The following is a 72,089-nucleotide window of genomic DNA, read 5'->3' as shown; positions in this document are numbered from 1 at the left end:
AAAATACTATAATAAGCACATTTTATTTTTTATAAAAGGCTTTCATGTGTCATTGAGTTACAAAGTTCTGTACAGGACTGATTATCATGGATAATTAAGTATTGGATTCAAATTACATTTGGTTCAGTAATTACCTTGCCCTGGGGCTTTTGGTAGAATATGTCATTCATATAGTTAATGGCCATTTCATACAACCTGGTAAATTTAGTCTTGTTTTGCATGATGATGTACTAATCGTTTTTAATCAGTGACTCAGGAATATCCTGTTTTATTATGAGCCAGCTGTAGTGAGACACACTACCTTTTACTTGAAAGCAATTATTGTTAATCTTTTCATTCACAGCTAAAGGGGAAAGGCCATTGCTGTAGAGTCGGCAAATTTAAAATAAAAATGAAAAATTGAATATATTGAGTAAAAGATGATAAAATGTTTGTAGTATGGTACATAGTTTGGCTTGGTACCAAGAAATAATTCTTAAGAAATAATATATTAGAATTAGATTGCTAATCCAAGGATTTCTAAAATGCTCTTCTCTGATTTAAATAATTACATTAATTAAAGTGACCTTTGTGTAGAGTTAACTATACTAAATGTACATCATAATAGAAAAATCTCCCCAAACAACTTCATCCTTCATAATTGAGGACAAATGTTTTAATAATGAAATTCAAAATGACTCTGTTTCATTCTAATCAAAGACAAAATTAGAATAAAACTGCTAGAGAAGAAAGACCAAACATTTTTATTTTGACCATTTCTTGCTTCAAAATAAAAAATAAGAAGAAAGCATATTTTTCCTCTGTATTTTTATAAGGTCAATTTAAGAAAATAACACTCCAGGGAACAATTTGCAAAGAAATTCTAAGTGTTCTTTTCAGACACTTGCAGCTAAAATAAATGAAGCATTCTTTTTGGATTCAACTGAGAAAAAACCCAGTAGAAAGATCATTTTACTTCTGAAGTTTACTACATATGACTAGTATCACTACAGGCAAATATTTTTTTCTAACATTGAATTTGGATACAAGCATCCTTCTTCAAAGAGATTCTTGCTTTTTTTTTTTTTTGTATTTTAGATGTCTTGAGCACCTTAGAAAATAGTATACTTAGAAATTTCACCAAATTTAAAACAAGCCCTAAGCTTATAGTGTTACCCACACCTAAAGAGCTTGTTTATTTCCTATATTAGGATCTGTTACTCACATTTGCATTTAATTCTCTGTAAATTTGCATGGTAATGATTAAGTCATAAATCATAATTCTTGAAGGTATTTTGCAATTTACTGTGTATACTGCAACTCCCAGAAAATAAAGCACATGACAACTGTCAACACTTCAAGTTATTTTTTTTAAATGTGATTATAGAGACACGATAGAATTATTCATTAAACAAAATTAAAAGATTTAATTTGAAGCAGTAACTTGAATTCTGTTTTTTATTAGTAGATATAAAACAGATATGTATCATTCTGAAATGGAAAAATTGAAAATTAAAATAAATTCAACAGACAGCAGTGAAAGAAGTAAGAAAAATGGAAAAAAATTCTAAAACTGTATGGAAGGAAATCCTCGAGATTAATTAAATATGTGGTTCATTAGTAGACCCATAGCTTAGGAAACATTTTTTTCATTTATCCATTATTGTGGAACTCTTTCCATTTATGTGATGAATTTTGCTTTGTGTACATCTTTGCATTTCAAAAGTCTGGGTAAGTAGTTCTTTGGTTTTTTAGTTTTTTTTATAACAAATTTTTACATTTTTATAGGAAGTTACACAATGCCTCACTATTTCATGTGCATTCCTTCATTTAGTAGCTACATAGGCAAGATGGCTGAGAAAGTGATTGCCTTTTATTTACAACATTCAGCATTCTTGTTTTTAAATGTATATTCAGTTTCGTCCTAAAAACTGTTTAGTCTCCCCTAAAAGCTTAGATTAAAATAACAGCTAATCCAAAATGATTGATGGGACAGGAAGGTATTTCTTAGCTTCCTGTACTAACATATGTCTGATTTAATATTCTCATGAATTTATAGCTAAGAAATAAGTGACTGCATGAGGGATAGTACTGGGGACTGGAGTGTAGGAAATTAAGTTTATCTTTCCAGGTCTCATTTTGTCTAATCTGTGGCTTAAAACCTCACAAATTTATTTTATTGTTTTCACTTCCTCTGTTGATACCTTTTGTGGTAAAAGGTTTATGTCATCACTGAGATTCCTTTACCTTTAAAAACCTATGACTCGGGGCTGGTGTTGTAGAATAACGGGTTAAGCCACTGCCAGTATTCCAGCATCCTCTATGGATACAGGTTCGAGTCCTAGTTGTTCCATTTCCAATCCAGCTCCCTGCTAATAGCCTGGGAAAAGCAATCAAGGATAACCATGGACTTGAGCTACTGCTTCCCATGTGGGAGACCTAGCCCAGGCTCCTGGCTTTGGTTGGTTGCAACTGCGGCTGTTGCAGTCATTTGTGGGAGTGAACCAGTAGATGGAAGATTATCTCTCTCTCCTTATGTCTCTGTAACTCTTTACTTTCAAATAAATACATAAATCTTTATTAAAAATTTGATTAGAAAACTACCTGTCTTTCCTTCAAATATATGGTACTTTAACTGTTTTTAAAGATTTATTTATTTATTTGAAAAGCAAAGTTTACAGAGATAGAGAGACAGAGAGGGGGAAAAGAGAGAGAGAGAAAGATTGTCCATTCAGTGGTTTACTCTCCAAATGATCACATCAGCTGGAGCTTGACTGATCTGAAGCCAGGAGCCAGAAGCTTCCTATGAGTGTCCCATATGAGGGCAGGAGCCCAAGTACTTGAGCCATGTTCTGTTGCTTTTCCCAGACCATTAGCACAGAGCTGGATCTGAAGTAGAGCAGCCAGGATTGTGACTCTTAGCAAAAACTTCTATATGTCACATGAAATAATAATAACAAAAAAAAATCTTTTAGTGTATAGTAACTCTCAATGAGTAGACCCCCCAAATAAAAAATTTCTAAATTAAGTTGTAAAGGATTTGTATAGAAAAATAAATGTGGGGGCTGGTGCTGTGGCATAGTGGGGAAAGCTCTCAGCTGTGGCCCGGGAGTGCAGTGGAGGATGGCCCAAGTGCTTGGGCCCTGCAACCACATGGGGGACCAGGAGGAAGCACCTGGCTCCTGGCTTCGGTTCGGCACAATGCCAGCCATAGCAGCCATTTGGGGGGGGGGGGGGAACCAATGGAAGGAAGGCCTTTCTCTCTGTCTCTCTCTCTCTCTCTCTCACTGTCTAATTCTGCCTGTCCAAAAAAAAAAAAAAAAAAAAAAATCAAAGGAGCTAAGATTGTATAGGCATTAATTCATTTACATATCCATTGTGATTTCAAAACTTTATGTTGATGAATTTATGAAAGAGAAATCTTGAGAAAGGATATCCAATATGGATGTCAAGGGTAATTCTATTCTAGCTAAGAATTCTTCTAATCGATGCAGCACAGCTCTAACCTTCATTGTTGAGTATAGTTAAACTTCCTGATATCAGTGAGTGACATAGATTCCAACTGCATTAGTGGTTTACTTTCATGACTAGAAAAATAACATTGGACTTTTCTAAATCTAAATAATCAAAAAAGAAACTCAATGAAGTTTTCACATATGTCAGAAAGAAAGTATTATTAGTATACCACTTTTAATTCTGAGTACAAGAATTCTAGAGTGATTTGCTCTATAAACCATACTTCCATTTAATTCTCCTCTCAAAGTTCAGTTAACAATTGACAGCTTAATATGAGAGTGGGAAGAAAGTTTGAGTTATTTGTGATGTATTTCTTGTTCCATTGTCTTACCTGTAATTTTCATTATGTCAATAGGAGTTATGAGTTTATTGATGTGTGGGAAAGAGACTTAAATATCTTCACTCATTATATTATCAGAGTTTGAAGATGTTACTAATTTATAAACTGCATCAGTTTTTCCCTCTCTTCAAGAAGTTGGAGTCATTTATAGCAAAATATAGTGATAAGGCTAACTTAAAAAGAAATTATTTTGAAAAAGTAAGAAGTAATTAAGATGTTAATACAGTTTTGTTAGCATTAACACACTCTTGAGAACTAAATGATGTGTTCGTACTAGAGATTCCTGTTAAATGAAAAAAATCAGAGAATATAATAAAATTAATAGCTCTTTATTTTGGAAATGAATGAATTTATCACCTACTTTTAAAAGTGAAGGATCTTCCTGAAAAGAATTATAAATAATTATGAGAGATACTTTTGCAGTAGTACTGAACTCTCAGAACTGGCCCATAACACTATTCTCATCTTCTGTGAGTCATGAAAACCACAAATTATTTAAGCATCCCAAAAGTCCATATTGTATTTATCGAAGGAGTATTTTAGGAGATTTGTTGGATTTTTGCAGGGTTCTTAAAGCTTTGTGAGATGTACTGGGAACAAGACAGGATTAAGTAATCTCAGCCTATCCTCATCCAGTTTTTAAGAGAATAGCAGAAAAATACATGTACAAAACAATAAGGATTCAATGCTGTAAATAAATTTTCAGGAGCTGGCGCTGTGGCACAGAAAAGGTTAAAGCCCTGGCCTGAACCTTTGTCACCCCATATAAGCGCAGTTTCTAGTCCCGGCTGCACCCATGTGGGGGACCTGGAGGAAGATCTTGGCTCCTGGCTTTGTATTGGCGCAGCACCAGCCGTTGTGGCCATCTGAGGAGTGAGCCAAGGGGTGGAAGACCTCTCTGTCTCTACCTCTCTATGTAACTCTTTCAAATAAATAAAATAAATCTTATAAAAAATAAATAAATACATTTTCAAATACACTATATTTGCATTAGTGAAATACACTGCTATATTTTACTCTTTATTTTGGGTGTTTTTCAGCTTTTCAAATAATTTCAGTGTTTGCATTTATAAAACATGTATTTGGGAATGCTAATTGGTGTTTATTAACAACCAGTAAGCAGACAGGAAAGCATAAAAGGATTACAGAAGAATGGATTTAGTTCTCAGTTAAATTGCATGGCAGGAGATGAAATGAAAATAAAAATACAACATATTTAGATGATGTGTGAAGATTGAGCATTAGTCATAATAGAGGTGTTTATAAGTCAAAAGCAGAACAAAAACAGCATTTGTACATAGTAAAAGCCTACTCACATTGTATATTTAGGTGGCTTTGTCTTTGATTATTATTTTCATAATCTTAAAATAGTGAAAAAGAGAAAAGAAAGATTTATAACTAAAATGTTACTTATTATGTGTCAGGCATTTTCTTGGTGATTTACATGTAAGTACCTCATTTAATCCTCAGATGTCTCTATTAACAGAGTACTGCTTTTATTGTCATTTTATATTGAAGAACCTCAGACAACAGAGATAAAATCAGTGGCTCAAGATCATTCAGAGACTAAGTGGTAGAACCTGAATTTGAACTGAAGATGTCTGATTCCACAGTCCATTTTGTTGTTCTCAATTCTCTAGAGTTTTCTGACGTAGTTTCCTGATCCAAATGCACTCCATATTATAATCATTGTCTCCCCTTTTCTCTTTTATTAATTTACAATATTTTTTAAAAAAATCTGTCATTTTTCTGTTTAAAATTTTTGATGACCATGAAATATTTGTACAATTATATGGAGTGTGGTGTGATTTTTTTCAGCACACATACACAGCCATATGCTAACCTGAGGAAGAAGCTAGTCTTGCATTCTTGATACTTTGTTTTTGGAGCATTTCTGCTCATTTTTATTTTTTTATACACTTGTGACACATTATTGTAAACTGTAGTCACTCCACTGTAGTGTGGAACACTCAAACCTGTCTAATTTTATTTTAGTACCTGTTGTACAATTATCTCAGAACCCCTGCATCCTTCCCAGCCTTTAATTGCTATTCTAAATTCAGATCAATCATTAAATTTTCACATGTGAGAGACAGCATATAGTGTTTATCTTTCTACGTCTAGATTCCTTCATTTAACACAATGATCTACAGTTCCTTCTATTTTGCAGCAAGTGACAGCATTTCATTCTTTTATGCTTGAATAATATGCCATTGTGTAACTATATTACATACTTTTTATACATTCATGCATTGATGGCCACCTAGGTTGATTCCCTGTCTTAGCTGCTGTGAATAATGCAGTGATTAACACGGAACAGGGGGTATATTTTTCATGCGCTGTTTTGTTCTTTTTGGATGTATACCCAGAATTGTAATAACTTAGTCATACAGTAGATATACTTTTAGTTTTTTATTTGCTTTTAGTTTTTTGAGGAACATGCATACTGTTTCCATGAAGGATATATTAAGTTGCATGCCTTCCAAGTGTGCATAAGGGTATACTTCTCTCCAGATCCTCACCAGTGTTTATAATTTTTGATAATTATTATCCTAACTGGAGTGAAATGATATCTTGATTGGTTTTTATTTACATTTCTTGATTTCTAGTAACACTGAGCATTTTTATTTATTTATTTATTTATTTTGCCATTTGTATTTCTATTTGGGGTATAATATACTGTGAATCTTACAATTGCTGTTTTCTAGTTCAGTGAGAAATGTGACGTGTTTTAATTGGCATTGTGTTGAATCTGAATATCACTTTGGGAAGTATGGAGATTTTAATACTATGAATTCTTTCAATCCAGTAACATAAAAGGGCAAATTTCATTGTAGAGGTCTTTTATATCTTTAGCTAACTTTATTCTAGGGCATTTTACTTTTTTATGTGTGGTTATTGTGAATGGGGATGTTATTATAATTTCTTTCTCAGGGAGAATGGCATTGGTGTATAAAAATGCTATTTTTCTATGTTCTTGTATTCTGCAACTTAATTGTTTGTTAGATCTAATAGTCTCTTATGGAATATTTGGGTTCATATATTTATATAAACATGTCAACTGCAGACAGTAATAATTTGATTTTCTCCTTTCCTCTTTTTATTTCTTTATTGTGCCTACCTTTTCTGGATAAAACATCTGGTACCATATTAAATAAGAGTTAAGTAAGAGCAGGGGAGTGGAATTCCTTGTGTTGTGTTATAGATTAAAGTAAATACTTTCCGCTTTTCTCTGTTCAGTATGATGTTGGCTGTGAGTTTGTCAAATACAACCTTTCTTATGTTGAGGAATGTTTACTACTCTATTTTAGCCAATATTTTTATAAAGAATATAAGATTTAATTGATTTCTACACCTATGATGGTAGTAACTGATTTTTTAAAAAAATATTTATTTATTCATTTATTTATTTGAAAGAGTTACGCAGAGAGAATAGACAGAGAAACAGAGAGAGAGATAAATCTTCCCCCCACTGGTTCACTCCCCATATGACCCCAATGGCCAGAGCTGAGCCAGATGAAAACTATGAGGCAGGAGTTTCATCCAGGTCTCCCATATGGGTGCTGGGGCCCATAAAACTGGGCCATCTTTTGTTGCTGTCCCAGGTACATTAGCAGGGAGCTGGATCAGAAGTGAAGCAAATGGGTCTCAAACCAGTACCTACATGTGATGCTGACATTGCAGGCAGCAGATTAACCTCCTACACCACAGCACCAACACCAGTAATTGAATATTTATACCTAATTTTGAATATGTGATGACTTATGTTCATTGATTTGTGAATGTTGAACTGTCCATGCATCCCTGTGATAAATCCAAGTTGATCATGATGAATGTTTTTTTATGTCATTTTATTTGATTTGCTGTTTTTTTTGAGAATTTTTTTTGATGTATATTCATCAGACCGATTGATTTAAAGTTTTCTGATTTTGGTATGTTGTCCACTGCCTTGCGAATCAAGGTAATGCTGGCTTCATGTAATGAGTATGGTAGGGTTCCCTTCTTTTATTAAATAATTAATTAATTAATACAAATTTCATCTGTACAACTTTAGGAATATAGTTATTCTTCCCACCATACCCGCCATCCCACCCCATACTCCTACCCGTCCTTGTCGTCCCTTTCTCCTTCCCCGTCCCATTCTCTATTGAGATTCATTTTCAGTTAACTTTGTACACAGAAGACCAACTAAGTACTAAGTAAAGAGTTGGATATATTGACAATTCTTAGTGTTAGTTCTTCCTTCAAAGTTTGGAAGAATTCAGCAGTGTGGTCACTTGGTCTTTGGCTTTTCTTTGTTGAAAGACTTTGGATTACTGATCAAATCTCTTTACTCATTATTGAACTGTTTTTGTTTCTTATGCCTGCATGATTCAATTTGGGTAAGATATATGTATCCAGAAATTTATTCCACTTCTAGGTTTTCAAATTGGTTGGTCATACTAGTCCGTAAAGAACCTTGGCATTTATGTGGTATTAGTTGTAATAATCTCCTTTTTAATTTCTGAGAATGCTTATTTGCATATTCTGTTTTTTTTCTTAATTAGTCAAATTATCAGTTTATGAATTTCGTTTATTTTTTTGAAGAACGATCTTTTTGAGATTGACATTGTGGTACAATGGGTTAAACTGCTGCATGTGATGCTGGTATTTCATAAAGGTGCCAGTTTGAGTCCCAGATGCTCCACTTTTGATTCAGCTCCCAGCTAATGTGTCTGGGAAATCAACAGAAGATGGCCCAATTTCTTGGTGTGCTGCTACTCATGTGAGAAATGCAGGTAGAATTCTGGTTTCCTGGTTTTGTCCTGATCCAGCCCCAACCTTTGTAGTCATTTGGGGAGTGGACCAGCAGGTAGAAAAATCTATATTCCTCTGTGTCTCCATCTCTCTCAGTAACTCTGACTTTCAAATAAATAAATAAAATAATCTTTAAAAAAGAACCACCTCTTTTGTTCATTGATCTTCTCTCTCTCTCTCCTCTCTCTCTCTCTCTCTCTCACTCCGTGTATGTGTGTGTGTGTGTGTATTCGTTTTTGTTAGTTTTAGTTCCTATTTTCTTTATTTCCACTCTAATACTATTTCTTTCCTTCTGTTGATTTAGGGATTAGTTTCTTTTTCCTTTTAAATATTTTTGAGATGCATTGTCAGCTTGTTTATTTTGTGTCATTATATTCTGATGTAAATTGTTTATTGCATCTCTCAAAGTATTTCTTTTGTGGTAGCCTGACGTATAATGTTTCCATTTTAGTTGGTTTCAAGGAATTTTTACATTTTCCTTTTCGTGTCTTCTATTACCTATTGTCCATGTGAGAATATGTTTTTCTGTCTGCATGAATTTGGATAATTTCTAGAATGTCTTTCATTGTTAATTTCTAGATATACTCTTTTGATTTTTTAAAAATTGTTGAAAACTCTTTTGTGAAACTCTGATGTTTCTTTGCTTTTGTTTCTTTGTTTTGTTTTTGTTTTTTACCTGAGTGATATGTCCACTGATGAAAGTGGACTTTTGAAATCCACAGTTGTTACTGTCTTGCAGCTTACTTTTCACTTTAGGTTTCATCATGTTCATTTGATAAAGTTGTGTGTTCTGGTATTATGTGCAGACATATTTTTCTTGAATTAGCCCTTAATGTTATTATGGCGATTTTTTGTCTCTTTTGATAGCTTTATTTTTTATGTCTCTTTTTTTTGATATAAAAATAGTGACTGCTTATTTTTGGTTTTCATTTCTCTGAAATATTCTTTTGTTTGTCAAACTATGTATGTCTTTTCGTGTGAATGCATTTTTTGTAGGCAGGATATTGTTGGTCTTGTTTTAATCTATTTAGCCAGTCTGCATGTCTTAATTGGGGAATTTAGACCACTTATTCTCAGAGATATTAATGATAGGTAATGACCTAGTCCTATTTTTTTAATACAGAAGATCAGTTTAGTATATATTAAGTAAAGATTTCAACAGTTTTCCCCCACGTAGCAACACAAAGTGAAAAAATACTGTTGAAGTACTAGTTATAACATTAAATAACAGTGTACAGCACATTAAAGACCAAAATCCTACATGAATTTTTTAAAAAAAAATTAATTAATTTTCTATGCAATTTCGATATTAACAGCAGGTTTTTTTTTTTGCATTTTCAATTATCTTTATATACAGAAGATCGATTCAGTATATACTAAGTAAAGATTTCATCAGTTTGCACACACACAGAAGCACAAAGTGTAAAAATACTGTTTTAGTACTAGTTATAGCATTACTTCACATTGGACAACACATTAAGGACAGATCCCACATGAGATGTAAGTACACAGTGACTCCTATTGTTGACTTAACAATTTAACACTCTGGTTTATGTCGTCAGTAATCTCCCTAGGCTCTAGTCATGAGTTGCCAAGGCTGTGGAAGCCTTTAGGGTTCGCCTACTTTGATCTTATTCCAATAGGGTCATAGTCAAAGTGGAAGTTCTCTCCTCCCTTCAGAGAAAGGTACCTCCTTCTTTGATGGCCCCGTTCTTTCCACTGGGATCTCACTCACAGAGATCTTTCATTTAGGTCTTCTTCTTTTTTTCTTTTCCATGGTATCTTGGCTTTCCATGCCTACAATACTCTCATGGGCTCTTGAGCCAGATCCGAATGCCTTAAGGGCTGATTCTGAGGCCAGAGTGTTGTTTAGGACATCTGCCATTCTATGAGTCTGCTGTGTATCCCACTTCCCATGTTGGATCTTTCTCTCCCTTTTTGATTCTATCAGTTAGTATTAGCAGACACTTGTCTTGTTTGTGTGATCCCTTTGTTTCTTAGACCCATCCAACCCATCGAATTTGAACTGAAATTGATCACTTGGACTAGTGAGATGGCATTGGTACATGCCACCTTGATGGGATTGTATTGGAATCCACTGGCACATTTCTAACTCCATCATTTGGGGCAAGACTGATTGTGCATGTCCCAAATTGTACATCTCCTCCCTCTCTTTTTCCACTCTGAAATTTAACAGGGATCACTTTTCAGTTAAAACTTAAACACCTAAGAATAATTGTGTGTTAATTACAGAGTTAAACCACTAGTACTAGAACAACAACAACAACAAATACTAAAAAGGATAAAGTATTACATTGTACATCTAGAGTCAGGACAAAAGCTGATCAGTTCATTGTTTCTTATAGTGTCCATTTCACTTCAACAGGTTTCCCCTTTGGTGCTCAGTTAGTTGTCACCCATCAGGGAAAACAAATGATATTTGTCTCTTTGGGACTGGCATGATTCACTCAGCATGATGTTTTCCAGATTCCTCCATCTTGTTGCAAATGAGCGGATTTCATTGTTTTTGACTGCTGTATAGTACTCTATAGAGTACATGTCCCATAATTTCTTTATCCAGTCTACTGTTGATGGGCATTTGGGTTGGTTCCAGGTCTTAGCTATTGCGAAGTGAGCTGCAATAAACTTTAATGTGCAGATGGCTTTTTTGTTTGCCAATTTAATTTCCTTTGGGTAAATTCCAAGGAGTGGGATGGCTGGGTTGTATGGTAGGGTTATATTCAGGTTTCTGAGGAATCTTCAGACTGACTTCCATAGTGGCCTAACCAGTTTGCATTCCCACCAACAGTGGGTTAGTGTCCCTTTTTCCCCACATCCTCTCCAGCATCTATTGTTGGTGGATTTCTGAATGTGAGCCATTCTCACCGGGGTGAGGTGAAACCTCATTGTGGTTTTGATTTGCATTTCTCTGATGGCTAGTGATCTTGAACATTTTTTCATGTGTCTGTTGGCCATTTGGATTTCCTCTTTTGAAAAATGTCTATTGAGGTCCTTGGCCCATCTCTTCAGTGGGTTGTTTGTTTTGTTGTTGTGGAGTTTCTTGATTTCTTTGTAGATTCTGGTTATCAACCCTTTATCTGTAGCATATTTTGCAAATATTTTTTCCCATTCTGTTGGTTGCCTATTCACTTTCCTGACTATTTCTCTTGAAGTACAGAAACTTCTCAATTTGATGCAATCCCAAATGTTAATTTTGGTTTTGACTGCCTGTGCTTCTGGGGTGTTTTCCAAGAAGTCTTTGCCTGTACCTATATCTTGTAGGATTTCTCCAATGCTCTCTAATAATTTGATGGTTTCGGGTCATAGATTTAAGTCTTTAATCCATGTTGAGTGAATTTTTGTGTAAGGTGAAAGGTACAGGTTTTGTTTCATGCTTCTGCACATGGAAATCCAGTTTTCCCAGCACCATTTATTGAATAGACTATCCTTATTCCAGGGAATGGTTTTGGATCTTTGATCAAATATAAGTTGGCTGTAGATGTTTGGATTGATTTCTGGTGTTTCTATCTGTTCAATTGGTCTATCCATCTGTTTCTGTACCAGTACCATGCTGTTTTGATAACAACTGCCCTGTAGTATGTCCTGAAATCTGGTATTGTGATGCCTCCGGCTTTGTTTTTGTTGTACTAGATTGCTTTGGCTATTCGAGGTCTTCTGTGTCTCCATATGAATTTCAGCAACATTTTTTCCAGATCTAAGAAGAATGTCTTTGGTATCTTGATTGGTATTGCATTGAATGTATAAATTGCTTTTGGGAGAATAGACATTTTGATGATATTGATTCTTCCAATCCATGAGCATGGAAGATTTCTCCTTTTTTTGGTATCCTCTTCTATTTCTTTCTTTAAGATTTGTAATTCTCGTTGTAGAGATCTTTAACTTCCTTGGTTAAGTTTATTCCAAGGTATTTGATTGTTTTGTAGCTATTGTGAATGGGATTGATCTTAGAAGTTCTTCCTCAGCCGTGGCATTGCCTGTGTATACAAAGGCTCTTGATTTTTTGCATTGATTTAATATCCTGTTACTTTGCCAAACTCTTCGATGAGTTCCAGTAGTCTCTTAGTAGAGTTCTTTGGGTCCCCTAAATAAAGAATCATATCATCTGCAAAGAGGGATAGTTTGAGTTCTTCCTTCCCGATATGTATCCCTTTAATTTCTTTTTCTTGCCTAATAGCTCTGGCTAAAACTTCCAGAACTATATTGAATAGCAGTGGTGAGAGTGGGAATCCCTGTCTGATACCAGATCTCAGCGGAAATGCTTCCAACTTTTCCCCATTCAATAGGATGTTGGCTGTGCCTTTTTCATAAATTGCTTTGATTGTATTGAGGAATGTTCCTTCATACCCAGTTTGCTTAGAGTTTTCATCATGAAAGGGTGTTGTATTTTATCAAATGCTTTCTCTGCATCTATTGAGAGAATCATATGGTTTTTCTTCTGCAGTGTGTTATTGTGGTGTATCACGTTGATTGTTTTGCGCACGTTGAACCATCCCTGCATACCAGGGGTAAATCCCACTTGGTCTGGGTGGATGTTCTTTCTGATGTGTTGTTGCACTCTATTGGCCAGAATTTTATTGAGTATTTTTGCATCTATATTCATCAGGGATATTGGTCTGTAATTCTCTTTCAATGCTACATCTTTTTCCGGCTTAGGAATTAAGGTGATGGTGGCTTCATAGAAAGAATTTGGGAGGATTCCCTTTTTTGATTGTTTTGAATAGTTTGAGAAGAATTGGAGTTAGTTCTTCTCTAAATGTCTGGTAGAACTCAGCAGTGAATCCATCTTTTCCTGGGCTTTTCTTTGTTGGTAGGGCCTTTATTACTGTTTCAATTTCTGTGTCAGTTATGGGTCTGTTTAGGTTTTCTATGTCTTCCTGGCTCAATTTAGTTAGGTTGTATGTGTCCAAGAATCTGTCCATTTCTGATAGATTTCCCTGTTTGCTGGCATACAAGTCCTTGTAGTGATTTCTGATGATTCTTTTTATTTCTGTGGTGGTGTCTGTTGTTACATTTCCTTTTTCATCTCTGATTTTATTGATTTGGGTCTCTTTTTTTTTAGTTAGTTGGGCCAATGGGGTGTCAATTTTGTTTATTTTTTCAAAAAACCAGCTCCTCGTTTGGCTGATTTTTTGTAACGTTTTTCTGGATTCAATCCTGTTGATTTCTTCTTTGATTTTAATTATTTCTCTTCTCCTACTGGGTTTGGGTTTGGTTTGCTGCAGATTTTCTAGATCCTTGAGATGACTTGAAAGCTCATCTATTTGGTGCCTTTCCAATTTCTTGATGTAGGCACCTATTGATATAAACTTTCCTCTTAGCACTGCTTTTGTTGTATCCCATAGGTTTTGGTATGTTGTGCTGTTATCCTCATTTACTTCCAGAAAATTTTTGATTTCTCTTTTAATTTCTTCTATGACCCATTGTTCATTCAGGATCATGTTGTTCAATCTCCCTGTGTTTGCATGTGCTCTAGAGATTCCCGAGTTGCTAATTTCCAATTTCATTCCTTTGTGGTCTGAGAAGCTGCATGGTATGATTCTAATTCTCTTGAATTTGCTGAGACTTGTTTTATGGCCTCGTGTGTGGTCAATCCTAGAGAAGGTTCCATGTACTGCTGAGAAGAATGTCAATTCTTTATGTGTAGGATGAAAAGTTCTGTAGATATCTGTTAGATCCATTTGGGCTATAGTGTCATTTAAATCTACTGTCTCCTTGTTGATCTTCTGTCCTATTAATCTGTCTATCTCTGAGAGTGGATTATTGAAGTCCCCCAGTACTGTTGTACTGGAGTCTAAGTCTCCCTGTAAGTCCCTTAACAAGTCTTTTAAATAAACCGGTGCCCTGTAATTATGTGCATATACATTGATAATCATCATATCTTCTTGTTGAATGGATCCCTTAATCATTAAATAGTGCCCCTCTTTGTCTCTCCTGACAGTTTTTGTGGTAAAGTTTATGTTGTCCGATATTAAAATGGCTACGCCCACTCTTTTTTTTTTCATTTCTGTTGGCATGGTATATCTTTTTCCAGCCTTTCACTTTCAGTCTGTATGCATCATTGTTGGAAAGATCTCTTTGAGATCTGCTTCGTGCATTTCCTCTATATCTTCATCTTCATAATTTTTAATCGGGGTGTCTTGTTCATTTGGGTCATCATAGTTTCTTCCTTGCTCTTGTTACCTCAGTTTCTGCGTTTGTTGTTTGGCATATTGGAGATAATTTATGGTTTTTTTTTTTTTTTTTTTTTTTTTGCTGTGGTGGTTTTTTTATACTGTGCCTCTAGATTAAGTGGGCTGTCTGCTTTCATGGATCCTTAAATGTTGTGATGGGTGTGGCCAGAAAGCTCTGTTTGGTTCTTCAGGTTTAAGGGTGTGCCAAAGGTGACTCACCCAGATTGTTCTCTCCCTTGCTCGCTCTCTGTTTTTTTTTTGTTTTGTTTTGTTTTGTTTTTTCTTTTCTTTTTTTTTTCCTTGACTCAGTTGGCAAGTAATTCCTCACAGCTGAGTGGAATTGAGGGTAGTTGAAATCTGGCCTCTGTGGGTATTCATTTGATCTACCCCTGGGACAACACAAAGAGTTTATGCAGCCCTCAATGTGTTCTCAAATTTCTCCACAGTCCTAAGGTTACCAAGTTTGTGTACTCGGTGAGTTCTCTCGCCCCCTCTTGGATTTTCACAGTCTCAGATCGTTAGCTCCACTTACTTTCACTAGATTGTAACCTCCTGTTATTTCTCCCAACCAGAGTCAAGGTTTTCTGCTTGGCTACTCGCGGTTGCCGCTTCACATATGTAAAATGGCGCCTGCTCTTTGTCTTGCTCAGCTTTATAAGGTGAGTGGAGAGAGAGGCTAGTGTCTGTTCCGGTTCCCCTTATTTATTCGCTTTTTTTTTTTCTCCTCCGGTCAGCCCGGTGAACTTTCCCCAGTGGGGCCTCAGGCCTCGTTCTGCCTTTCCCTGCCAATGTCTCGGGTTTCTGAGGTTTTTGTCTTACTTCCCCTTCCTGCGCTGGCCAGACTCTGCAGCTCGGCTCCCGCGGCTGGGCTTACACTTGGTGGGCTCCCTGTAGGTCCTCTGTGTCATATCAACTAGATCCGGAAGCGTTTCCTCTGCAGTTTTTTTCTTGAGTCTTTTCCTGAGGCTACAGTAACTCCACTTTTATTAAACTATTTTATCCCGGACTATTGGTGTGCGCTCTTACTATCCACCATTTTGGCTCCACCCTCTAGTCCTATCTTTTTTTTTTTTTTAACTTTCTTCTGAATGTTTTAAAAATTCTTTGTTCTTTTTCAGTTGAGTATTATAGTTTTATATGCTTTCATAATGTTGGTTATTATTCTATGTTTATGGTTCTAGAATCTTTATCATCTTTTGTAATGCTGGTAATGAATTCCTTTCATTCTTGTTTATCTTGGAAAGTCTTTATTTCCCCTCATTTATGAAACATAACTTCAGGGGATAAAGTATTTTTGGTTAGCAGATGATTTCTTTGCAAACATGGAATATTTCATTCCATTCCCATCTGATCTGTAGGTTTCTATTGAAAAATCTGCATTGATCTAATGGGTTTTCCTTCATTGTAACCTGGTATTTTCTTTTTTATCCCCCTCTCACTCCCCCTGGCTCTATTTGTTAAAAGTATTGTCTTTTTAAAAAATTCATTGATAATTTTCAAATTAATATGCAGAGAACAGTTTTTATGTATTCCATAAGTAAAATTCCAAGAAGACAACCACACTTCCTTTACACCCTTACTCCCCGACAGTCTCTTCCCTTCCTTCCCTCTCTTCCTCAGTTTTTACAAAGACATAAATTTAATCCACTCTATTTTCAAAGGCTTTATTTGCCACTAATCATAATAATCAACAAGTAAAAAATAGGAATATCACAGTTCCACAGGAGTATAAAAAGGGCTAAAAATAACAATCTTTCCCAAAATGACCTTTTCATTCCTAAACATTTTTTGGTATTCTGTATTAACTGCCATGTATCAGAGAAAGCATATTTGTGTTTTTCACACTGGCTTATTCCACTAAGCATAATGGTTTCTAGTTGTATCCATTTTGTTCAAAAGACAAGATTTCATTCTTTTTTATAGATGAGTAGTATTCCACAGTTTCTTCAACCAGTCATTACTTGATGGACATTTGGGTTGATTCCACATATTAGCTATTGTGAATTGAGCTGCAATAAACATAGGGATACACATGACTCTTTCATATGCTGATTAAGGGATTTCCTTTAAAGTAGTCTGGTATTGTAATTTAGAATTTTATTCTTTATTTTTTATTTTTAAAACTTTAAAATTTTTTAATTTGGGCAGAGCCAAGATGGCGGATAGTGAGGACGTGCGCCTTAGTTTGGGAAAATAAAGTTTCATAAAAGTGGAATTACTGTAGCCTCAGGAAAAAACTCAAGAAAAAAACTGCAGAGGAAACGCTTCCGGATCTAGTGGATGTGACACAGAGGACTTACAGGGAGCCCACCGCGTGCAAAACCAACCGAGACGAGCCGAGCAGCGGGAGACGAGCCAGAGCCACAGAATCTCGCCAGCGCGGGAACGGAGGAGGGTAAGACAAAGCCCTCAGAAACCCGAGCCATTGGGGGGGGGGACAGAGGCCTCTCCCTTCACTCACCAAGCAAAACAAAGAGCACCGCGATTTTACATATGTAAAGCTCAGCCAAACACAGTAACTTCAGCGAAACTTGAGAACACATTGAGGGCTGCATAAACTCTTTGTGTGGTCCCAGGGGTAGATCAAACGAATACTCACAGAGGCCAGATTTCAACTACCCTCAACTCCACTCCCAACTGAGTCAAAAAAAAAAAAAAAAGAGAGAGCGAGCCAGCAAGGAGCAAGAGAGTGAGCAATCTGGGATAGTCACTCTTTGCACAGCCTTAAACCTGAAGAATCAAGCATGGCTCTCTGGCCACACCCATCACAGCCCCTAAGGATCCAACAAAGCAGACAGTTCACTTAGAGGCATAGTATAACGAGAAAAAAAAACACCACAGGGGAAAAAAAAAAAAAACCACCATAAATTATCTCCAACATGCGAAACAACAAACATAGAAGCCGAGGTAACAAGAGCAAGGAAGACACTATGACGCCCCCAAGTGAACAACACACGCCAATGCAAGATTATGAAGATGAAGAGATAGAGGAAATGCAAGAAGCAGATCTCAAAAAATTGATAAGAACATTAAGAAGTTCTCAAAAACAAATTCTTGAACTACAGAAATCCTTAATGGACAAGATAGAAAATCTCTCCCGTGAAAATGAAATATTAAGGAGGAATCAAAATGAAACAACTAGTACAACAGGAAACTGAGATAGTGACAAAAAACCACAATGAAATGAAGAACTCAATAGATCAAATGGCAAACACATTAGAGAGCCTTAAAAACAGAATGGGTGAAGCAGAAGAGAGAATATCGGAATTAGAAGACAGAGAACAGGAAAGGAAACAGTCAAATCAAAGAAAAGAAGAAGAAATCAGAAATCTAAAAAATACTGTCGGGAATCTACAGGATACTATTAAAAAACCCAACATTTGGGTTCTAGGAGTACCTGAAGGCATGGAGAGGAAGAAAGGATTAGAAGGCCTTTTTAGTGAGATACTAGCAGAAAATTTCCCAGCTTTGGAGAAGGACAGAGACAACCTAGTACAGGAAGCTCATAGAACCCCTAATAAACATGACCAAAAGAGATCCTCACCACGACACGTTGTAATCAAACTCACCACAGTGAAACACAAAGAAAAGATCCTAAAATGTGCAACAGAGAAACACCAGATTACTCTCAGAGGATCTCCAATTAGACTTACAACTGACTTCTCATCAGAAACCCTACAAGCTAGGAGAGAATGCCGAGATATAGCCCAGGTACTAAGAGAGAAAAACTGCCAGCCCAGAATATTATATCCTGCAAAGCTCTCATTTGTGAATGAAGGTGAAATAAAGACCTTTCACAGCAAACAGAAATTGAAAGAATTTGTCGCCACTCATCCTGCCCTGCAAAAGATGCTTAAAGATGTGTTACATACAGAAACACAGAAACACGGTCACCAATATGAAAGAAGGTAAAGGAAGGAAACCTCACAGCAAAAGATCACAGGAATCTCAAAGCAGATATTAGAAAATATCTTTGGCAAATGACAGGGCAAAGTTACTCCTTCTCAATAGTCACATTGAATGTTAATGGCTTGAACTGTCCAGTTAAAAGACACCGATTGGCTGATTGGGTTAAGGAACAAAACCCATCCTTTTGCTGCTTACAAGAAACCCATCTATCCAACAATGATGCATACAGGCTGAAAGTGAAAGGCTGGAAAAAGATATACCATGCCAACAGAAATGAAAAGAGAGCGGGCGTAGCCATTTTAATATTGGACAACATAAACTTTACCACAAAAACTGTCAGGAGAGACAAAGAGGGGCACTATTTAATGATTAAGGGATCCATTCAACAGGAAGATATAACGATTATCAATGTATATGCACCTAATCACAGGGCACCAGCTTATTTAAAAGACTTGTTAAGCGACTTAAAGGGAGACTTAGACACCAATACAATAGTACTGGGGGACTTCAATAATCCACTCTCAGAGATAGACAGATCAACAGGACAGAAGATCAACAAGGAGACAGTAGATTTAAATGACACTATAGCCCAAATGGATCTAACAGATATCTACAGAACATTTCATCCTACATCTAAGGAATTGACATTCTTCTCAGCAGTACATGGAACCTTCTCTAGGATTGACCACATATGAGGCCATAAAGCAAGTCTCAGCAAATTCAAGAGAATTAGAATCATACCATGCAGCTTCTCAGACCACAAAGGAATGAAATTGGAAATTAGCAACTCGGGAATCTCTAGAGCACGTGCAAACACATGGAGATTGAACAACATGATCCTGAATGAACAATGGGTCATAGAAGAAATTAAAAGAGAAATCAAAAATTTTCTGGAAGTAAATGAGGATAACAGCACAACATACCAAAACCTATGGGATACAACAAAAGCAGTGTTAAGAGGAAAATTTATATCAATAGGTGCCTACATCAAGAAATTGGAAAGGCACCAAATAGATGAGCTTTCAAGTCATCTCAAAAATCTAGAAAATCTGCAGCAAACCAAACCCAAACCCAGTAGGAGAAGAGAAATAATTAAAATCAAAGAAGAAATCAACAGGATTGAATCCAGAAAAACGTTACAAAAATCAGCCAAACAAGGAGCTGGTTTTTTGAAAAAATAAACAAAATTGACACCCAATTGGCTGAACTAACTAAAAAATGAAAAGACCCAAATCAATAGGATCAGAGATGAAAAGGGAAACATAACAACAGACACCACAGAAAAAAAGAATCAACAGAAATTACTACAAGGACTTGTATGCCAGCAAACAGGGAAATCTATCAGAAATGGACAGATTCTTGGACACATACAACCTAACTAAATTGAGCCAGGAAGACATAGAAAACCTAAACAGACCCATAACTGACACAGAAATTGAAACAGTAATAAAGGCCCTACCAACAAAGAAAAGCCCAGGACCAGATGGATTCACTGCTGAGTTCTACCAGACATTTAGAGAAGATCTAACTCCAATTCTTCTCAAACTATTCAAAACAATCAAAAAAGAGGGAATCCTCCCAAATTCTTTCTATGAAGCCACCATCACCTTAATTCCTAAGCTGGAAAAAGATGCAGCATTGAAAGAGAATTATAGAACAATATCCCTGATAACATAGATGCAAAAATACTCAATAAAATTCTGGCCAATAGAGTGCAACAACACATCAGAAAGAACATCCACCCAGACCAAGTGGGATTTATCCCTGGTATGCAGGGATGGATCAACGTTCGCAAAACAATCAACGTAATACACTGCATTAACAGACTGCAGAAGAAAAACCATATGATTCTCTCAATAGATGCAGAGAAAGCATTTGATAAAATACAACACCCTTTCATGACGAAAACTCTAAGCAAACTGGGTATGGAAGGAACATTCCTCAATACAATCAAAGCAATATATGAAAAACCCACGGCCAACATCCTATTGAATGGGGAAAAGTTGGAAGCATTTCTACTGAGATCTGGTACCAGACAGGGATGCCCACTCTCACCACTGCTATTCAATATAGTTCTGGAAGTTTTAGCCAGAGCTATTAGGCAAGAAAAAGAAATTAAAGGGATACATATCGGGAAGGAAGAACTCAAACTATCCCTCTTTGCAGATGATATGATTCTTTATTTAGGGGACCCAAAGAACTCTACTAAGAGACTACTGGAACTCATCGAAGAGTTTGGCAAAGTAACAGGATATTAAATCAATGCAAAAAAATCAAGAGCCTTTGTATACACAGGCAATGCCACGGCTGAGGAAGAACTTCTAAGATCAATCCCATTCACAATAGCTACAAAACAATCAAATACCTTGGAATAAACTTAACCAAGGACGTTAAATATCTCTACGATGAAAATTACAAAACCTTAAAGAAAGAAATAGAAGAGGATACCAAAAAAAGGAGAAATCTTCCATGCTCATGGATTGGAAGAATCAATATCATCAAAATGTCTATTCTCCCAAAAGCAATTTATACATTCAATGCAATACCAATCAAGATACCAAAGACATTCTTCTTAGATCTGGAAAAAATGTTGCTGAAATTCATATGGAGACACAGAAGACCTCGAATAGCCAAAGCAATCTAGTACAACAAAAACAAAGCCGGAGGCATCACAATACCAGATTTCAGGACATACTACAGGGCAGTTGTTATCAAAACAGCATGGTACTGGTACAGAAACAGATGGATAGACCAATTGAACAGATAGAAACACCAGAAATCAATCCAAACATCTACAGCCAACTTATATTTGATCAAAGATCCAAAACCATTCCCTGGAATAAGGATAGTCTATTCAATAAATGGTGCTGGGAAAACTGGATTTCCATGTGCAGAAGCATGAAACAAAACCTGTACCTTTCACCTTACACAAAAATTCACTCAACATGGATTAAAGACTTAAATCTATGACCCGAAACCATCAAATTATTAGAGAGCATTGGAGAAATCCTACAAGATATAGGTACAGGCAAAGACTTCTTGGAAAACACCCCAGAAGCACAGGCAGTCAAAACCAAAATTAACATTTGGGATTGCATCAAATTGAGAAGTTTCTGTACTTCAAGAGAAATAGTCAGGAAAGTGAATAGGCAACCAACAGAATGGGAAAAAATATTTGCAAAATATGCTACAGATAAAGGGTTGATAACCAGAATCTACAAAGAAATCAAGAAACTCCACAACAACAAAACAAACAACCCACTGAAGAGATGGGCCAAGGACCTCAATAGACATTTTTCAAAAGAGGAAATCCAAATGGCCAACAGACACATGAAAAAATGTTCAAGATCACTAGCCATCAGAGAAATGCAAATCAAAACCACAATGAGGTTTCACCTCACCCCGGTGAGAATGGCTCACATTCAGAAATCCACCAACAATAGATGCTGGAGAGGATGTGGGGAAAAAGGGACACTAACCCACTGTTGGTGGGAATGCAAACTGGTTAGGCCACTATGGAAGTCAGTCTGAAGATTCCTCAGAAACCTGAATATAACCCTACCATACAACCCAGCCATCCCACTCCTTGGAATTTACCCAAAGGAAATTAAATTGGCAAACAAAAAAGCCATCTGCACATTAAAGTTTATTGCAGCTCACTTCGCAATAGCTAAGACCTGGAACCAACCCAAATGCCCATCAACAGTAGACTGGATAAAGAAATTATGGGACATGTACTCTATAGAGTACTATACAGCAGTCAAAAACAATGAAATCCGCTCATTTGCAACAAGATGGAGGAATCTGGAAAACATCATGCTGAGTGAATCATGCCAGTCCCAAAGAGACAAATATCATTTGTTTTCCCTGATGGGTGACAACTAACTGAGCACCAAAGGGGAAACCTGTTGAAGTGAAATGGACACTATAAGAAACAATGAACTGATCAGCTTTTGTCCTGACTCTAGATGTACAATGTAATACTTTATCCTTTTTAGTATTTGTTGTTGTTGTTGTTGTTCTAGTACTAGTGGTTTAACTCTGTAATTAACACACAATTATTCTTAGGTGTTTAAATTTTAACTGAAAAGTGATCCCTGTTAAATTTCAGAGTGGAAAAAGAGAGGGAGGAGATGTACAATTTGGGACATGCACAATCAGTCTTGCCCCAAATGATGGAGTTAGAAATGTGCCAGTGGATTCCAATACAATCCCATCAAGGTGGCATGTACCAATGCCATCTCACTAGTCCAAGTGATCAATTTCAGTTCAAATTCGATGGGTTGGATGGGTCTAAGAAACAAAGGGATCACACAAACAAGACAAGTGTCTGCTAATACTAACTGATAGAATCAAAAAGGGAGAGAAAGATCCAACATGGGAAGTGGGATACACAGCAGACTCATAGAATGGCAGATGTCCTAAACAACACTCTGGCCTCAGAATCAGCCCTTAAGGCATTCGGATCTGGCTCAAGAGCCCATGAGAGTATTGTAGGCATGGAAAGCCAAGATACCATGGAAAAGAAAAAAAGAAGAAGACCTAAATGAAAGATCTCTGTGAGTGAGATCCCAGTGGAAAGAACGGGGCCATCAAAGAAGGAGGTACCTTTCTCTGAAGGGAGGAGAGAACTTCCACTTGGACTATGATCCTATCGGAATAAGATCAAAGTCAGCGAACTCTAAAGGCTTCCATAACCCTGGCAACTCATGACTAGAGCCTAGGGAGATTACTGACGCCATGAACAGGAGTGTCAAATTGTTAAGTCAGCAACAGGAATCACTGTGTACTTACATCCCATGTGGGATCTGTCCTTAATGTGTGGTCTAATGTGAAGTGATGCTATAACTAGTACTGAAACAGTATTTTTACACTTTGTGTTTCTGAGTGGGTACAAACTGATGAGATCTTTACTAATTATATACTGAATCAATCTTCTGTATATAAAGATAATTGGAAATGAAAAAAAAAAAAAACCCTGGTGTTAAATTGGAAATGGCATAGAAAATTAATTAATTTTAAAAAAAAAATATTATGTAGGATCTCTGCCTTTAATGTGCTGTACACTCTTATTTAATGCTATAACTAGTACTCCAACAGTATTTTTTTTTTTCACTTTGTGTTGCTATATGGGGGCAAACTGTTGAAATCGTTACCTAATTTATACTAAACTGATCTTCTGTATATAAAGAGAATTGAAAATGAATCATGATGTGATTGGAAGGGGAGAGGGAGCGGGAAAGGGGAGGGTTGTGGGTGGGAGGGAAGTTTTGGGAGGGGGAAGCCATTGTAACACATAAGCTGTACTTTGGTAATTTATATTCATTAAATAAAAGTTTAATAAAAAAAGAAAGTTAAAAAAATAAATAAATAAAATTTTTTAATTTATAAAGGGTGAATATATTTCATGTATTTCATATATATATAGATTTAAGAACTCCACTAAATAAAGAATTCAAAAAATAATAAGTAGAAAAACCGCTGTTCCTCAAGAATCTAGACAAGGGCTCTAATATTAATCAAATCTCAAAATATCAATTTTATTAATATAAATTATATATTTTGTACCTTGTATATTTGAAATCAAGAATCAGAGAAAACATGATATTCTAATTTGATAAGGTTATTTTTTACTGTGTTTAATTAGGGCCCTATATGTGGACATCTTTATCTTTCTCTAGATTGGGTGAGTTTTACCACTATTATCTCATTGAATAATTTTATAGGTCTCTTCTCCTTTGTTTGGTACTAGGAATTCTTATACTTTGAATATTTGTCCTTTTAGTGTTGTCCCACATATCTGTCTGTCTTCAATCTCTTTTTTTTTTCTTTTTGCCTTGTTTTGATATATGTGGGACATTTCAAAAGACCTATCTCAAGTTCAATTCAGATATCCTGTTTTCTGAATGACCTAATCAGGCATTGATGGTTTCAGATGTATTTTTAAATTTGATTTTCACAGCACTTCATTCTAAGATTTCTGTTTGATTCTCATTCAAGATTTCTCTTTCTGAATTTCTCACAATATTTGCATTGGTTTCCTAACAATACTTACGTGTTTATCTGTATTCCCATGCATCTTTTTTGATCATTATTGTAACCCTTCTCTTGAATTCTTTACCTGCTTTTTTGTCAATTGCCTTTTGCATGGGGTTTGATGTTAAAGTGTTATTTTGTTCTTGTGGTATAATAACATTTCCTTGTTCTTTCTTATTTCTTATGTCATTGTGTGTATTTTTGTGCATATGGCAGATCAGTTATACCTATAATTTTTAAAGGGTGGCTTTTGTAGATAGAAGTCTTTGTCCCTGAAGATATAATTTCTTTTTTTTTTAATTTTGGATGTTTCTTAGGTAGTAGAGTTATAGACAGTGAGAGAGAGAGAGAGAGAGAGACAGAGAGAAAGGTCTTCCTACTGTTGGTTCACTCTCAAAATGGCCACCACGGCTGGTGCTTCTCCGATCTGAAGCCAGGAGCCAAGTGCTTCTTCCTAGTCTCCCATGCAGGTGCAGGGGCCCAAGCACTTGGGCCATCCTCCACTGCCCTCCCGGGGCACAGCAGAGAGATGGAGTGGAAGAGGAGCAACCGGGACTAGAACCTGGCACCCATGTGGGATGCCGGTGCTGCAGGTGGAGTATTAACCAAGTGAGCCAAGGCACTGGCCCCATGAAGATATAATTTCAAGTTTCAGTTTAATGGCTACCTCGGTTATGTTCACATTGAACACCAAAGTTTATCATTTTTCACTGTTAATGGCCGGAGTAGCATCAAAAGTATGGGAGGTTCCTCTCATTCCCAACAGGGGCAAACATGTGTTGGTAGTGTGACTAGGGTTTGGCAGTGACATATTTGAATCTGGGGACTGTATGCTCTTACACCTGAAAACACCAAAGCCAGAGACTGGAGTCCAAAGCCAAGGATTTGCAGAATAAAGGAGTCATGTAGACTGGGCAGATGTGTGCAACCAGTCACATGCACCAAAACCAAGGTGGGCTCCGACCACAATGGGGCTAGTGTCTGGAATGCTCACCCAAATTAGGGCTCACTAGAGAAGGACACCATGCAGCTCGAACAACTATGCAGCACCAACTGTACCTAATAGAGCTAGAGCTACTTCAGGTTGCATTGAAGCTGGAGTCAGTTTTGCTCATCATAGCAAAGGTGATCTGTAGAAGGAAACCTCACAGCCCAAGTACCTGTGTGTGATCAAAATACCCACAAAGCTGAGGTGGACACAGGCCATGGTGAGCTTGGAATCTAGGTATCACAAAAGCTGGAGCTTACTGGAGAAGTGAACTATGCAGCTTTATCAGGTATGCCTGAGCAGACATTCCCACCAAACCTGGGACAGTGGGCTGGAGTCTAGAGGATTCACCATAATTGAAGAAAGCTTCACATTCCAGATGAGTGTGTGTGATTAACTGTACCCACCAAAGACAGGGTGGCCTTAGACTGTACAAATGCTGGAGTCAAGAGTGCTACTCCCAGTGCTAGGATGGTTGGAGAAGTGAACCGCATTGCCCAGGCAAGTTTGTATGTGAACTACACCCCACCCCTCTGCATTGCTACTGGTTTGAGAAGACATTTGGAGAGGACTGGCTCTGGTTGCAATCCTTTACTGTGGTGAACTGACATAGGAAGAGAAAGGAAGTAAAGGGGACAGATCCAAGTCTGTAGAGGCAAGCATCCTGGCTTCTAAGATCCTGGGGCAGGACTCATCCTGCTGTGCTGAACCAAATGTCCCATGTAGTATAGTACACCCTTCAACTAAGATGGTGTGGTCACTGTTGCTGCTGGATCTAGTTTGGTTTGTGAGAATACAATCCTTGTTGCTAATATTGTAGAATGTCTTTGAGGTCTCAAAGTTGGGGACGTGAGACGGATTCTGCCCTCTAGGGTGATCCATACCACCATTGTCTATACCATCAGTGATTTATTCTTCAAGATAGTGTCATACTGCCACTGTGCCTTGAGGATTTTGGGGAAGAAAACAAGAGTTTGTTTTCTGCAGCAAATCTACCATGTATATTCTAGGTGGTTCCTATTACTGGGGCCCAAGTTTGTGGAAACTGAATTTTTTCTATAGTTAAGGTTTTAAATGTTCAATGTCTGTGGAAATGAATCTGCTGGGTCTCTCCTCTCTGCCATTTTCCCTGCAACAAGAATTCTTGTTGATTGTAGGAACTGGAACTCAGTTACTGTTGTTGGGCATTGCTACTCTCTTTAAGCTGCTATGCCATGTCTCTGTGTCCTAAACAGTTCCTGGGTCTCCTTTGAAGAGCTCCAGTATATCCCTTTATACTTTCACCTTGAAGTGAAATTTTCTACTTCCTATTTTGTTCTCTACAGGGAAGAAAATAAACAGTAGATGCCTCCATCTGGTCATCTTGGAGTTCTACAGGGGTATTCAAGGACACAGAATTAAACCTCAGTGCCTGTGCATCAGCCTCTGGAGAGCTGCTGTGCCTGGAATTTCCCCAGGTAAGATGTAAGAACAAATATTATCTCTTGGGCAGTGCTATAGTTATTTTACAAGAGATGAAATTAAATACATACCTTTTATTTATTATCATAAAGGGTGCTAGATAGGCCCCAAACCCCACTTGTATCTTAAAATAATAGCATAAATATGTAGTATTCCACATGTACATAAACATAAATAAATAAAAGGAAATAAGACATAGGAGGGACTCTACCTATTGTTTCTAATTTGAACCAAGCAACTAAACAGAGAAATTATCATCTCAAACAAAATAAATTCTTCCTTTGAGTTCCCATAGCAATTCTGTATATATTATATATGTATAGCACTTAGTCTGATTTGCAATGGTTTATTTATGAGTCTACCATTTTTTTTTGTTGAGAAAGACCATACTTTCTCCAACTTTGATTTCTAGAATATATTTATATACCTTGTATTTTTCAGAAGTTATATGATAGTGTTAGTTACATGACTAATGACAGAGTAATGATTCTCTGTTCAATTACTCATTCATAAACACTTAATTAAGGATCTACTTAGTGCCAGCACCTTTCAAAAACTAGACACAATAATGAACAAAATAAGAACAAAATAGTGACTCATTGAGTTAATTTTTTAAATTTTTTATTTATTTATTTTTGACAGGCAGAGTGGACAGTGAGAGAGAGAGAGAGAGAGAGAGAGAGACAGAAAGGTCTTCCTTTGCCATTGGTTCACCCTCCAATGGCCGCCGCGGAAGCAGAGTCTGTGATCTCTGGGATCTATACTCAAACTTTCAAAAGTAAAACATAAAGAAAATATCTAAAAATGTGCAAGAAAAAGAAACCCACCAGATTATCTTCAGAAGATCTCTAATCAGAGTGACCGTAGATTTCTCAACAAGAACCTCATAAGCCAGGAGTGAATGGAGAGACACAGTCAATGTCCAAAAAGATAAAAAAAAAAAAGAAAACCTGCAATCCCAGAATACTTTACCCAGCAAAACTCTCATTCATAAATGCAAGTTAAAAAAAAAAAAAAAACTTCCAAGACAAGCAAATATTGAAAGAATGTGTCACCACCTGGCCAGCTTTTCAAATGATACATAAGGATATATAATACACAGAAAAAAAGAAAGATAATCAGCATCATGAAAGAATGTGAAGGCAGTTATCCTCCTACCTAAAATAAATAAATAAAACAAAAACAAAAAAAAAAACCACACCAGGGGGCTGGGGCCGTGGCTCACTTGGTTAATCCTCTGCACTGGAATTCCATGCCGGGTTCTAGTCCCGGCTGCCCCTCTTCCTGTCCAGCTCTCTTCTGTGGCCTGGGAAGGCAGTGGAGGATGGCCCAAGTGCTTGGGCCCCTGCACCTGCATGGAAGACCAGGAAGAAGCACCTGGCTCCTGGCTTCGGATCAGTGCAGCACCTGCTGTAGTGGCCATTTGGAGAGTGAACCAATGGAAGGAAGACCTTACTCTCTCTCTCTCTCTCACTGTCTGTAACTCTACATGTCAATAAATTAAAAAAAAAAAAACACCAAAGAGGATTCAAAATAAGCAATTGGAATATTTGTGGAAAAATGGCATGACCAAGTCTTTACTTATCAGTAGTAACCTTGAGTATAAATGAGCTAAATTCTCCAATTAAATGTTACAGACTGGTTGAATGGGTTAAAAAAGAAAGCACATCTCTATGCTCCCTACAAGAAAAATGCTTTAGCAATAAAGATGCACACATAGTGAAAGTTAAAGGATTCAAGAAATGTATTCCATGCAAATTGACATCAAAATAAGAAGTAGCTTTTCTCATATCAGACAAAATAGATTTTAAGATGAAAACTGTTAAAAGAAACAAACAAAGTCATTACATAATGATTAAGGGATCAATTCAAAATGTGACTATAGTAAATGTGTATGCACCCAATGATAGGGCACACTTATAGAAAGCAAATGTTAATGAATCTAAAGGGAGAAATATGGACCTATACAAAAAATAGGGACCTTAAAACCCAACTTTTTCAGTGTACAGACTTCCAGACAAAAAGATAAACAAGGAACCAAAGCTAATGTACACTATAGTCTAAATGTACAAAATTGATACCTATGGAACATTTCATCCCATAGCTACAGAATACACATATTTTTCATCAGTGCATGGGATATTCTGTAGGACAGACCTATGCTAGACAATAAAACAAGTCTCAACAAATTCGAAAAAAAAATTGAAATCATGTCATTTAACTTTTCTGACCACAGTGGTGTGGAGCTAAAAATTAATAACAAAGAGACACTAAAAATATACAAACACATGGTGACATAACAGCATGCTCCTTAATGAACAGTGGGTTATAGAAGAATTCAAAATGGAAATTAAAAATTCTTTGAGGTAAATGAATACTAAAATACAACGTATCAAGACTTATGGGATACAGCAAACAAGCGTTGGGAGGAAAGTTTGTAACAAATAAGGCTGACATCCAAAAAACTAGAAAGCATCAAATAAATTTTGATAATGCATATCAAGGACCTAGATAAATAAGAACAAATGAAACCAAAATTTTGGGGAGTAAAGAAATAATAAAAATTATATAATAAATAAACAAAATAGAAACAAAAAAATTATACAAAGATAAGTGAAATGAACTGTTTTTTTTAAAAAAATAAGCAAAATTGATAAGCCATTGGCCCAACTATATAAAAAAATGAGAAGACCCAATTTAATAAAATCAGAGATGAAAAAGAAGAGGTTACAACTGATACTGCAGAAATAAAAATATTCATTAGAAATTGATACAAATAGCTACATACGAACAAATTGGAAACTGTAGATGAAATGGTTAGATTTATGGATACACATAATTACTAAATTTGAGGCATGAAGACATAAAAAAACTGAATAGTGAAATAATCAATATGGAGATTAAATTAGGAATAAAGAGCCTCCCAACAAAGAAAACCCCAGGAACATATGGCTTCACTGATGAACCCCACAAAACTTTTAAATAAGAGCTAATTTCAATTATTCTTAAACTACCCAAAACAATTGAAATGGAGAGATCCCACCCAAAGTCATTATATTTCAGAAGGCTTAACTTGATTCCCAAAAGAGAGAGAAAGAGAGAGTATAGTATAGACCAATATCCCTGATAAACATACTTGTAAAAATCCTCAACAAAATACTAGTAAATTGAATCCAACAACACATCAGAAGATAATCCACCCAGACCAAATTGAATTTATCCCAGGGATGTGGGGATGGTTCAGCATATGCAAACCGTAACCATAATATATCACATGAAAAAAATGAATGATGAAAACATGATTATCTCAACTGATGCAGAGAAAACATTTAATAAAAAATTCATTCATGATAAAAATCTTAAAATTTGGTATAGAAGGAACATACACCAACATAAGACAATATATGGCAAACCCACAGTCAGAATCACATTGAATAGGGAAAAGCTGGAAGTATTTCCACTAAGATCCAGAACCAGATAAGGATGACCACTCTGTCCATTACTATTCAAAATATTCTGACAATTTTAGTCAGAGCCATTAGGCAACAAAATGAAATCAAATGGATACCAATAGGAAAGGAGAAAGTCCAATTACCCCTATTTGAAGTTGACATTACCCTTAAAAAAAGAGGAACCAAGTGACTCCAATAAGAGACTATTGGAAATCATAAAGAGAATTCAGCCAAGTTGCAAGATATAAAACCACACACAAAAATCAGTAGCTTTATTATACACAAACAGTGCTTTGGCTTAGAAAAAACCTATAAAGTCAATCCCAATCACAACAGATACAAAAGAAAAAAAAATCTTAAATATCTTGTGATAAATTTAACCAAGTAGTGAAACATCTCTACAATTAAAATTATAAAACATTAATGAAAGAGAATAGAAGGCACAAAAACAAAAAATTAATATCAGGATGTCCATGAAAACATAACATAATATAAAGATTCAATGTGATCCCCATGAAAATACCAAAAACATTCTTCATAGATCTAGAAAAAAAGATCCTAAAATTCGTATAGAAACCCAAATGACCCCAAATGGCCAAAGTCTCAAATAATAAAAATAAGCTGAAGACATCACAATGCCAGATTTCAAAACATACTACAGTGTTATTATAATCAAAACAGCCTGATACTGACACAAAACAGATGTGTGGACCAACCGAACAGAATAAAAACCCCATAAATTAATCCATGCATCTACAACCAATATTTGAAAAATAAGTTGTAATCAGTCCTTATAGAAAAGACAGTCCCATCAAAAAATTTTATCAGGAAAATTGCATCCTCCCATGCAGAAATACAAAATAACACCCCCTACCTTATGCCCTGTACAAAGGGATCAAGGAGGCATACCTAAGACCAGAAACCATCAAATTACTACAGGAAAATGCTGCAAGACATTGACAAGACATTGGCATAGGCAAAGACTTCTTGGATAAGACCCCAGAAGCCCAGGCAATAAAAGTAAAAATAGAAAATCTGGGATTACATAAAGCTAAGAAGCTTCTACACAGTAAAGGAAACACTCAACAAAGTGAAGAGGCAACTGACAGAATGGGGTAAATTATTTACAATTACACATCCAATAAAGGATCATATCAAGAATATATAAAGAACTCAAAAAACTCAACAAAAACAATCTGCATATGAAATAGGCAAAGGACATGAATAGTTGTTTTTCAAAGGATGAAATACTAATGTTCAACAGACAAATGAGAAAATGCATAGGAGCACAGGCATCAGAGAAATGGAAATAAAAACCACAATGAGGTATTACCTCACCCAAGTGAGAATAGTTGTCATCTAAAAAAAGATAACAAATGCTGGTGAGGATGTAGAGAAAAATCCTAATGTGCTGTTGAAGGGAATGTAAACCGATAACCATTATGGAAGAAAGTATGGAGATTCCCCAGAAAACTAAAATAGGTCTTTCATATGACTCAGCTATCCCATTTTGGGAATATATCCAAAGGAAGTAAAATCAGCATATGAAAGAGTAACCTGCAGCCCCATGCTTTTAGCAGCTCAATTTGCAATAGCTAATATATGAAATCAACATAAATGTCCATCAATTGCTAACTGAATAAAGAAAATGTTCTATCTATAATGATAGAATATTAACAGTAAAACATAATGAAATCCTGACTTTTACAATAATGTGGATGTGACCAGAGATCATCATGCTTAATCAAATAAAGCAGGCCAAAAAAGACAAATATCACATGTTTTGTGTGTTTTGTGGTGGTTACTATATAAAGAGGATATAAAAATTTATTGTATATGAATGAAATTGACATCTTTTAACTTGATTGCAGTTTGCAATCCTTATCTACATTCTTGCTGAAGATAGTCTTTGCTTTTAACTTATTGAACTTTTTATTTATTCGAGCATTATGCCTTTGACTATAAGGTAAATTAAAAATATGCTTTCTAAAAATGTAAAAAGAGGAATGAAAGAGAGAGAGAGGAAGGGAAGGAAGGAGGGAGGTTTTGGGAGACAGAAAGACAACAGACAGAGGCAGCAAGTGAAGGAGGAAGGAAGGAGGGAGGAAGTATTCTTAGAATTTTGTTTATGAATTACATTAAATCAGTTTTGTTTAGCAAAAATGTATATAAAACAATGTTTTCAAAAAAATGTATCACAGTATAACTTAAACTGCAAAATGGAAAATGGACTGTATAGGAGCAAATACACAAATGAGAAGGGGATATTGCAACTATATGTGCAAGTACCTGTGCAGAATTTCACTACAGTGGTGACAGTAAAGATTATAAGAATTGATGGGTTTTGGGTTGCTATGACATAGTAAATATTATGAATGATAAGATTGAAATTGTAGCTCAAAAGAAGAAATCTACAAATACTATAGTTAGGTGAGCAATGCAGTGTGTCCAAAGGATAGAGAGTTGTAACAGCCAGATAGTTAATTCCTTAAGACACAGGTGATAATAGATAATGTTCTGAAAGGCAAATAATTTTAAAAAATGTGGACATATTTTAAAGGTGTATATTAGCAGGGCCTAAATAGTAGTTTTAATGAGTATCAGATATGAAAGAGAATTCTGATCCAATAAAAGGATATGTTTTTTGTTGCCCACTTTATGTAGTTGTGTGTAGATAGATTATTTGGTAGAAGAACCAGAAACAGATTTCAGTGTCAGGACATTTATTTTTTATTGATAAATATTCCGAGTGGACATAGTATGATTTGATTATCTGTTTATGTGTTGATAAGTCATTTGTGATTTTTTAGATTTTAGTGTTATAAATAAGTTATTATTAACATTTATGTACAAAATTTGTATAGACACATGAAATTTATGTTTTCTTTCAAAAATAAGTATACTAATCTGTGATGCCTTTTAAAAATAGTTGTTTGAAAGAGAGAAAGTGGGAGGCAAAAACAGAAGCAGAGATAGTTTGAGATCTTCACACTGGTTCACTCCCCAAGTACTTGGAACAGCTCGGTCTGAGCCATACTAAAGTCAGGAGCACAAAACTCAGCCTGGCCTCCCACATGGGGCTGGGGACCCACATAATTGGGCCAACACGTGCTGCTTTCCAGGATACACATTGGTGGGAAACTAAAATTGGAAACAGAATCAGGACTTGAACCTAAACACTCTAGAAAGGGTTAGGCAGAGTCCCAAGTGAGAACTTAACTGATAAATCACCCCTTAACTGTCCAGCCCACCTATTCCACCTCTTCAGATTTTTTTTTCATTCAAGATACATGTTCATGTGTGTTAACTATTTTAGATGAATCTTGGGCCTACTGATCACACTTCTCTTCTCTCATCTGTGCTGCTGTTCCTGGACTGCACTGACTCTCCACCCAGAGTATCTTTTGGGCTTGCTGGTGAAATGAAGATGGGGTGTGCTCTTTCTTCAAGTTATGCTGTTGGTGTGGGGGTTGCCTCACTGTGTTGTGATTCTTTTCATTTCTTGAAGAGCGTATTGAAAGGTTTGCATTAAATGGTCAGTATTATTTTGACAGCCAACTACACAGGGGTAAAAAGGAAAGATTGATAGGCACAGTAGTGTCCTGTCAAAGATCAGGTGCTCATTCTTGGAGCCTAAAAATGCTATCTTATGAGGGAAAAAGGCTGTTTACAGATACAACTAAGTCAGGAAACTTATGATGAAAAGATTATCATGGTTATCAGAATGGATCCTATATAATCGCAAAGGAGAAGCAAAGGAAGATTTGACACAAAGAAAGAAAGGGTGATGTTGAAGACAAAATGGGCTGTGAACATGTTCCCCTTGAAGACTGAAATGATGTGGCCACAACCCAATAATTGCCACCACTTCCCAGAGTTTGGAAGAGAGAACAGATTCTCCTTCAGAGAAATCATGGCCCTGATAGCACTTTTTTTTCAGTGCAGTCATGCTAATAGGAACTCTGATCTTCGGAATGGAGGGAGAATCAATTTCTGTTGTTTGAAGTCATGCATTTGTGGTAGGAACATGATGCAGCAGCATCCATGGGAACCTAGTGCCAACAAGTTATTTTATTTAAATAATTTTATGAGGGCTTGAAAATGGTAAATAAAGTAAAAAATGAAGAAACATAAAATTTGACATCTGATCTCTTGACATAATGACTACTCAACCTGCCCATTCACAGACCAGTTGCAACTGACAGTTTCCTACTTAGCCCAGGTGCTAGCATTCTGTTACTGACAGTCTGTCCTAGCAAACAACAGAGGGTCAGTGGATACTTGAAGGATATTGAATGATGCATTCGCTTCTGGTATTTTTTTCTAACTCCTAACCCTGCATTCTACATTATCTCACTTATCATAACAGTCATTTCAAACAGGAGATTTGCATCTTTTCAGAGAGCATTCTTCCAGTATTGAAATCAACTGTAAATATTGCTATGTAGAATGATAAATTTACTTATCTGAAACATCTGTACGTGGATTATCTTGCTGACTCAGAACTTTTTAAATAAATAATGTGATGTCATAATTTTAGGCTTAATAAATCAGCCTCCACATAAGTCAAGCAAAGAATGTATTTCAAAATAAGTCCATTTGCCATTCTTTTTTAAAGATTTATTAATTTGCAAAGCAGAGATATATATATAGAGAGATCTAACTGCTGGTTCAACCTCCAAGTGGCCTCAGTAGCTGCAGCTATGCCAGGCTGAGGCCAGGAGCCAGTAACTTCTTCTGGGTCTCCCACTTTGGTGCAGAGACCCCAGACTTGGACTATCTGCCACTGCTTTCTCAAGAGCATTTGCATGGAGCTGGATCAAAAGTGAGGCAGCCAGGTCTCAAACTGATGCTCATAGGGGATGCTGGCATCACGGGGGCAGTTTAACTTGCTACACCGTGCTACCACAGGGCCCCCAAGTTTCCACTCTTATAATCAACAGAGTATACTAGTCTAGCTTCAGGGCCTAGTACTGGTGGTTGAAGAAGCATCTTACTGCTACTTCTCTTTATTTAATTTACTTGATATAATTTGTATTTAAGGAAAAAAGCAAAAATAAACAAATTTGAAACAAAAGAAGTCTCTTAAAAATTATTTATTTTATTTGAAAGGCAGAGTTGCAGAGAAAGAGAGGGAAACAGAGATAGATGCATACGCAGTGATAGAGATAGAAAGATATAGAGAGATTTTTCATCCAATGGTTCACTCACCAAGTAGTTGATAGCCAGGGCTGGGCCAGACTGAAGCCAGAACCTCAAAGTCCATCTAGGTCTCCTACATGGGTGACAAGGACCCAAGCATTAAGGCTATCTTTCTCTGCTTTTCCAGGCACAGTATCATGGAGTTGGATCAGATGTAGGATAGCAGGGTCTCAAATAGGTAGTCATGTGGAATCACATGTGCATCACAGGTGGCAGCTTAATCCTCTGTGTCATAAGGCCTGCCCTAAAACAAAAGCAGTCTTATACATTTGATTGTGTTTGTGTGTGTATCCTATTTATTGATGTTTTTATTTGTTAAGTAAAGCCCAGGGTGGAGCCAAGATGGTGGAATAGTGAGGGCATGCACTGATAGTCCAGGAGAAGATAGTTTAATAAAAGTGGAGTTACTGTAGTCTCAGGGAAAGGCTCCAGGAAAAATTTGCAGAGGAAACTCTTCCAGATCTAGTGGATGTAACATGGAGAACCTACGGGGAGAACAAGGACACCCACGGCTCAGAAGCCCAGCCGTGGAGTGTGCACACCAGCATTGGAAGGGGAGGTGAGACAAAAACCTCAGTAGCCTGAGACATTGGTGGGGAAATGGCAGGAAGAGCCTAGAGGGAATGAGGCTTGAAGCCCTACTGGGGAAAGTACACCAGGCTGACTGGAGGAGAGAAAAAAAATGAATGTATAAGGGGAACTGGTATGGACACGAGCCTCTCTCTCCACTCACCTTACAAAGCCGAGCAAGACAAAGAGCAGGCACCATTTTGGACATATGTAAAGTGGCGCCTGCCATCAGCCAAGCAGAAAAACCTGACTCTGGTGGGGAGAAATAACAGGAGGTTAGGAACTAGTGAAGGTGTGGAGCTAATGAACTGAGACTGTGAAAATCTGAGGGTGTGGGAGAGAACTCACAGAGTACACAAACTCGGTAACCTTGGCAACCAGGTGGGAGACTGAAGAGAAATTTGAGTCCACACTGAGGGCTGCATAGACCCTTTGTGTGGTCCTTGGAGTAGAGCAGATGAATATTATACCCACAGGGGCCAGATTTCATACATCGACTACCCTCAATTCCACTCAGCTATGAGGAATTACTTCCCTTCTGAGTCAAAAAGAGAGAGAGAGAGAGAAAGCTAGAGAGAGAGAGAACAATCTGGGTGAGTCACCTTTGGCACACCCTTAACCCTGAAGAACCAAACAGAGCTCTCTGGCCACACCCATCACAACCTCTAAGGATCCATCAAAAGCAGACAGTCCACTTAATCTAGAGTCATAGTATAACGAGAAAAACCACTGCAGTGAGGAAACCAAGAATATCTCCACAATGCCAAGCAACAAACGCAGAAACCGAGGAAACAAGAACAAGGAAGACACTATGATGCCCCCAAATGAACAAGACACCCCAATTCAAGATTATGAAGATGATGAGATAGAAGAAATGCAAGAAACGGATCTCAAAAAATTGATAAGAACATTAAGAACATTGTTCTCAAAAACAAATTCTTGAACTACAGAAATCCTTAATGGACAAGATAGAAAATCTCTCTCATGAAAATGAAATATTAAGGAGGAATCAAAATGAAATGAAGCAACTAGTAGAACATGAAACTGTGATAGTGAAGAGAAACCATAATGAAATGAAGAATTCAATAGATCAAATGACAAACACATTAGAGAGCCTTGAAAGCAGAATGGGTGAAGCAGAAGAGAGAATATCAGACTTAGAAGACAGAGAACAGGAAAGTATACAGTGAAACCAAAGAAAAAAGAGGAAATTAGAAATCTAAAAAATATTGTTGGGAATCCGACCCAATGAGACATTTCAGGGCAATCTGAGCTTATACTGAGAACTGCATAGATCCTTTCTGTGGTCCTTGGGACAGAGCAGACGAATATTATACCCACTGTGGCTAGCACACAGGCACTGATTGCCATTGAGGAAAAGAGCTCAGCTGAATTACTTCCTTTCTGATTAAAAAAAAAAGAGGGAGAAGATTTATTGTGCCAAACCTGGGTGTGTCACCATAGGTACACCCTTAACACTGAAGAACTAAACAGAGCTCTCTGGCCACATCCACCACAAGCCTCTAGATTTTTCACTGAAAGCAGATAGTCCACTGGTAAAGCCACTATGGAATACAGTTTGGAGGTTCCTCAGAAACCTGAATATAGCCCTACCACATGACCCAGCCATCCCATTCCTCAGGATTTACCCAAAGGAAATTAAATTGGCAAATGAAAGAGCTGTCTGCACGTCAATGTTTATTGCAGCCCAGTTCACAAGAGCTAAGACATGGAATCAACCTAAATGGCCATCAACAGTAGACTGGATAAAGAAATTATGGGATATGTACTCTATAGAATACTATACAGCAGTAAAAAAATGAGATCCAGTCATTTGTAACAAAATTGAGAACCTGGAAAACATCATGCTGAGTAAAATAAGCCAGTGCCAAAGGGACAAATATCATATGTTCTCCCTGATCTGTGACAACTAATTGAGCATCCAAAAGGAAACCTGTTGAAGTGAAACAGACACTATGAGAAACAATGACTTGATTAGCCCTTGTCATGACTGTTGATGAACAGCTTACTATTTTATTCATTTTAGTATTTTTTTTGTTCTACTTAATACCATTGGTTGAACTCTAACTAACACACGATTATTGTTAGGTGTTTAAATTTAACTGAAAATTGATCCCTGATAAAAAATAAGATTGGGAATAAGAAAGGGAGGAGATATACAGTTCAGCACACACTCACTTGGATTTACCTATAATGGTTGAGCTAGAAACGTGCCATGGGATTCCAAATCCCATTAAGTTAGCATGTATCAATGCCATCTTACTAGTCAAGTTAATCAGTTTAAGTTGTTAATTGTTCATAGAATAGGATTAAGTGTCAAAAGTATCACATAAACAAGATCAGTGTCTGCTAATAATAACTGATAGAATAAAAAAGGAGAGAATGATCCAACATGGGAAGCAGGATACACAGCAGACTCACAGAATGGCAGATGTCCTAAACACCACTCTGGCTTCAGATTCAGCCCTTAAGGCATTCAGATCCAGCTAAAAAGCCCATGAGAGTTTCCCAGGCATGGAAAACCAAGACACTGTGGCAAAAAAATGACCTAAATGAAAGATCTCTGTGAGTGAAAAGGCCATCAAAGAAGGAGGTACCTTTCTTTGAAGGGAGGAGAGAACTTCCACTTTGACTATGGCCTTGTCTAAATAAGGTAGGAGTTGGTGAACTCAAGAGGCTTCCATAGCCTTGGCATCTCATAACAAGAACCTCTGGTGATTACTGACATCATAAATAAGAGTGTCAATTGTTAAAGCAACAACAGGAGTCACTGTGCACCTACTCCCCATGTAGGATCTCTGTCCTTAATGTGTTGTACTATGCGAATTAATGGTAAAACTAGTATTCAAATAGTACTTTATACTTTGTGTGTCTGTGTGGGTGCAGTCTGTTGAAATCTTTACTTAGTATATACTTAGTTGATCTTCAGTATATAAAGATAATTAAAAATGAATCTTAATGAAGAATGGGATGGGAGAGGGATTAGGAGATGGGGTGGTTTGCGGGTGGAGGGAGGTTATGGGGGGGGACCACATAATCCAACAGTTGTACTTCCGAAATTTATATTTATTAAATAAAAGTTAAAAAAATAAAATAAACTCTCAATTTAAAAAAAAAGTTTCAATAAAGATCATTACTGAACCTATAGCCTCTGTAGGCTTTGGTTCTTAGAGTAGTTGGGGAAATATGTATTCCTTCCATCATGTGCTATACCCTACGCTGAGATCTCAAAGTATTCCTTGGAAACCTGTAAATTAGATGAATGAATAGAATGACTACAAGATGGTAAGAAAAAAGCTTTTATGAGTCAGTAAAAGAAATGTGAAGTAATATTTCTGCCCATATCCCACTGACCAATGTAGGCTGGAAAATGTAGTGTTTCCATGAGCCTTGGAGGAAAAGTGAAAGGATATGTTTAATACATAATATGTTCTTGCTATAACTCTTTTGAATAAAACAATTTTTCCTCTTTTATTTCTTCTGTAGAGTTGCTTCCACCTCTATCCATATCCCAATCAAATATATTCTCATGGGCCAGACCATCATTTTTCTTTTCTTTTTTTGACAGGCAGAGTTAGACAGTGAGAGAGAGAGAGAGAAAGATCTTCCTTTTCCGTTGGTTCACCCCCCCCAAATGGCTGCTATGGCTGGTGCGCTGTGCCGATCCGAAGCCAGGAGCCAGGTGCGTCCTCCTCAGACCATCATTTTTCCAGAAGAACCATTAGAATATCCAACCTACAAACTTTGCCCTCAGCCTTAACCCCTCTTATCTATCGTCTACACAGCTGCAGGAATAATTAAATTAAAATGCAAATTTATTATCAAATATACCTTCCCAAGTCCCTGCTGTGATTTCTCACCATGGACAGGGTAGCAATATTAGGATAGGAAGACAAAGCCCTTCTCTTCTGAAAACCTCCATATTATACCAGCTTCAGCTCTGCACATTCCTCTCCATTTTACGCTCATCCAAGAGTGAAATGCTACTGATTCCTATTCAGTGTCTTAGTTCATTCTGTTTTCTCACTTGGAATATCTTTCTCCCTCATTATGCCACAACTCTTCAAGATGAATTAGATGCCTCTTGTCAAAACTTGCATAATCTCTGGTACCTTTGTCAATCTGTGATTTACTTCATTGTACATAGCAATCTGTAATATTGCCTAAGTAATTCATTAAATTATTCGATCCTTCACAACAGGAGATATATCTTACTCACTTTTTCCTTCCAGCTCTAGAAGAATTCTTGGCACATACTAATCATTTGCAAATGTATGCCAAATGCATAAGCTGCTAACCAGGGACTCACCTTGAACTTTAGTTCCTGTGCCTGCATCCTTTGCACCCTACTTATATCTTGTCATTCACTTTCACAGGAGTAGTTCCAAACTTTCCCTAGTTCACTGGCCAGAGTTTTTTATATGGCCAGATAACAAGTGAATAATTACCCTATTAACTTCCCCACTATTTTACTCTGTTAATATGACTGGATGTACTGATAGAAGATGAGCTTCGTATTACAACAGAACACTTTATGATAAAGTCACAGAAAGCCCATCTAAGTTTTCTGGCATTTACTACTTACCAAATCTGTTTTATTAAAACCATGGATCTAATGTAAAATAGATGCTTCTATTTTATTACATTCAACCTCAAATACCACTTTGTGCTGGTTCAACCAATCAGATATGTCTCACAAGTAAAGCTGTTTCATATTTTAACAATAGACACTTAAAAGATACACATTTCTACCATACAGTAGGATCAAACAAGATAATAGTACAAAACAATACAGAGAAATTCAGTTGGAACAGCAGAAGAATTTAGACAGCATTCTGAGTGAAAATTCCTGTCCTGTGAATTATAAAATTATTGATGATAATTGTAAATCATAATTTATGAAACAGTCCAAGCATTGATAAGGAAGGAACTGTCCCCTCAATGTTCCTCCATTAGGTTTTGGTCTCATTTCAAAGTGGTGTAGCCAAAGCTTCTTCCAATATTTTGATTGATAACTTTCAAATTAGGATTTGGAAACAAGTATATTAATTGTGCTGTACTTGTGCCTCACTAAAAGGACATCAGGTTTCATTAATTAGTATCATTGAATTGAGTTAATTTATTGGAAACAGAGATACAAACATAAGGCTAAAAATGTAAGGATGTTTAAATATATTCTTGCTAGTGGATAAGAACCTATGTTGAGTTTGAAATAAATTTTGATACCTCTTCTAATGCATAAAGATTGAAAAGAAAAACTGAAATACCTAAATTTTGAGATAGTTTTGAGAAAATATCATTTATTTTTATCATTCATTTTTAGGGGGATATTTATAGAGTTCATTTAAGGATTTTTACCAGATAGAAAAAAGTCACATGTATATTCTTTATATTTATTCAAATTATGAATTTTATAATTTAATAGTTTAATATAAAGAATAAGTACACTTTGATGAAATAGGGTTTGCTTCAACTCAAAAGATAGCAAATCCATTTCCACAGCATAGCATGATAGTTTGGCCAGCCCTACTCCAGACTCCAAGGCTGATCATTCATCTTTATGTCAATTACCCTTACCAATACTATCTCTTCAAGATATTTGGTAGATCATTTAAAACCAGAATGAGCCAGGATACATTAATTTTCCATTGAGTGCTATAAATTACTAAGGATAATCATTCCTGAATTAAATGGAAAATAGAGTATGATAAACAGCATAGTGTGGTTCCACAACAAAACATCTTGGTTAATAATGATGATTCAGGGTGTTACCCAATGAATTATCAATGCCAATGTTTTTTAAATCTCAAATGTGTCTAAGAGTTCTGAACATGCTGTATCATTGTGTATTTCTGTACTTTCTAAATACACACACACACACACACACATCAAAGGTTATTCAAAGCTGTTGTTTAGAACTCATAATGCACAATCATTCCAGACTGGCCAGCACAAGAATATTTCGCTCAGAGAATAGCTAAACTAGAATTACTTGATCTGCTTAAATCCTGTCTGAGACTCAAGGAAAGAGAGGAAAAGTAGAAACACTGCTGAACCACCAGATATTTATCCTGAGAAAATGAGGTTCAGAAGAGAAAAGGACATCCCAGGCTTGCTGGTGGTTTCCTTAAGAAAAGCAAGAAATTGCCTCAAAAGGAGTAGCAAAGATGTGTGCATATTCTCAGTTTCATAAACATTAAATGTTATATTTACAAGTCTTCATAAAGTTCTTCAAAGTATGGTCCAGGTGTCACTTCATCTATTACAACAGCCCAGCTGTCCCAACCAGTGTTTGAATTTATATTGACATCCTGTACATTTTTACACCAATAACATTTGATGATCACCCCCTTACTTATCATTAGATTGAATTAAAATTCTGTGTAAACTCTCACTCTCCATAGATTCTGAGATTCTTGAGAATGAGAATTGTGTGCTTTTCACCCCTGTGTTGCTTCCGTTAACACCACTACCACTGCACTGGTGTGTAGAGCCACTGTGAGCATTCAATGATCACTTGCTGAATGAGTTCCTGAAACACAGTTGGAGAATATTGAGTGTACATAGGTCAGACTGAAGAGTATGCTTTTAATCAAGAACTATGGGTAAAGGGAAGCTAAAAGAACAGGTGTCAATAGTACAAGTTCCTGGTAGGGTCTCAAAATGAAAAGAAAATACAGAATATTTAAAAAAGAAAAAAGATTCTGTAAGAGAATTCATAAGATTGATGATAAACATCAATTAATTCCACAGATAGTCAAAATATGAGGGAGACCAGAGGGACAGTATGGCCAGTAGGGAGTATATGCCTTCTCTCAAAAATGTGCTTCTCTCAATTCCATTCTAGTGTAACAAGAAAATTTGGGCTCATATGGCAAGTGTACCAATTTCTTTTTTTCTTCCTTTTTTTTTTTTTTTTTTGACAGGCAGAGTAGACAGTGAGAGAGAGAGACAGAGAGACAGGTCTTCCTTTTTTCTGTTGGCTCACCTCCCCCATTGGCTGCTGCGGCCAGCGCACCGCGCTGATCCGAAGGCAGGAGCCAGGTGCTTCTCTGGTCTCCCATGCGGGTGCAGGGCCCAAGGACTTGGGCCATCCTCCACTGCACTCCCAGGCCACAGCAGAGAGCTGGACTGGAAGAGGGGCAACTGGGACAGAATCTGGTGCCCCAACGGGGACTAGAACCCGGTGTGCCAGCGCCACAGGCGGAGAATTAGCCTATTGAGCTGCGGCGCCGGCCAAGTGTACCAATTTCTAAGAAAAGCCAGAAGTTGCACATTTATATGATATGTTTCAGTTTAATATGTTGTCATATTTGTTCATGTATATGGAGCATGAGCCAGACACTACACACTCTGGGAACCTGGAGCAGAGACCACCAGAGTTTTAATACTCCCTGAAGTACTTTTCATTAGGATTGACAAACTGAATCAGCACCTTAGGAAGGTTAATTTTGCCCTGGTTTGGATATTGTAGGCTGAAGCATAATTACATACAAGTCCCTTTCCCAGAAAGGCATTCTAACAATGATTTCTGTATAATTTTATGTTTCTTCCTGTTTTCAGTATTTTCCTTTTCCAGGGAAGCACTGCAATGACAGAATAAATTCTAGTGATAGGATCTCTCCCTCTCCAGTGTTATCATCTTTCTTTTTCGCTTGTACCACTGCTACTGAGTTACTATATCCTACTACATTTCCCATAATTCTTCAATACTTTGCTCTATCTTTTTTTCATCCTCTCTAGAATCTGACAGGTCGCAGAAATATCTGATTTCAAAGAGATGCTCGTATTCTGTGCTGATGCCATCTAAGAATGCAAATGCTCAAATGTGACACTGCTAAGTGGAAAAAGGTAAGAACAATTGCTATAGGTCTTTGTATATTTTAGTCTTTTAAAATCTTTGAAGAGACAGAAACGTTTTATTTTCAACCAATGTCTTTGTTGCTTACTTTTGATTCCATCTCTGCAAATCAAAATGCATTAAAAATTTTTGAATGATAACAGTGGAATGTGTACTCAAAATGTGACACCATTAAGATTGCAATGAATATTGAGGGAAATTGTCTGTATGCCTATGCCTATGAACCCAAATGCAAGGGTCTAAATATAATTAAATGAACTACTAAGAAAATTCAGCTGTTATCCTGTCAGATTGCTATACTAGTGCAGTAAAACAAAGAAAAATAGATTCATGTAAGTTAGGCTAGAGGCTTAATTTCTTCACAACTATCATTTGACAGTATGTATTAAGTCCCTATATGTGAAATATGTGTTTATACTTGCAAATTGTAAGACAAACAACAAAGTACTATGAAGAAAATTTTAATTAGTTAAAATAAAACTTAGTTGTGATGGTACTACCAGGATTTTTCAACTAAATGTGAATATAATTGGATAATCCAATTTTCTCACTAGTGTAGATTATGATCCTGTAGTGTATATGTGCATTTAAAGATGATATTTGCCTGGAATTGATATAGAACTGGTATATTACAATATGCTATGTAGGTGGCTAACCCAGTTGCAAATTATGGAACCGACATTTAGTAATTAGCAGTGTTCCTGTAAAAGCAATGAAATACATGCATCATTTATTTTCAGTGCAGCTTTGCATAATTTGAATAATATGCAATTTGATCTACTAAGCTACAAATTAAATGCAAAAACTTAATATATACCAGAGAGTTGTGCTCTGAAATTGCATAACTGTCCATTGTGTGGTCATTTTCCTCACTGTCCCTTATACCAAAGCATGGAGAAGTAATCCCATAAAGTACATTCAGGGACAAGAGAATATTAAGAAACAATGGAAACCACAGAGAAGTCCCGAGTTGGTCAATAGTGTTACACTTCTCTAGGCAAGCATAAAAATTTAATTTGTGTTCTACCTCTTTTCCAAGTTTGTACTCTGCTTTGAAGATGTGCATAGTTATTAAGATGCCCCCAAATAGTGAGAAAAAGGAAAGGGAGCAGTTTTAATGCCTAGATTATTGAAAATTAGAAATATAGTAGTTCTAAAAAAGTCAAGAGGATTTTCTTTTAATTATGCATTCTATCTTTGTGAAGATTCATATATCTGACAAGACATCAAAGTAATATATTTTATTCTTTCCCAATTTAGATTCAATATACTATAAAATTAAATAATATCACTTTATTCAGAATTATATTATTTTGTTTACAAATTTAGCTCTATATTTTCAAATCCCTCTTCATCCATTTGCAAGGCCATCATATTTTAGCTCATGCTTCTTTTAAGATGTCAATGATGTGACCAAAACAATGGCCAATGATTTTTGCAGATATTATATTGAATGCCTTACATTATCTCATTTAATTGCAGAAGTAATCAAAAATTGAGGAAACTGAGGCTGTGAAAAACTTGACTGGGGTATATTTGCTTTTCCTACCAGTGAAGTTAAGAAATGCAAGATTGTGTGCTTAGAACCCATGTCCTGTTTTTAAACCTCCACTATACTTCAAACTCCATGATATCCCAACATTTCCCAAAACCTGCTTCTTCTCCTTCTTAAACTAATCAGAATCAAATTCTCCGTGTACTTAATATTGCCTCAGTTTTTCTTCTCTTTGTCCCTTGGTCCATGGTGTTTACATTCTTAGATATGTTCTTTGTCGCTTAGCTAAATTTCTGTTCTCTACCAGATCATGCATTGCATGCTTTCTTTTCTATACCTTTCCACATCAAGTGCACATCTCAGAACTAAGAGTCATTGGTATTGTTAAAGATCTATTGTAGAGATGCAATTATCTCTCAATAAATATATTTCCTAAAAACTTTAATAGTAAAGAAACAAATAATCCATTGTGAAACAAAGAATGTTCTGACAAATATTTGATTTCTTGTTACAAAGGGTAGATTTGCTGCCAGACATATTTCCTGTTCCAGCTTTTTCACCACCAGCATTTTCAAAATGATTTTCATTCACTCTCTGACTGCTCTTGGCCTGTGTCCAAATTTTCTCTTCAGATCTTCCAAATTTAATTTTAACTTCAAGTGCTCTTGCTGAATAAAGGTACTATAGGACTGGAGAAGAAATTCACCTTGCAGGAAAAAGGAATTCATTTTAATTTGGAAGCAAAGGCAGTGGCTGAGCTTAGGTTATACTCCTTATCAGGAATAGCTGACTCCATTCCTTTTCTGATCTTTCTATAGCATTCCTACTTCTTTCACCCCTCCAGCTGTGCCTCTGGAGCTGGTCTGGGTTTGGCCATGATATTGAATGACCCTTCTTGAAAATGTCATGAATTTAATAAAGTTCCAGTCAAGTTTATTGCATGTAATTCTAACACCTTTGCCAAAATGCAAATCTATTGATGTCCCCCCCAATTCCTTTTTCTGCCTCTCTTATCTGTTGTTGGCAGGGTATGGATGTGGTTGAATCCACTGTTGGGCAGCAGAACGAGGTCTGCTCTGGTCCTTGGACTGTTGTTTAGTAACACATTTGCCTTTTCTTTGGGTTAGGTACCAAAAAGTTTAAAAGCATCATTTCAAAGATGCCAATTTAGATTGACTACATAACTATACTTACAGGAATGGCAGCATTGTCATACTTTGTATGGCATGCTTGAGAGACTGATACAATCAGCAAAGATAACGTGTTTTTCTCCCTAGTCTTTGTCACTTCAGTGAGCGATAGTATCCTTAGAGTTGTTCAAACTAAAATAAAAGGGGGAGGGTGTGTCATTTTCAGTTTTCATTTTATTTACTGCTTGTACCCACATCCAATTAATCAGATTAATCAGCAGGTGGAGGATTAGCCTATTGAGCCATGGTGCCGGCCAGTACATTATTTTAACTCTACTTTGAAATACATCATTCGAGTCACATCTATCCTATTTTAAGCCACTGTTACTTCTAAGCACCTGCAACCAAACATATGATATTCCACTCTGTGAAATTTCTCTACAGCCATACTGATTGTTCCCTTCTTTCTATATTCTAGTTCCATTCTCAGTCTGAGAACTTTTCACTTACTCAATACTTATTTCTTCTACCTACAATTATCTGAACCTGGTTTCTGCCCATCCCTTCTAATTATTTGGGTCTCAACTATATATATTATCAGTGAGAAATTTTATAACTCCTAAATTTGTCAGCTTTGTTATATTACCTTGTTTTATTTCCATATATTTCGTATTACCTGATACTTACCTGTTTATGGCAAAGAATGTTTATTTGGGATTTAGTACTATTCTAGAATTGATAATTTTAAAAAAAGATTTATTTATTTGAAAGTCACAGTTAAATAGTGAGAGTGAGTGAGTAAGATCGAGAGAGAGAGAGAGAGAAAGAGAGAGAGAGAGAGAGAGAGAGAGAGAGAGAGATCTTCCATCTGCTAGTTTATTCCCCAGATGGCCACAATGGCCAAGGGTGGGTCAGACCAAAGCCAGTAGCTAGGAACCCCATTAGATATCCCTTTTGGGTGGCAGAGACCCAAAAATTTGGGTCATTTTCTGCTGCTTTTCCCAGACCATTATCAGGGAGCTTGTTCTGAACTGGTGACCATATAGTGTGCTGGTGTCAAGGGTAGCGACTTTACAAGCTACTCCACAGTGCTGACCCCGAATTGACAAGTTTTCTTCCAGTTGAAAACAAGATTAATTAAATGTTTTTAAATACTTTCTTTCAAAGAAAGTATTTAAAGAAAATAAATCTTTTAAACAAATTTTAAAAAAAACTCCTGGGGCTGGCGCCATGGCTCACTAGGCTAATCCTCCGCCTGCATCCTGTATGGGTGCCAGGTACTAGTTCTGGCTGCTCCTCTTCCATTCCAGCTCTCTGCTGTGGCCCGGGAGGGCAGTGGAGGATGGCCCAAGTGCTTGGGCCCTGCACCCCATGGGAGACCAGGAAAAGCACCTGGCTCCTGGCTTCAGATAGGTGTAGTTCTGGCCGTAGTGACCGTTTGGGGAGTGAACAAATGGAAGGAAGCCCTTTGTCTCTGTTTCTCTCTCTCATTGTCTAACTCTGTTAAAAAAAAAAAAAAAAAAAAAAAAAAAAAAAAAAAAAAAAAAAACCTCCTATAAGCAGAGGTAGACAAAAACAGAGGCAGCAAAACTAATCCTTCTCTGAACACACTAACATGCAACCATCCCTATAAAGCATCAGTAGAGGGCCTGAAACTCTAGCATAACAGGCTCATCAATGACCTGCAGCTCTGGAATCCCATATAGGCACCAGTTTGAGTATTGGCTGCTCCACTTCCAATCCAGCTCCCTGCTAATATGCCTGGGAAAGCAGTTGGACATGGCCCAAATCCTTGGGCCCCTACACCCACTCAAGAGACCCAGAACAAGTTCCTTGCTTTGGCCTGGATATGACCTAGTCATTGCAACTATTTGGGGAGTGAACCATAAAATGGCAGATTCTCTCTCTCTCTCTCCTCTCTCTGTAACTCTGCCTATCAAATAAATAAATAAATAAATATTAAAGCAAAAAAGAATAAGTAGAGATGGCTAGGAAAGACAAGGGAAGGTGGTCTTCTTTATCCTACCCTGAAAGCCAAGTACGGTAAGAGTCAGAAATTGGGAGTATCTACAAGAAATGGAGGTTAGCCTTCCATTTTACCCTGTGTGACTGCTCAGGCTGTTCTATGAATGTACCTGTCTAAAGAAAGGGAAATGGATTAGCAAGAGGAGAGGAGAAACAAGGTTGGACTCACCTTATCTTGCCAGTTAGAGTGGCTATTTCCCATGAGAGGAGATCTGGTAGGTGTAGAATTTTAGTTGTTTTGTATTTATTCAACCAGGGTGGTGTCAGAGGTGAGAGGCTATGGGGTGCCACTGGTGATGGAAGTTGATGCATGAGAGATCACATTAGATTTGTATTTACCAAATTATGGGGCTCTATGCATAGAGGATTCTGAATGTCAGTTGGAAACTTCATGTTAGAACTGGACAATATACCAGAATTTGGATGACTGCCATATAGCAAGTACAAGCTTCCAAGAAGTATGTTCCAGCAAAGTGACAGAAAAACAACTCCCTGCTCCCAAAAATTGAGATGAACTATAGCTCATGGGAGGAAAAGAAGAGTCTAGGGCTATGAATCAAATATAAGAAAAGAGTTTTAAACTTGGAGGAAGCAACATTTAATAAGTAAAAATGAACAGAGAACTATGAACACTTCCCAATAAAATAATAACAAACAAAACTTCAGTAAGAAATAGGTGAGAATGATTTTTATATGATAAATGTGAAACTTCTTTTTTTTACATCTATAGACATATCACATTGTGTCCCTAAAATACATATAATTATTATATTTATTTATTTATTTATTTTAAATTAAACTTTTATTTAATGAATATAAATTTCCAAAGTACTGCTTATGGGTCACAATGGCTTCCCCCTCCCAAAACTTCCCTCCCACCCGCAACCCTCCCCTTTCCCATTCCCTCTCCCCTTCCAATCACATCATGATTCATTTTCAATTCTCTTTATATACAGAAGATCAGTTTAGTATATATTAGGGAATGATTTCAACAGTTTGCCCCCAAGTAGCAACACAAAGTGAAAAAAAAATACTGTTGGAGTACTAGTTATAGCATTAAATAAGAGTGTACAGCACATTAAAGGCAGAGATCCTACATAATATTTTTTTTTAGAAAAATTAATTAATTTTCTATGCCATTTCCAATTTAACACCAGGGTTTTTTTTTTTTAATTTCCAATTATCTTTATATACAGAAGATCAATTCAGTATATAATTAGTAAAGATCACATCAGTTTGTACCCACGCAGAAACACAAAGTGTAAAAATACTGTTTCAGTACTAGTTATAGCATCACTTCACATTAGACAACACATTAAGGACAGATCCCACATGGGATGTAAGTACACAGTGACTCCTGTTGCTGACTTAACAATTTGACACTCCTGTTCATGGCGTCAGTAATCTCCCTAGGCTCTAGTCATGAGTTGCCAGGGCTATGGAAGCCTTTAGAGTTCGCTGACTTTGATCTTATTCCGATAGGATCATAGTCAAAGTGGAAGTTCTCTCCTCCCTTCAGAGAAAGGTACCTCCTTCTTTGATGGCCCCGTTCTTTCCACTGGGATCTCACTCACAGAGATCTTTCATTTAGGTCTTCTTTTTTTCTTTTCCATGGTATCTTGGCTTTCCATGCCTACAATACTCTCATGGGCTCTTGAGCCAGATCCGAATGCCTTAAGGGTTGATTCTGAGGCCAGAGTGTTGTTTAGGACGCCTGCCATTCTATGAGTCTGCAGTGTATCCCATTTCCCATGTTGGATCTTTCTCTCCCTTTTTGATTCTATCAGTTGGTATTAGCAGACACTTGTCTTGTTTGTGTGATCCCTTTGATTCTTAGACCTATCAGAGCCATTGGTTGTGAGCTGAAATTGATCACTTGGACTAGTGAGATGTCATTGATACATGCCACCTTGATGGGATTGTATTGGAATCCCCTGGTACATTTCTAACTCCATCATTTGGGGCAAGTCAGATTGTGCATGTCCCAAATTGTACATCTCCTCCCTCTGCCCTCCCCTGCTCAGTCACTCTTGGTCCTGGACTGAGTACAGGGTATTGACCTGCAGTGCTAGCCAGTAGGCTTATGGATTAATCCATATGAACTCTATTTTGTGGATGAAATCAATTTCTAGTTTCTGCCATGTTCCAGTAGTAGCTGGGAATCCAAGTGTATTTCTCAGATTCCAATACTTACAGCCTAAGTCCCACTTCAAAAGTCATGACCCTACTACGTATGGTCAGTGGTTTTCTCCACCCAATAATTGCCTTTTCCTAGGATTCTAAATATTTCACCTTGTCTTTTCTATCCTAATGCTCCTTCGGGGCTCCTTCCTGTACAGACTTCTTGTTAACTTGCTGCACTGATGGAATCTCCACTTAGAGATGCAATGACATATATACCAGCCCGAAACTATGTTTTCTCAATAATAAATCTGTCAACTTGTCTTGAGTTGTAATAATAAGTCATTGGTTTCACCTATTGAAGCAATTAACAATGCATTCCATTTTTTGGATCCGTGAGACCATGATCTGACAAGAATAATAAATATCTAGATCCTGAATTTTCAAGTTACTACCCAGTTACATAAATCTTATAAAGACTTCCAATTTTACCAGGCAGAAGTTTTGTATTATACTGTTTTTGAAACATGTAAAGAAAGGAAAGTAATATGTACCCATGATATTATTCTTCAGAATTATGCCAAAGAAACCCTGAAAGTTTTCCCCTTCAGTTTTCTTTTTTTTTTGTTTAGAATTTAATATTAATTTTTTTGTTTTTTTTATTAAACTTTTATTTAATGAATATAAATTTCCAAAGTATAGCTTATGGGTTACAATGGCTTCCCCCCTCCCATAACTTCCCTCCCGCCCGCAACCCTCCCCTTTCCCGCTCCCTTTCCCCTTCCATTCATGTAAAGATTCATTTTCAATTCTCTTTGTATACAGAAGATCAGTTTAGTATATATTAGGTAAAGATTTCAACATTTTGCCCATATAGCAACATAAAGTGAAAAAACTACCAATGGATTACTAATTATAGCATTAAATAGCAATGTACAGCACATTAAAGACAGAGATCCTACATAATTTTTTTTCAAATTAATTAATTTTCTATGCCATTTCCATTTTAACACCAGGTTGTTTTTTTTTTCATTTCCAATTCTCTTTATATACAGAAATTGTATATAAATTGTATATAAATTGTTCATCTCCTCCCTCTCTTTTTCCACTCTTAGATTTAACAGGAATCACTTTTCAGTTAAAATTTAAACACCTAAGAATAATTGTGTGTTAATTACTGAGTTCAACCAATAGTACTAGAACAACAACAACAACAACAAATACTAAAAAGGATAAAGTATTACATTGTACATCTAAAGTCAGGACAGGAGCTGATCAGTTCATTGTTGCTTATAGTGTCCATTTCACTTAACAGGTTTCCCCTTTGGCGCTCAGTTGTCACCGATCAGGGAAAACAAATGATATTTTTCTCTTTGGGACTGGCTTAATTCACTCAGCATGATGTTTTCCAGATTGCTCCATCTTGTTGCAAATGACTGGGTTTCGTTGTTTCTTACTGCTGTATAGTATTCTATGGAGTACACGTCCCATAATTTCTTTATCCAGTCTACTGTTGATGGGCATTTGGGTTGGTTCCAGGTCTTAGCTATTGTGAATTGAGCTGCAATAAACATTAATGTGCAGATGGCTTTTTTATTAGCCAAATTAATTTCCTTTGGGTACATTCCAAGGAGTGGGATGGCTGGGTTGTATGGTAGGGTTATGTTCAGGTTTCTGAGGAATCTCCAGACTGACTTCCATAGTGGCTTAACCAGTTTGCATTCCCACCAACAGTGGGTTAGTGTCCCTTTTTCCCCACATCCTCTCCAGCATCTGTTGTTGGTCGATTTCTGAATGTGAGCCATTCTCACCGGGGTGAGATGGAACCTCATTGTGGTTTTGATTTGCATTTCTCTGATTGCTAGTGATCTTGAACATTTTTTCATGTGTCTGTTGGCCATTTGGATTTCCTCTTTCAAAAAATGTCTATTGAGGTCCTTGGCCCATCTCTTAAGTGGGTTGTTTGTTTTGTTGTTGTGGATTTTCTTGATTTCTTTGTAGATTCTGGTTATCAACCCTTTATCTGTAGTATAGTTTGCTAATTTCCAATTTCATTCCTTTGTGGTCTGAGAAGCTGCATGGTATGATTCTAATTCTTTTGAATTTGCTGAGACTTGCTTTATGGCCTAGTATGTGGTCAATCCTAGAGAGGGTTCCATGTACTGCTGAGAAGAATGTAAAGTCCTTAGATGTAGGATGAAATGTTCTGTAGATATCTGTTAGATCCATTTGGGCTATAGTGTCATTTAAATCTACTGTCTCCTTGTTGATCTTCTGTCCTGTTGATCTGTCTATCTCTGAGAGTGGAGTATTGAAGTCCCCCAGTACTATTGTATTGGGGTCTAAGTCTCCCTTTAAGTCCCTTAACAAGTCTTTTAAATAAGCTGGTGCCCTGTAATTAGGTGCATATACGTTGATAATCGTTATATCTTCCTGTTGAATGGATCCCTTAATCATTATATAGTGCCCCTCTTTGTCTCTCCTAACAGTTTTTGGGGTAAAGTTTATGTTGTCCGATATTAAGATGGCTACGCCCGCTCTCTTTTCATTTCTGTTGGCGTGGTATATCTTTTTCCAGCCTTTCACTCTCAGCCTGTATGGATCATTGTTGGATAGATGGGTTTCTTGTAAGCAGCAAAAGGATGGGTTTTGTTCCTTAACCCAATCAGCCAATCGGTGTCTTTTAACTGGACAGTTCAAGCCATTAACATTCAATGTGACTATTGAGAAGGAGTAACTTTGCCCTGCCATTAGCCAAAGATACTTTCTAATATATGGTTTGAGATTCCTGTGATCTTTTGGTGTGAGGTTTCCTACCTTTACTTTCTTTCATATTGGTGACCGTGTTTCTGTGTTTCTGTATGTAACACATCTTTAAGCATCTTTTGCAGGGCTGGACGAGTGGCGACAAATTCTTTCAATGTCTGTTTGCTGTGAAAGGTCTTTATTTCACCTTCATTCATAAATGAGAGCTTTGCAGGATATAATATTCTGGGCTGGCAGTTTTTCTCTCTTAGCACCTGGGCTATGTCTCGCCATTCTCTCCTAGCTTGTAGGGTTTCTGATGAGAAGTCAGCTGTGAGTCTAATTGGAGATCCTCTGAGAGTAATCTGGCGTTTCTCTCTTGCACATTTTAGGATCTTTTCTTTGTGTTTCACTGTGGTGAGGTTGATTATGACGTGTCGTGGTGAGGATCTCTTTTGGTCATGTTTATTAGGGGTTCTATGAGCTTCCTGTACTAGGTTGTCTCTGTCCTTCTCCAAAGCTGGGAAATTTTCTGCTAGTATCTCACTAAAAAGGCCTTCTAATCCTTTCTCTCTCTCCATGCCTTCAGGTACTCCTAGAACCCGAATGTTGGGTTTTTTAAGAGTATCCTGTAGATTCCTGACAGTATTTTTTAGATTTCTGATTTCTTCTTCTTTTCTTTGATTTGATTGTTTCCTTTCCTGTTCTCTGTCTTCTAAGTCTGATATTCTCTCTTCTGCTTCGTCCATTCTGTTTTTAAGACTCTCTAATGTGTTTTTCATTTGATCTATTGAATTCTTCATTTCATTATGATTTCTTGTCACTATCACCATTTCTTGTTCCACTAGTTGTTTCATTTCATTTTGATTCCTCCTTAATATTTCATTTTCACGAGAGAGATTTTCTATCTTGTCCATGAAGGATTTCTGTAGTTCAAGAATTTGTTTTTGAGAACTTCTTAATGTTCTTATCAGTTTTTTGAAATCTGCTTCTTGCATTTCTTCAATCTCCTCATCTTCATAATCTTGAATTGGGGTGTCTTTTTCATTTGGGGGTGTCATAGTGTCTTCCTTGTTCTTGTTACCTCGGTTTTTGCGTTTGTTGTTTGGCATGTTGGAGATATTTGGTTTCTTCACTGTGGTGTTTTTTCTTGTTACACTATGGCTCTATATTAAGTGGACTGTCTGCTTTCAGTGGTGCCTTAGAGGCTTGAGATGAGTGTGGACTGAGAGCTATGTTTGGTTCCTCAGGGCTGAGGGTGTGTCAAAGATGACACTCCCAGGTTAGGTGTGGTAAATCTCTCTCTTTTTTGATTCAAAAGGGAAGTAATTCCGCACAGCTGAATGTAATTGGAGGTAGTTAGCAGGCAAATGATATACCCACAGGAGCCAGAGATCAGAAGCTCTTTCCCACAGACCACACAGGGAATCTCTGCTGCCCTCAGTGTGGGCTCCAATTCTCCTGCAATCTCCCACTGGGTTGCCAAGTTAGATGCTAATCTCCTGTTATTTCACCCCTCCCCCCAGAGTCAGGTTTTTCTGCTAGGCTCAGGGCTGGTGCAGACCTGAGGTTGCCCTGCTTATGACGTATGTCCAAAATGGCGCCTGCTCTGTCTTGCTCGCCTTTGAGAGGTGAGCGGAGAGAGAGAAACTTGTGTCCGTATCGGTCGCTTTTTTTTATTTTTTTCCTCTCTCTCTTCTAGTTAGCCTGGTGAACTTTTCCCCACGAAGTTTCAAGCCTCGTTCCCTCTAGCCTCCTCTTTCCTCTTGCCCGCTGGTGTCTCGGGCTATTGTGGTTCGGCTCACCTCGCGTTCCAGCGCTGGTGCGTTGAGTCTGCTGCTGGTGTCCCGAACTTGGGCTCCCACGCTCTCCACGCAGGTACACTGTGAATCACTAGTTCCGGAAGAGTTTCCTATGCTGTTTCATCCCCTACTCTTCCTTGACCCTGCAGTATCTCCACTTATATTAACCTGTCTCTCTCTCCGGACTAATTGTGTGCTCCTTGCCTATTCCGCCTCCCCTTCAGTTTTCTAATTGTATTTCATAGAGAAAGTAATTGTCAGTATTTATGCTGGGAGCTGTTCCAGGCTCTGGGTATACAAAATTAAATTTAAAGAAATCTGCCTTCAGGAAGCTTACATGCATAAGAATATTTGCATACATGCAAAAGAATATTAAGTGAAAAAAAGATAATTGGTAAGGAGAAAAACATCATCAGGAGAGGAGTAGGTAGTGTTGGAGGAGTACATACTGAAATTCTAGATCAAGTGGCTAGTGAAAATTTCACTAAGGAATTGTTAAATCATCCGATTCAAAACTCTAGAAAGAACATTCCAGTCTAATTGAATAAAAAAGCAAACATTCTGAGTTGGGAGTGTAACTAGCATGTTTGAGAACAGCAAGGAGAACAGTGTAGATAAAGTGGAGAAAAGGAAGTGAATCAAGTGCCAAGTAGGTGTTAGCAAGAGCAAGGATGTAGATATTACAGTAAGTAGCTTGGTTTTATTCTGAGGCACATAAAAATATTGGAAAGTTTTAACAGAAGTGTAGAATTATTTCTCTAGTTCTTGTTTTTAACAGATACATAAAATTATACATGTTTTTGGGAAACCATGTGATTTTTAATAAGTATTTCTTTAATTTATTTGAAAGGCCAGGAGAAAGAAAAAAGTTCTTGTCTACTGATTCACTCCCGAGAAGTCTGCAATAATTGGGGCTGGGCCAGGCTGAAATCAGGAACTTAACCTGGGTCTCCCAGGTAGGCAGCAGAGACCTGGTCACTTGAGCAATCACCTGCTGCTTTTCTGACTGCGCATTAGCAGGAAATTGGAATGGGGAGTAGAACCAGGACACGCTGATGTCCAAAGTGGTATCTTAGCCCCTATGCCAAAAGCATGCACCTCCATGGCTATGAAACATTAAGTCCCAAAGAATATAGTGCTTCTGATGTTTCTCTTAATTTTCTGACAAGGTTTTTTGTTGTTGTTGTTTCAATAAGTACCATTACATATTACACACCAACTCCTTGTGTTACATCCTCATTCAAGCCTGGTTGCATACTGTATGTTGTATCTTCCATGGATTCAGGCAGACAAAATTACCTAACAGCAGTGCAAGGGGAAGACTGTCTAAGCGTCTCCAAAAATTCTGTCTTACATGGAGTAGGGAAGAAACAGTATAATGATGAAATCAGTGTATTCTTCTTATTATTTTTCAATTTGGCAGATAGGTGAGAAGTGGTAAGGAAGGTAGTTCATTGGGGTTCTGATTTATGTGGATATGTGGTGTATGTATATTTTTCAACACAGACATTGATGATGCACTAAGTCAGAGTGAAACCTTTGGCTTTTCCAAATCACTTTATTTGACATTGAATTTACTGTTTCCTGCTTTTGATATTTTAGCTTTGTTGTAAATGCTTGTGTGTATTGAATGTGAAGCTGAGAAAAGCACTATAGAATGCTTACATGTGAGCCCAAGAGTGTTGAGGATCATTTAAAATCAAAGCCACTATTCCACATTGTTTGTTATATATGCTATATTTCCTCTAAGCTTCTATGACAGTTATTAGATTGGGCTATAAAAATTTGAGAGTATATTGAAAACACATAAAGAGGCACTTTCATAGAGAAATGCAAGGTCATAGCTATAAAGAACCTAGTCTCAACTTTTATATTAGTCTTAACTTCTGAGTTTTTAAACAAAAATATACAGTTCTAGCTCTATAAAATTTAAAAGGCAATGGGAAAGAGGGAAAATCCTTATTTAAACTTTCAAGGAGTAATTTCCAAATTTTCACATTATGTTCTGAATCCAATTATAAATAATTGCTTAAATACACTAGCAAAGAATAGAACTTTGAGTTTGAAATAAAGAAATCTTCTAAATCCATCACCAACTACATTGTGATGTTGCTCATTAATCACAAAATGATGGAATTTTTAAAGCTGCTTGAAAGTCAGTTAGAGTCATGGTAAAGTATACTATAAGCTCCATATTCTTTTATTAAATTTAAAAATATGGTACAGCCCCCATGTAGACACAGAATATAATAAAATTTCTGTGAGATATTTGTCACTTTTTATTGATAATCACTGGAATATATTTTCTTATTAAAACTGGCATAAAGTTCATCAAATTCTAATTTACATGATTTATCTTTGCAACTATGAGAACATGGTAATGTTTAAAACCATAAAAGGCCCCAAATAACCAAAGAAATGTTGAGTAAAATTGAAGTATTTAATATCATAGTACAAGCTAGACATTTTGACCTTCCATCCTCTTATTAAATACAAATTTTTTATATTAACTTCCTGATTTTAGAAAAGATCAAATTCACAAAGAATATACTATCTTTTCAAATGTTACAGTACTTAACAAATGAAGAACCCAGCATCCTGATTCAGCATTTATAGAATAATATATTTTCTAGGAAGAATCTGTTGACATTGATTCCTAAATTGATCAAGACTTATGCATCTTCTGGTTTTCTCCTGTATAACAAATTAGTCAGTACTGCTGTGAGCTATTCTATAATCTTTTTATGGTTATCCTTGTAATTATGTTCAAAGCATAGCAAGGTGACTCAGTCCTTCCAATACTCTTCCGTAGTCTCAATGGAAAATAGTTACATTCTTCCATCTTAGTCTTTGGGGTTCAGTCCCCTGACTTTCTGGGTCTTTATCCATTGCCTGTCACAATATTCATGCTAGTTCTTCTGTTTCCCTTTAGTTTCACCTTGCAGGATTATTTGCCTTCCCTAAAATTCATCATAACTTTCCTTTCTACCAAATAATATTTTAGGCCAGGCCTGTATTATTTGATTGCATCTTAAGTCCTATTTATTTCTCCAAATTCTTTTAAGTATGACTTGTTTTTCATTTCTTCATCCAAATCACCTTTTTAACTTTTTGAAAGCCTTATTTTAATTTCAATTGACAAGCAGTAATGAGATTTGTCTATGGGGTACAATGTGGTATTTTGATATTTGCATACAATATATAATGTATAATGATCAAGGCAGGCTATTTACAATATGCATCACCTCAAATATTTTATCACTTCTTTTGGTGAAAGCATTTAAAGTATATCTTCTAGCTAATTTAAAATATACAACACAATTTTATTAACTATAGTCATCATGAACCTAAAGGACAGAATGCTAAGTGAACTATGCCAGTTCCTGAGAAATAAATACACTATGATCTCACTTTCAGTGGAATTCACGAAGTCACACTCTTAGAAGTGAGAGTAGAATGCTAGTTATGAGAGTCTGGAAAAGAGGTTACTTAAAAATTTCAGATAAAATGGATCATCAGATGAAAAGTAGAACAAAATGGACTTCACATATATCTGTTATTTTTGCCCAACTTTTTTCCCCTCAGTTTTATGAGTGGACTTGATAATAGTCATTTTTTCCATATTTTCTTCTTAGCAATCAAGCCAATGTGTATCTAAGGGAAGAAAACTATCCATTTGTCTATCACAACCCAAATATATAAAGACATAAATGCAATATATATAAATATCAGTAATTTTCTCAGTGTTTACAATTTCTTCATGAAAGTGATGTTCAAAATGTTTTGAAAGATATAATTTATTATAATAAATTTAATGAGTTAATTCTCAAATGGAAAGATCATAGGTTACTACTTTTTAATAAACAAAGCAATTGCAAAAGGCAAGAAGGAATTCTAATAATTTGTACCAATTCTGAATTGGTTTATGTATGTTGATAGGTTTTACATGATAAAGAAATTTCGAATAAAAATAATTGTGAAAAAATTAAGTTTTTGGAATAGTAACATTTTATAGCAAAATAAAGTATTTAAGAATACTCAGTAGGTTGATTACAGAAACTTACTTCTAATATCTTTTTCTTAATTCTTCTTACAAGTAAGAAAAGCTGTCTTAGTAAGGCAGCTTCTTGTATCGCATCAGGGAGTAAAACTCACATTGTATTGAACATTTTATTCTTTCAAATTAAGATGGTGCTTCTAGGCACTGTAAGTAACTGATATTTGCCTGTTCTGTGTGTATTTTCATTTATAGAATGGACATATTCAAAACATTTATCATATTGTTATGCGGATTAAATTATAGTATAGGTAAATATTATATTAAAGTCCCTGGGTTATAGATTTTTACATATAAGAACTATTGGCAAATGCAGGTATTATTCTCAATAGTTGGCCATGCCTTCTTATGTGAACACTTAGCAATTTATCTTCCTATCATCTCAAGCCTTTCCTTCATTTTTATTTATTCCAGGATTTTAAAAAGTATTTATTTATTTGAGATGCAGAATGACAGATAGGAGAGAGAGAGAGAGAAATCTTTCATTTGCTTGTTGACTCTCAGAAGAACCAGTGCTGCATCAGGATGAAGCTAGGAGCCTGGAACGCCATCTGGGTTTCCCACATGAGTGGCAGGAGCCAAAGTATGTGCACTCTGCTACCTTCCAAGGCACAATAGAAGGAGGCTAGAAAGAAAGTGGAGCAGCCAAGACTCAAACTGACACTATGATATGGGATGTGTACATCTCTAATGGCAAATTAATGTGCCACACCACAATGCCGGCCCTTATTCCAAAATCTGACAAGTGAAATGTCTCCTTGAATTTCTTTTTCTTTTTCTTTTTTCTTTCTTTCTTTCTTTTTTTTTTTTTTTTTTTTTTTTGACAGGCAGAGTTAGACAGGAAAGAGACAGAGAGAAAGGTCTTCCTTTTTCCGTTGGTTCACCCCCCAAGTGGCCGCTAAGGGTGGCGTGTTGCAGCCAGTGCACTGTGCCGATCAGAAGCCAGGAGCCAGGTGCTTCCTCCTGGTCTCCCATGCGGGTGCAGGGCCATCCTCCACTGCACTCCCGGGCCACAGCAGAGAGCTGGACTGGAAGAGGAATAACCAGGACAGAATCCAGGGTGCCGGCGCCGCAGGCAGAGGATTAGCCAAGTTAGCCACGGTACCGGCCAGTCTCCTTGAATTTCTGACTTAGACTGGAAATGAAAAGTGACTTGAACATCAGTTACAGATGCATTTTATGTGTTATTACAAATCACTCACCTCTATTCTGTAACTTCTGTGTTACCTGATAAATATAGATTATGGGAATGTTCTTTGTTATATGAAATTCTTGGAAATATATGAAATTCTTGGATAAATATAGGTTATGGGAATGTTCTTTGTTATATGAAATTCTTGGAAATATCTAATACTTAGACCTAAATCCTTGGCACGTATGCATGCACATGTATACCCACACCATTAGCTTGGAAGCACTTGTAACAAAAAATAAGTGAAGTTAACTGAAAACGATATGTAACGATTAGTAAAGTGCTCATGTATGCAAACATAGCCCTTGCTGCCATTATCACCAATGTGCCCTCTCTAAATTACTCTGGTTCATCAGAGAAGTGATTTGCCTGCTGAAATCTGAACCAGTGCTAACATTTGAAGTATACTACTACTACTCTGAAAAGTAATTTAGTCTACACTCCATAACATTAACTATATACCATTCATCGAGGTCTTGTAGGCAGCTACTGAGACAATGATTTTGGAGCCAAACGTTAGGGCACAATATGAGTAGATTTGGTGGAACAATAAAAAAATAAAGTGAACACTTAAATTCATTGTTTTTGATATTATATTTCTCAATTATATTTGTTAAATCTAGATAATTAAAATTATTTTGTTCATGCATTTTATCATATGCAGAAAAATCAGAATTGTGTCTATTATACTGACACAATCTTACAACATAGAGAAATTTAGATATTGGGATATTTGAGCATTGATTTTTTCATTACATGCAGTAACAAAGTAATGCAGTAATCCAGTTGTGTAATGCCTTGACACAATGTGATTTTCATTACATTATTAACATAATTTTTCTTATTCACACTCAAGTATAAAAACTTGAATTTAATTGCTCTGACAAAATACTGACTTCACACATTAAATGAACAATAGCAAGCATTAATCAAAAACACATTTTTTATGACTTTTAATCGTGATTCTTTTAATTCCCTGCCTAAAAAACTCAGTATGTTTTTCAAGGTTGCAGAGAAGCTTGATATGTTATAACTGGGTTGCTGATACTAAACACTTAAAATGTTCCTCCAGTATAATCAAGATAGCTTTAGCAAAATCTTAAAGTTGTGCATCATTACTTAGAACAGAAGGGAAATAAAGAATCATCATTTTAAATTGGTAGTATGAAATTTAACGAACTGCTTTACTTTTTAAATTACATTGAAAGCATGGATTAAAACTAGGTTAATAGTCTGGGCAAAATATGTAGATACAAACTCATAAAAGTCTATTAAAAATCTAGTAGCTCACTAAAATTAGTCTTGGGGAGAATAAGGTTTTACAACTCTGAGCAATAATCCTTAAGATAATATATTGCAGTTTCTATTACTCCTCCAAAATATTAAAATATTTAGAAAAACCTGATCTAATAGTAACTCATCCAACTAATTAAAGAAGTCTCAGCTCAATAACCAAAATGTCTTATAATTTTTCAAACTATTTACAATTTTAGATAATATAAATTATATGGCATTTTTATTTTTTCATTGAAAAAAGTTTTCAAAAAGTTCAAAAGTATTGGGTCCAACAGTGTTATTTTTCAAAGATTCTAAAGCATAAATAATTTTCTCATAAGTCTGTTTTTCTGTCATATTTGTTGTCAGTACCACAAAATAGTAAAATCAGTAAGTACAGACTGGAACATTGCACTGATTTATTCAGTTTTCAATTGATTATTCTATTCTGTAATGGTTCATTATTGGAAAAGCAAGTGATAAATATATATAGTAAAAAATCAAAAGGGGTGTATTGATGCAACAAGTCACTACAAGTTAAATGAGAAAAATGAAATATGTTTTTCCTATGTGAATGTTATTTTTTAGTAAAACTGAGTTCCACTAGACTTGAGTGTTTGATCCCGAGGTTAAAATTTTTGAATCAAACATCATGACTACTAAGCTAGTATTTTCATATAAAAGTTACACAGTCCAAAGAAAATAGAAGGGCCAATGCTGTGGTGTAGTAGGCTAAACCTCTGCCTGCAGCACTGACATCCATATGGGAGTCAGTTTGTGTCCAGCTGCTTCTCTTCCAATCCTGTTCTCTGCTTATGGCCTGGGAAAGCAGTGGAAGATGGCCCAAGTGCTTGGGGCCCTGCATCCATGTGGGAAACCCAAAAGAATCTCCTGGCTCCTGACTTCAGATTGGCCCAGCTCCAATTGTTGCGGCCATTTGGAGAATGAACCAACCTGTTGCAAGATTCTCTCTCTCTCTCTCTCTCTCTCTCTCTCTCTCTCTCTCTCTTTCTCTCTTTCTCTCTTTCTCTCTCTCTCTAACTCTACATATCAAATAAATAAAGTAAAACAAATAGATTTAAATGAATAAATATTCCAAAATACATGCCAAATTATCAGTTTTATTTTTCCTGTTATACAGTTAGACATGCTATTAAACATAGAAGTATGAGATACAGCTGATCAAAAAGTTAATCTTCCTTTTTGTTGGAAAGATGACTTTCTCCCTAAGTATTAAAAAGAAAGGAAAAAAGAAAGTGAGGCAAATAAATGAGTTTGGATGACAGGTTCTTTCTTAGACATTACTAAGTCCCCATAGAATAACTAGGCACCTAACTACAATAACATCACCACTAAAATCTTTATTAAAACTGAATGGCATTCTGTTATTCTGAAAAATGGGATACTACTAAAGTTCAGTTCTATCAACTGTACTGAACAGAGAAGCCATTCACAAGATAAAATGAAACAAGAACCTCTTTAAAAATACATGAAGGGCAAATGTGTTTTCTTTATGAGCTTCACAAATTTGATGCACATTCTAATTTCTTTCTGTTGTGGCTTCCAGGGTTCCATTGATCTTGTGGCGTGGGAGGACTGTTATGGTGTGAGTCTGTTACCAGGAGGTGTGTGACAGCATTAATTAAGCTGTGCTTTAGGAAAATGAAAGCAAGCAAGATGCATATTTACTTTTCTGCCAATAAACACTTAAATACAGCAAGTGCAGGGATTCCTGGCACAATAATTAGTTGGATAATTGTCTTTCTTCTTTTGTTGTTTCCTTCCTGCCTGCCTCCTTTCCCTCCCCTGTCCTTCCCCTACCATTTTTTTCCCTTGCTTTCCTTTCATTTCTCCCTCCTTCCTTCCTGCCATCTTCCTGTTTTTTTCCTTTTGTTTTAGCAATAGCTTTTACATTTTTAATTCATAGTCAGTTAGAAGGGACAACTATCAATCATGGATACAGTACACAACTCTCCATCCATAGACAAATCAAAAGAACACACTTGCAATAAAGTTGAGCGTCAAGAACGATTGATGTCTATGAGAGTTTTCTTAAACAATTTGTCTTTGAAATATGTGTGAGATGCTCTTGTCAAAGTTTGCTAAAATAAAAGAAATTTCACATGTAGCACTCTTTCTCTTTGTAGGCTCCTTTAGGTACAATGTTGAGAAAGGTGATCCCTCCATCATTGCATAAGTATCTGTTATTTTATTCTTATTCCAAATAAGCCTTAATTTCATTTGCAATGTCTCCTTTCCTCAGAATCATCTCCCACTAAGTTTTTTTTTATTAATAAGTAGGTTTACAGGCTTTTAGAAAACTATACCTGTGCAGAAGTCACAAGGGGAAGTTCAAAACACACCCACGTGTTGGTTCATCCTCATTTGCCCCTCCATTCCAGTGTCCAAGTCTCTCTCCAAACCAATCTATTCATCAGCTATCCTATTCTCCTTTATTTATCCTTTTAATGTTTTGTTCTCTGTGCCACATCCCATCCTCAGTCTCCTTAAGGTGTCTTATTCATTATTATCAAGCCTCATTACAGGTATCTTCCTTCCTCAGTCTCTCCCCTGTGGTGAAATAAATTTTCTTTTTACTTATTTATTCATTGGCTTATATATTTATTTATTTATTCATTGTATTTTTAATGCCCATGTCACAGAACCAGTTGCATTTTAGTTTTTCAATTATTTATGGATGGCTCCTGATTGGGCTGTGAGTTCCGTGAAAATAGGGGTTGTATCCTGTTCATTTTTGTTGATACATTTTGTAATTATTATTCTTACCAAGAAATATATACAGCAAATAATTTCCTTACATTTCCCTCCACTTCTCTTGTACCAAACTATCAAAGGGAACAGTAGGTATGCTCTGTGATTATATCAAAAAATATTTGTCAGGGCTAACACTGCTCTTGGTGATATTCATACAGAACTCTGTCCTCTAGGAACCTGCAATTCAGTAGGATAAAAATGCCATACTTGGATATAAGTTCAGATTTACACTTGAAATAAAGTTTTTAAAACATTTTGAAATAAACAGTCTTTGAAATGTAAAATTAAAATTTACCTAGAATAACTAGGTAAGTTGTGGGAGTAGATTTTAAAGAGAAAAATAATTCTGTATTGTTAAATTGGTGTCATCTAGATGAAATGCTATAATCATCAAAACCAATTGCATTGTCTTTTAAAATACCACTTGGGAACAGCATTTGGAGCAGCAGTTAGGTAGTAACCTGAGAAATCTCACATTCCATATTGGAATCTCTGGGTCTGAGTCCTGTCTCTGCTTCTAATTCCAGCTATCTACTAATGGGCACCCTGAGAAACAGTAAGTGATGGATCAACTATTTGGTGCCCGGCTACTCTTCCGGGATATCTGGGTTGAGTTTCAGGCTCCTGACTTCGTTCTGACCCAGTTCCACCGTTGAGAGCATTTGGGAATTGAGCCAGCAGATGGAAGAATTCTCCCTGTCTATCTCTGGAAGATTTTGCTGTATCTCTGTTTGTCTTTCATTCTCTCTCTATCCGTATCCCTTACAAATAGAAATAAAGTGAGTTATATATACTTAATAAAATGCTAATTAGTTTGCTCCAAATGATTTATATTTTGTTTACTTCCTGTTTGGATTACAACTTTCTACTAGTAGTTCATTTTTTTTTTAATTTCTAATTGCCTTTGGTTTTGCTTTGTTCATGGCATGTGATATACCAAGAAATAATTATTCAATGAATCATGAAGTTGACTAATTGCTTAATAATACTGCTTGTTTTTTTTAAAAAAGATTTATTTATCTATTTGAAAGTCAGAGTTACACAGAGAGAGAAGGAGAGGCAGAGAGAGAGAGAGAGATAGAGAGGTCTTCCATTCGCTGGTTCACTCCCCAATTGGCTGCAACAGCCGGAGCTACGCTGATCCGAAGGCAGGAGCCAGGAGCTTCTTCCAGGTCTCCCACGTGGGTGAAGGGGCCCAAGGACTTGGGCCATCTTCTACTGCTTTCCCAGGCCTAGCGGAGAACTGGATAGGAAGTGGAGCAGCCAAGACTCAAAACCGGTGCCCCATGGGATGCTGGCACTGCAGGCGGCAGCTTTTTGGGCTTTGCCACAGTGCTGGCCCCAACACTGCGTGTTTAAAGGACAATATTGGCTTTAGAAGGCAATAACTTAGAGATGTCCTTAAATTGCACTTGAGGCTTGTCCACAGTTTATTAATTGTTTCAATTTTGGTAGCCTTTGCTCAATTGTGCCTGCAAATTATACTTTAGAAAACATTCAGACTTCCTTCATTTTTGTGTTCTGAAAATATGCTGTTCACACTTGATAGCTTACTTGAGAATATGCCACCTATAATATTTCTGTTTCAGTTGGAATAGATGCACAACAAGAATTCTTATCAACAATTAAAGAAGATAATAACATTTATGGTTCTTGTTTATGAAATATCTGCATATCTGTACCACAATCTATTTCCTGCTTTTAAAAATTGTATCTACCTGGTGGTCTTCCTGTATCCTGATCACACATAAAATCATTTATTCAATTTTAGCATTTATTTATTACCTTCTGTGTGTCAGGAGTGATTCTAAAGGCTTGGAAAAAAAAAGAGTGAAACTTTTACTCCCAAGAAAGATGGCTATTTACTGGTGAGATAAGTGAGCTCACTGACTTCAATGAGCTTACTTGCCAGTAAACTAAGAACACGAACACTAAAACACGTTGAGTCATACATGTCTCTGAATATCCATAGATTGCTACCTTTTACTGGTCATACTACAACAGACTTCCCACATATTCCCTCAGATATCCAGATCCAGTACTCCTCAGATCTCACTAGGGCCTACACACCAATGAATCTTACCATCCTCTTGTTTTCCTCCTGTGTGTTCCTCCACTTTCAGTATTATATTTCTCCTTATAATGACTCATGTTCATGATGATCATCATTACTAACCACTGGTATGGATGTTTGCCACTATTCTTCTGATTTGTCAAACTCTCTTCAGTAAACCCTAAACTGGTTAAAATTTATCAATCTTCCAGTTTGGTTTCAGTACCCACATAGCTAAGTGTAGCTGGAAACAAATACATAAGTCTTCATTGTCACACTCCTTTTTCCTGCCTCTCATAAATGTTCACCAAGTTCTTACCTGTTCAGAGATTTTGTCTGGGCTGTCTCCATGCCCTGGAGCTTCCTCCCTCAATTTTCATAGGACTCATTTCCCCACACTCAAATAGCTCCACTACCTGTGGAGTCCCTCCTGGTTGAAATTTTAAAACAGAATGTGTGTATTCTGTTTTATATTCATATATTTGTATTTCATAGAATCATCTCCCATAACATCCCACTTTTATTTCACAAAATGAAATATATATAGAATTCTGTAGGAAAATTATATTAAAATGGTATTATTGAATTAATAATAATGTGCTTCCTCATTCATGCAGATCTTGCTTTAGAGCTAACAATTATCAAAATTTATCAAAAATGATGGGAGTAAATGATCACTTGAGGTATTGTGACAACCATAACATAACAAAAAATATCTGATCGGTTTCTATTTATGAAAAATTCACAGGTAGTGACCATACTGTTTGAATAGTTTAATTAATAGTTTAATAGTTTAATAAAATTTTAATAATAATTGAAGTTAATACCCATTTTCAATTAGAGATTTTTAAAAATGTTTAATTTTTCTCATCTAAGTTTGTAAACTTCATTAATTCTACCCACAGGATACTTAGAAGTTTATGGAACCCTTGTTAAGAAACCTGACTAGTCCAATTCCCTGATGTTATGGGTAAGAGACTCTATTCTAATGCTTTGTTGATTTAGTTAAATGGGGATGAAAGGTCTAAGACTGAATGTTGACACTCCCAGCTCTGGTTCCACTGCTGAGTGACCAAAGCACAGTCCTCAGCATAAGCAAAACAGCAGCTTTGTGAGTAAATACATTTTCAAGGACAAATTGAAAACATCAGGAAGACTATTTTAATGTGACAGTGATTGGATAGGTCTTTAAATAAATCTAAAATTTCAAGTACTACTTACTAAATTAAGGATCAAAACACTTACAGTCTATCCCAAGTCATACTCCCTCTTCTTCCTTTTGTTTATTTTCTTGGGACATTGATGATTAACTAAATAAAAAACTTCAGTACTGGGGCCAGCACTGTGGCACAGCCATGGCCTGAAGTGCCAGCATCCCAAATGAGCACCGTTTTCTGTCCCGGCTGCTACACTGCCAATCTAGCTCCCTGCTAATGTGGCTGGGAAAGCAGAAGAAGATGGCCCCTGGGCCTCTGCCATCCACATGGGAGACCCTGAAGAAGCTCCCGGCTTAGACCTGGCCCAGCCTGGTCATTGCAGCCATTTGGGGACTGAACCAGTGGATGGAAGATGGATCTCTCTCTCTCTCTCCCTCTCTCTGTCTCTCTATCTCTCTCCTTCTGTGTAACTCTTTCAAGTAAATGAATAAATCTTTTTTTAAAAATCCAGCAAAAAACTTCAGTATCTCTTTAATATATATGTTTTTTTGCTAACTTGTTTTACTGTGTAATCTACTAGACCATAGGCTTCATAAAGCTGAAGCTTGCCATGTCCCAACATCACTTCATTCCTTCCACTATGTTACTTGTTGCAGAGTGATATCAAATAATATTTGTTGAATGAATTAATTTATCAAATTTTAAAGTAAATTCTATATAGTATAACTTTTTATTTTACAAAGACATTTTTATTTAAAAATAACATAGAATGACCTACTAATAAGTAAAATTCAATGTATCTTACTTACTAGCTGACAAGATGTTAATACAAAAATCATAAACTAGTATAAAACTTACTAATACAAAAATAATATAATGTAATTAAAATTATTTATTTTAAAGTATGAGGAATCATAATAATGTGGACTCTTATGAATTGGTAATTTATAATCTATCAATGAGACTCAATAAGGTATTGTACTCATTCAATACTAGTGTTTATAAGAATATACTTAGAATATTTTTCTTGTACTTCACAGAAAAAAAGCAGACTTACAGTTTCTTAGGAAAAGCTTGCCTGAGAAAATATCTCTATTCATAAAAGAGCAGTTAGAATTCTCTAAAGGAATCTTCAGCTGTTTGTACAGGTAGGTGGAAGATGCAATGTTTAAAATGAAGGGAGACATTGGGAAAGCAGGTAGGAGGAAGAGGTGAAACAATGCAGGCAGAGGAAAAAGCACAGTGGTGGGCAAGAATTTATGACCTTGATGTGGGTGGTGAGAAGGAAGTAAGAAATATGTTATAGCAATGAAAGTAAGAAATACTCAGAAGAAATCTGATTTTTAAAAGGTCCTTTTACCATAGGGCCAGGAAAGTTGGAAGCACATTTCATTCACAGGTTTGTGGAGGATTCTGAACATCTAGTCACCTCATAGTAGTCATGAAGAATTTGTCTCCATTTTAATCTAGAGAAATCAGTTCCTAGATCTCTCCTTGCATAATGGGCACATTATGAAATGTAGGGTTATTTGGGATGAATGAAAAATCTTGCTGTTGAATGAAAACTTTTCTCTGTTTTAATTCTTATTAAAGATCCTTCTTGATTCTAATGAGAACTGGGGCAATATTTAAGAGGCTACATGCTTATATTACATAATGTTGGGTACAGTTCTGCATTTCCCTGCTTACTTGCTCTGTAACAATATGCGCATGCTTAACCTACCTAAGTATTGTTTGTTTCTGGGATAAAATAAGTGAATGAATAAGTAAAGCACAGAATCAGGCTCAGCACATAGATAATAAACCCTCAATAAGCAATGGATATTATTATTGTTGCTTTTGTTGCTGTTGTTTTTATTATGTGTTAGATCCAAATCTGATCGAATTTATTTGCTTGAAGTTCTTCATTTCTTGTTCATGCATCAGAAGAAAAGTATTTTCTATAATTATTTTTATTTTATAACTTATAATTGCATTAGGAATGGTAAATACATGTGAGTTTGCCTGCAATTGTTCAATTATATAAAGATTTAAATTCATTTATTAAAAATTTAGAGGTAGATTATACCAAGTATACAAATGACTCAGACATACAAAGTGATAGTTAAGGGACACTAAATTGGTTGAATTCTGCCTATAGTTAATCAGTATTAATGGTGTTTTGCTGATATCCATATTTCAACATGACTCTTAGATACAGAAATATGCTTGGAAAACAGACTTCTTTCCCAGGGCTGAATGTTTACAAAGATTTTATATTATTTCAAACAAATAATCTCATATTTTAAAGAGAAATGTTAAAATAGATAATGCTGAAGTTTAACACCAAAACAACTGATTGCATTTTAACAAAATCCATGTTGCTCAGAAGGTGAAAGAAAAAAAAAAGATTTGATTATTGTTTATATAGCCCTCTATATTTTCCTGCTAAACTCTGGTATTTTTTTATTTGTTATGTACTTTATTTAGTGGTCCATTAAGGTTTTAAATATAATGTAAATTTAAAAATATGTATTTGAAAATAAAATAGAGAATGTAAATAAAAACAAAAGACCTCAGCTGGCAAATTATGCTACACCAGGGATCTAACCTCCAATCTGTATTGGCATATGTATTAGTAAGGGTAATTATTTTCTTCTTGAAGATTCTCTATAAAGGATTTTGTTTAAAATCTGTGCTATTGTTATTATTTGAAAGAGAGACAGAGTTTTCCCATATACTGGCTCACTCCACTGTTGCCTGCAGTGAACAGGAATAAACCAGACTGAAGATGAGAATTCAATCTAGTACTCCTGTGTAGAGAGCACTGACCACTTCCCCTGTTCTCTGGATGTCTGTATTGACAGCTGGAATCAAAAATGAAGCTGGGATTTCATATGGGATGTGAACATCCTACTGTTGTCTTAATAGCTAGGCCAAACTTCTGGCCCTATAAAAAGAGTTTTGAAACAAGAGTTTAATTGTTGTAAATTAAACTATAGCTAACTACTAAATTAATATAAAGTTTAATTGTCCTACCTAAACTTGTCCCTTACAGTAAATGTGCAATCGATATTTTTGGTACATACTATTTATATGACTAATTTATTATAACTCATCTTATTCCAAAAGAAAATATCTATAATCAAGTTGAAACCAATGTTCTGTTATTGAGGTTCAAACTGATTGCTGGATATCTTGAGCAAGATTATAAAAGCCATAATATGGGGAATAAGAGTAATAGGAAGGTGTTTCCAAAATGACCTCACAAAATGGACTGAATCCATAGATTATATAAATCAAATATATAGTAACAGAAGGTTACAAAAAATGTGTAAAATGTTTACTAACCTCCTCAAGATATTAAACTGCATTGGAATTCATTGGAAAAATACTTCACCTTTAAAAAGGGTGTAATTTATTAAAAATGAATGAAGAAAAGTAAAATAAGGTTTTATAAATATGTATTAGGAATATGCATACGTTTTAGAAAGACTTGTATAAGAATGTTAATATACAGGGGTTGGTGTTGTGGCACAGCAGATGCCAGAATCCCGCATGGGTGCCTGTTGATGTCCCGGCTGCTCCACTTCCAATCCAGCTCACTGGTAATGGACTGGGAAAATAAATAGAAGGTGGTCCAATTGTTTGGACTCCTGCCACCATGTAGAAGTCCTGAATGAAGTTCCTAGCTCCTAGCTTTGGCCTGGCTCAGCCCTGGCTATTATACCAGCTAATGGAAGATTCTTTCTCTCTCTCTCTCTCCCTCCCTCCATCTCCCTCCCTCTCCCCCCCCACCCTATCCTTCTCCCTCTCCCTCTCCCTCTACTTCCCCCTCCCCCTCTCCCTCTATCTCTCCCGCTTTTTGTAACTCTTTCAAAAAACAAATAAATATTTTAAAAAAAGAATCTTCATATGAGTATTGTACATGATAGTCACAAACTGGGAACAGTCCAAATG

This window comes from Lepus europaeus, chromosome 10, assembly GCF_033115175.1.
Source record: "Lepus europaeus isolate LE1 chromosome 10, mLepTim1.pri, whole genome shotgun sequence".
Taxonomy (NCBI): Eukaryota; Metazoa; Chordata; class Mammalia; order Lagomorpha; family Leporidae; genus Lepus; species Lepus europaeus.
Note: the sequence above shows the minus strand (reverse complement) of the source record.